The 72089-nt window shown below is 42.7% G+C and overlaps 1 protein-coding gene across 1 annotated transcript; it reads left to right on the top strand.

Moving 5' to 3' along the window:
* Nucleotides 1-25155: 25155 nt before the first annotated feature.
* On the top strand, nt 25156-30202 carry KLHL31 (kelch like family member 31; the record flags this gene model as incomplete). Its single annotated transcript, XM_080699844.1, has 2 exons — nt 25156-26327; nt 29470-30202. 2 exons carry the CDS (start codon nt 25156-25158, stop codon nt 30200-30202), a joined length of 1905 nt encoding a protein of 634 aa, XP_080555970.1.
* Between the last annotated feature and the right edge of the window lie 41887 nt (nt 30203-72089).

Genomic DNA, 72089 nt, shown 5'->3' with positions numbered 1-72089 from the left:
GATATGGACGATCACACTGCTTCCACCACCACCCTGCTCCTCCTTACAAAGAGTAGGGAAAGGACTTTGTAGTGAGGACTCTGAAAATCCAATTCTCACTTTGCTTCTTTGTTTTGTTTTTGTTTTTTATTTGGTTCTGTTTTTTTGGTTTTTTTGGTGTTTTGCTTGGTTTGGTTTGGTACTGGGGATTGAATCCAAGGGCATTCTACCTCCACGCTTTACCCTCAGCCCTACTTTATTTTTTTATCTTGCAACAGAGTCTCCCTACGTTCTCTTGCACTGGCCGTCTTCCTAGCTCAGATTTCCAAGTACTGTGATTACAGGTGCGTGCGACCACCCCTGGCTAACCACTTTTTTAATTCAATTGACCAATATTTTTCTGTTAAAACAAATAGTTAAGACAAATATGTATTATATGGGCTTTTCTGGAGCTATTTTTGAACATATACATTTCTCTTCCTTGTGATAAATCTGTCAAATTCTCGAGAAAACTGACCTATATAAATATATATATATTTAAAATAACATTACAATGTTAATGGATGCATACTGCCAGAATGTTGCATCAGGTATTAAAAATTCCACATTATATTTACAGCTGTTCATATTATTTTTTCTTTTTTATCAATTCTGGAAAGCTGCAGTGTATGATTAAGAAAGTTGGAGGGAGGCCGAGCCACTCAGCTACTCAGTGAGGCCCTCTGCAACTTAGTGAGACCTTGTTTCAAAATAAAGAATAAGAAATAGGACTGGGGGTATAGCTCGGAGGTAGAATGCCCCTGAATTCAATCCCCAATACTGGATTAGTAAGTTAAGGTTAATGTAAGTCATAACCTTGGCTATATCTTAGTCATCTAAGGAGCTTTAAAATAAATATACTGCTGTCTGTGTCTTGCACTTAGAAAGTCTGATATAATTGGTTTGGTTCAGGTCTCGGTATCAGACTTTATTAAAACGTCCCCTGGATAATTCGTGTGTGTGTGTGTGTGTGTGTGTGTGTGTGTGTGTGTGTGTGTGTGGTACTGGGGATGGAACCCAGGGACATTGTTACTCCAAGCTACACCCCAAGCCTTATTTTAAGACAGAGTCTTGTTAGGTTGATGAGAGTATCAACTACTTGCTGAGGCTGTCCTCAAACCTGTGATCCTCCTGTCTCAGCCTCCCCAGTACTGGAATTACAAACATGTGCCACGATGCCCAGCTTCCCTGAGTAATTCTTTTTTTTTTTTTTTTCAGGTCTGGGGATAGAACCCAGGTTCATTTGACCTCTGAGCTATACCCCCTGCCCTACATTTTATTCTTTATTTTGAAACAGGGTCTCTCACTAAGTTGTGGAGGGCCTCACTAAGTAGCTAAGGCTGTCTGCGAACCGCGATCCTGCGGTCTCAGCCTGCAGAATGCTGGGATTACACGCATGCGCCACCATGCCCGACTTCCCCTGAGCAGTTCTAAAAACAAAACAAAAAAAAAAAAATTTCCAATAACTTTGATTGAAAATGTCCCCAAAACAAGAAAAATTTATTTCTTCTTTAATTTGGTGATAAGAAAAGTTGACAGATTATAAAAAAAAAATATCTGGCCAAAGATAGATAATATTAATTAGTAAGCTCTTTTTTTTTTTTCAGCACTGAGGATTGAACCCGGGGCATTCTACCCTCGAGCTATACCCCCAGCCCTATTTTTATTCTTTATTTGGAAACAGAGTCTCACTAAGTTTCTGAGTCTCACTAAGTTTCTAAGTTGCTGAGGCTGTCCTCCAACCTACATCCTCCCGTCTCAGTTTCCCAAGGACTGAGATTACAGGCATGGGCCACCATGCCCAGTGAGGTTCCTCTTTTACATAAGTAGAGCAGGGAAATCCTTTTTGCAAAGTGAATGAGTTAAGAGGTACAAAATAGGTAACGATAAGAACAAGCCATCTGGATAGTAACAAAATGAACAAGAAAACCAAATTTAAAGTAATACAGAAGCAGCAAATCAGTGCATCCAGAGCCAAACCATATACACGCTGGTGTAAATAAGAGGCCCGTAGAAATGTTGTAGTTTAGCCAGGCGTGGTGGCGCACGCTTGTAATTCCCGCACTTGGCAGGCTGAGACAGAAGGATTGCACAAGTTCGAAGCCAGCCTCAGCTACTTAGTGAGGCTCTCAGCAACTTAGTGAGACCCTGTTTCCAAATACAATAGAAAATAGGTCTGGGAGTGTAGCTCAGAGGTAGAAGGCCCCTGGGTTCCATCCCTCATACCACCAAAAAAAAAAAAAAGAAAAGAAAGAAAGAAAGGAAGAAAGAAAGAAGAAATAGAGAAAGAGAAAGAAAGAAGAAATAGAGAAAGAGAAAGAATGAAAGAAAGAAAGAAGAAATAGAGAAAGAAAGAAGGAAGGAGGAAAGAAAGAAAGAAGAAATAGAGAAAGAAAGAAAAGGAAGGAAGGAAGGAAAGAAAGAAAGAAGAAATAGAGAAAGGAGGAAAGAAAGAAGGAAGGAAGGAAGGAAGGAAGGAAGGAAAGAAAGAAAGAAAGAAAGAAAGAAAGAAAGAAAGAAAGAAAGAAAGAAAGAAAGAAATGTTATAGTTTTATCTCCTTGGGAAACCTCAGTTATGGGGACTGTGATCTATGCAGGCTTCCGAATGGAATTATAAACCCACCTCCGCCGTCACCTTGGCCATAAGATCGGCTCCGGCAGAGGCCCGAAATGGAACCGCTGAGTGTGCACTGAGATCAGCAGCCGCGCTGGTCCTGGGAGCCAGGGCTTCCTTACGCGGGGCTAAAGCTGGCTGGTGACATGCCAGAGCCAGGCTTGCAGGTGGAGCTCAGTAACTCAGTAGAACCTCGCACACAGCTACTGGTGCAACAGGCAAACAGACCCCCAGCCAGCAGCGTTGTATACATCCAAGGCACTTGTTACTATAAAAAGCACACTCAGCTATTGTGTTCTGTGATCACAAGATGCAGAAGAAGCTATACAAATATAAAGAGAATGGAAACTGATCTAATTCAAATGAATATCTTAAAAGACTAGTGTTTTTTCATATTATTTAGCTATATTAGGCATTTAAATCTAGAAGAAATTCTGTTCTGTTCCATGAATGGTGCTGAGAATGGTATTTGGAAGTAAAAGAAATAAAGTTAGAGCTCTCCTTCAAGCCATAAGTAAAAAATATATTTTTGCATATAGACTAAATGAATGATAGAGCTTTTCAAGTAATAAATGGAAAAACTTACTAGGGAGATAGATTTTATCATCTTAGGATGAGGATGTCTTTCCTAAATTAGAAGTCAAACCCAGATGTCATAAAAATAAATTGATGGACTGGAATATATAAAAGTGGAACATTTCTTTTTTTTTTTTTTTTTTTTCAGGTCTGGGGATGGAACCCAGGGGCATTCTACCTCCGAGCTACAGCCCCAGCCCTATTTTTTATTCTTTATATTGAAACCGGGTCTCACTGATTTGCAGAGGCCCTCACTAAGTAGCTGAGGCTGTCCATAAACCACGATCCTCCGGTCTCAGCCTCCCGAATGCTGGGATTACAAGCGTGCGCCACCATGCCTGGCTAAAATGGAACATTTCTGTAAAACAAGTTGGGAAATAAACAGTGGGCTGAGAAAAAATAACTGTAGCTTGGACAAAAGACAATGGGTAAATATAAAACATATAAGCAGCCAGGTGTGGTGGCGCACACTTGTAATCCCCGCACTTGGGAGGCTGAGACAGGAGGATCGCACAGGTTCGAAGCCTGCCTCAGCTACTTAGCGAGACCCTGTTTCCAAATAAAATATAAAATAGGTCTGAGAGTGTAGCCCGGAGGTAGAAAGCCTCTGGGTTCCACCCCTAGTACCACCAAATAAATAAATAAATAAATAAATAGAACATATAAGCAATCAAATAGCTAATAGAACAAAAGAATATAGACGGGGAACTCAGAAGAGAAGAAATACTTAAGCCTAGTAGATATATTAAAAGATATTTATCCTCATCCATTCTTCATGGCACACAAATTAAAACATCCCCCAGAACAATTTTTCATAAACTTGGTTGGTTAATATTGAAAAGATTGTTAGTACCCAGTACTTTCGGATGGTGGGGAAAGGAGCCATTTTTGTACATAAGGGTGGGAGTGTAATTTAGTGGCCCTAGTGGAGGGTAATTTGAGAAGAGCTTTTTTAAATAACCCAGCCATGCCACCTCTAGAAGTCTGTTCTGTAGAAAGATTTACACACATACCTATGAATATGTACATAAGGCATTATCTGTAAAACTGAGAAAAATTGGAGTCAATTTAATTTTAGCCATGGGGAAATAGATGCTAATTAGGTGCTAAAAGATGCTTCACCATGCTACGAAGTGTAATACAAGTGTCAGTAAGAGTGAACTAAGATGGCGTAGATTATAGTAGCATTTTACTTACCACAAAAGATATTCACGATACATCAATGAAATAGAAAATCATCATGTGAATGTGTATAGGGTATAGCTTTATTTTATTTTATTCTTAGATATGATGGCAGGCATGATGACCTATGCGTATGATCCCAGTAGGCATAAGGAGGCTGAGACACCTGGGAGGCCGAGGAATCATTGCGGGTTCAAGGCCAGCATCAGCAAATTAGCGAGACCCTATTTCAAAATAAAAAATAAAAAGGACCAGGAGCATAACTGAGTAGGATGCTCTGGGTCCAATTTCCAATACTAAATAGATAGATTGATAAATAATAAATAAATAAATAAATAAATATTTATATGAAAAGCTGAATTTTCTACTTGTCTTCTCATATAGAAATTAGAATCTTTCTCCATCTAGGTCTGAATTTCTTCAAGACAACAGACAGTTAAAAGAGTGTTTCTGGGTACTCTGTGATAACAAACAGCAATCCTGAAATCACATAGCAGTGCCCAGTGTTCAAATGAATCATACACAGAAGCCTAGTACGCTTATACAACTTAAAACCTGTCCTAAACTTAAAATTCTCATGGAAGACTCCCAGACTCTCAGGAGTGCATTGTAGACTCTCCCCTCTCCATCATGTTGAATGGAGTCCTCAAGTTCACCTGGCAAACTCATCCAAAGCTTTCTGGATGGTGCCCAACATTACCTCCTGTGCGGACACCTCCCCAGCTTCCACAGGCCAATTCTCTGTGTTTGAATCATATAAAATACTATCTTTGTTCAGATTAGATAACCATCGTTCATTTATTTCCTTGATTCGACTATGAATAATTTGAAGGAAAAAAGATTATAATTGGTGTATTTGTAGTACCTAAGGCATAATAGCTGATTAATGCTAATTTAATAGCATATCATCCTTCAGGTCTCATATTAAATATTACTCTATGATGAAGCTTCCTGAGACATGTGACCTTATCAGAAGGCCTATTATGCCTGTCTACAATATGAGACACTTCTCATTCATAGAGTCTAAAGGTAGTTAATTGCTTCACAGGAGTTGTTTATCATTCATTACCTTCTGACCAAATCCTTCGGGCAGGGACTATACCTTCCTGTTCCCCTTATGCATTCACCTCTTGCTAGATGAGTTCCAGGAAGCTACCTTCAAGCTCACTTACAGTTTTCCTGGGTCATGAGCATCCAGAACGGGAGTTCTGCTGCCGTTGCTTGCTCCTCCTGTTTCCTACCACATACCTGCACCTCTGCATCCCATGAGGAAGGGCCGATGCCCCTGTGACTCCCACTGGCGCCTCCAGTCCTCTGCCTAATCCAGTGCCAAGAACTTTTCCCATCCTGCCCTTGTGCTTTTCCAGGCAGACGTGTAGGATCCTGTGAGAAGCCACTTAACACACAAGCATGTAGGCACCGCGTGGGTGATAACGCCTGGGAGGCACCTGGAGGAGGCCTGGGGTGCTGCCCAGGGACCCACAGTGCCAGCCAACTCTGCGATGCGCCCTCCCAGGGCCTTCCCCTCCTTTCAGTTCCTGGATTTCCACTCCTGTTGGCTGAGGTCGGTTTCCAAGTGAACTGCTTCTGTCAGGTTCTGCACTTAAAGAAACCCAGGCTACAACCTGATGGGACACGTCCCTGTGGGGTGAACAAGTAAATAAATTAAATGCGAACTACTCACCAAAACTGTAATAAAGGGTGATTTGCATCCAAGTAGCTCCTAAGTGCAAACCTACTTCTGATACAAAAAAGGGAGAAAGATTTTATCACAAAACAAAGCCAACCCTTTACAAGAACTCCCTTGGGCTGGGGTGGAGCCCACTGGTGGAGCCCTTGCCTGGTATGCATGAAGCCCTGGGTTCAGCCCCAGCACCATAAAAACAAAACAGAATGAAAGAACTCACTTATTTAAAAATAAAACAAGTCAGTGGTTGCCAGGGGTTGGGGGAAGGGAAGAATGAGGAGTTGGGTTTTTATTTTTTATCCTAAGATGAAAACATTCTGGAGATGGGTGGTGGTGGCGGCTGCACAACAGGATGAATGCGCCTAATGCCACTGAATTGTTAAAAATGGTTAAAATGATACGTTTTATGTTATATATATTTCACTACTATGAAAAAGCATATAAATACTATGATTGTAGGCAGAAAAAAACATAATAGGCCTGAAGAAATACTGGAAGGAAATAAATACAAATATGGATAATTCCTGTGATACATATGTAGCATTGTGTAATACATATTTTCTAGCTTCTAAACTTCCCCTACTATTATTGTACTGTATTCCTACTCTAATAGCATAGATGACAATTCTAACATTAATTTTTTTTTCAGTACTAGGGATGGAACCCAGGGATATTTTACCTCCGAGCTACAACCCTGGTCCTATTTTTTAGTCTATTTATTTATTTATTTATTTATTTATTTTTGAAACAGGGTCTCACTGAGTTGCGAAGGGCCTTGCTAAGTAGCTGAAGCTGTCTGTGAACCGTGATCCTCTAGTATCCGCCTCCCGAATGCTGAGGTTACAAGCATGTGCCACCTCCCCACAGCTTTGCACCATTTATCTTTAATAATACTAATTTAATGGTGACATTGAAATATTTTGTTTTGGCCGGGCGTGTTGGCGCACGCTTGTAATCCCCACGCTTGGGAGGCGGAGACAGGAGGATCACGCTGGTTCGGAGCCAGCCTCGCTGGCTTAAGAGACCCTGTTTCCACGTAGAAAAGTTAAAAAATAGGTCTGGGAGTGTAGCCCGTGGGAGTGTATACCGGAGGTAGAAGGGCTTCCAGGAACCCCAGTACACCAAAAAATATATATATATATATATTTGTTGTTGTTGTTGTTGTTGTTGTTGTTGCTGTTGTTGTTGTTTTGTTTTGTTCTATTTAATTTCCCATCAATTAAGACTTAATTTTAAGCTAGACGTGATGGTGAATACTTGTAATCCCAGTTTTTGGGAGGCTGAGACAGGAGGGTTTCAGGTTCACAGCCAGCCTCAGCAACTTAGCAAGACCTGCTGCAACTTAGTGATATTTCATCTAACTCCAGTTAGAATGACAACCATCAAGAATATATTTAATAATAAATGCTGGCAAGGATGTCGAGTAATGGGAACCCTTATATACCGTTGGGGGATTGCAAATTAGGTGCAGCCGTTATGGAGACCAGTGTGGAAGCTTCTCAAAAGACTGGGAATGGAACCACCATATGACCCAGCCAGACCACTCTTGGAGATCTTCCCAGAGGAACTAAATTCAGACTATTATAGAGATACATGCATATCCATGTTTGTAGCCGCATTATTCACAATAGCCGATCAGCCTAGGTGTCCATCAACAGATGAATGGATCACAAAACCATGGTGTATACACACAATGGGATTTTATTCAGGCATAAAGGAGAACAAAATTATGTAATTTGCAGAAAAATGGGTCTAGTTAGAGAATATTCTACTAAATGAGATGAACCAGTCCCAGAAAGTGAAAGGCCATAGTTTCACTCATCTGTGGAAGCTAGAGAGAAACTGGTTGACATAAAGGGACTTTATGAGGAAATGAGGAGAGATTCCAGGACAATCGTGGGAGGAAGGAGAGTGGGGAGGAAGACATGAGGGAGGAAACAGCTCAGACAAGCCTATGTTCATCTATGAAATATCAATACCAATGTTGACATTATGTACCGGATGGGGGAGGGAGCAGGGTAGGACCTGGGAGGTATGTTTCTATCATACTGAGCGTGGTGATGATGTACAATTACAATATACCAATAAAAAATATAAAATTGGGAAAAAAGGCTCTGAGAAGTCTTACACTTTAAAAGGGGGGATTTATCTTTATCTAAACTGATTGTTGAACTTTTCCTCTTTCCAGCTATTTGGATGCTTTACACGGCACCAATCTTAACATCCCTTGGCACAAAACTTCTACAGGATATATTCTGGGAGACTCTGGTTTTCCATAAATAAGAGTTGCTAATTCTAGGAAGAAAAGAGCGGGGGTGGAGAAGATCTTGGTAGAGCAGAGAAGTCCCAACTGCTGCAGAGAGGGAAAGCAAGGTGACTGCTTGCTGAGGACGTTCAAGTCTACCTCCTGTCTAAGGAAGTCACCTTCAAACAGTGGCTCCTAATTTCAAGTCAGCATAGCAATTAGAAAATGTACCTTCACGTGAAGCTCTCTGGTGGTAAACTCAACTGCCTTCATGACCCGGAAGAAATGAGCAGATCTTTGAAGGGGTCGGTGCAGCGCAGGACGGTGTGCAGAAGGAACTGTGAGCTGCAGGACGGGGCGCTGTCCGAAGCAGGCAGCCACCAGCGCACTCGGGCTGCCCTTCATTGTCTTGTAGATAAGCAAGCCCAGTATTGCAAGACTGTATGATGGCATGTGAGAAGCCCCAAATTTATACTTTCCTGGAAAACTTCCTCATTTTTAAATACTAGCTCAATAAAATAAAAATACCATAAAGGCCAAACAAAACGCTCACTGAATGAGGCCAGCAAGCAGTAGTTCTGAGCCCTCTTTGTGTCCAGAAATGTGTATCTCTACCCTCAGTGACTGAGCGCTGGGGTTTCTGAATTCCCGTGCCTCGTTTTCATTAGGGCGCCTCCATCCTAGTTAACTGGTCATCTCACTGCACCTGTCTTCTGGCCTGCTTAAGAGCCGGCACTTTGAGGACTCCAACCTGCTACCTAAAGAGATTTTCTGGTGACCAAAAGAGGGCTTCAGTGATGGGATTGCCTCAGTCAAGAATTCCTGGTTTAAGATTTTACACTGAACATCAGGTTGATTATGCAGCTCAAAAATTCCCCTTCAATACTTCTCGGACTAAAGAAAGTTATTACTACAGTCAGATCTTTGAGCGCCACGACGCGGGCCAGGCGACTGTCTTACCCATTATTGGATGCCCAAGTAGACCAAGGCTGTCGACCCTTCTGCCCACACTCTGACCCATTACAAGTTATCCTCCAAAGCGTAGGCACTCCCTAAACTGCAGAGCAAGTCAATGTTTCTTGTGGAGCATGTAAGGGATTGGCTACGAATACAGAGGAAGGATGACAGTCAACCACTCAGGCATACTTGGGGCATGAAAGAAATAAAAAGTCTTATAACAAAAAAAAATGTCATCTGAATAGATGATTCTTGCAATAAATTATTTTCACCTCTCTAAGTGTGTCTTTATGCCAAAATGGTGCTGCTGCCTTCAAAAGGTCACTGCAGAGCATGTGATTTGCAAGTGTCCACTTAACACCAAGAACCTCTTAACGTTATCAAGCACAACCCAAGCACAACTGGCACCTTGGGACATTATTGGAAGGCTGTATAAGTCACCGCATTTGCCGCAGGTTCTATGAAAGTTTTTATTTCATTGACTAGCTTCATCATGTATTTTCCAAAAATAAGTAGGACCTTTTGTTGGGTGAACTTATCTTAGTCAATGCTTCTGCTTAAAGTCTATGTGCCTGGAATAAAACACATCCTTTTATTTCACCTTGAAAGGCAGTGTTTCAAGTCTGGAATCCAAAAACACTTGGAAGACTGGAAGACAGCCTCTCCTCTGTAGACTCCTCCCATTCGATTTTTTTTTTTTTAAGGGAGTCACTAACAATTCCTCTTTCAGGCAAAGATTGTGTGTGTGTGTGTGTGTGTGTGTGTGTGTGTGTGTGTGTGTGAAACCCAGAGGTGTTTTATCTCCAAGCTACTTCTCAACCCTCTTTTTTTTTTAACTTGAAAAAACAGGGTATCACTAAATTGCTGATAGTTTCACTAAATTGCTAAGGCTGGTCTTGAACTTGCCATTCTTTCATCTCAGCCTCCCAAGGACTGAAATTCCAGGGATGCAGGACACACCCAGCCAAAGATTACTTTTACTACACTAAAAATGAGAAACAGCGCTTGTCCCCCCTTGTGACAGATCCCTGAGCCAGCCCTCAGCAAAGACAAATAGTTAATACTGGTAGAGCTCCCCTGTCAGCTGGTTTCTCCAACCCTTTTTGGTGATTAAAATAAACTGTAGCTAGGCATGGTGGCGCACACTTGTAATCCCAGCACTTGGGAGGCTGAGACAGGAGGATAGTGCAAGTTTGAAGCCAGCCTCAGCTACTTAGTGAGGCTCTCAGCAACTTAGTGAGACTCTGTTTTCATATAAAATGTAAAATATGTCTGGGAGTGTAGCCTGAAGGTAGAAAGCTCCTGGGTTCCATCCCCAGTACCAAAATTAATTAATTAATTAATCAATTAAAATAAATGACTGGGCATGAAGGCACACGTCTATAATTCAAGTACTTGCGATACTGAAACAGGAAGATTTCAGGTTTGTGGTCAGCCTCAGCAATTTACGGAGACCCTATTTCAAAGTAAGTAATAAAAAGAGCTAGGGATGCAGCTCAGAGGTAGAGTGCCCCGAGTTCAATCCCCAGTGCACACACACCCACAAAATTGACCTGACCTTTCCAAGTCAGGGCCACTGGGAAGTTCTATGCCCTTGCGGGTCCTCGGGGAACTGCCCACGGCCTTCGGCTCATGCCTGTCCCCCTGGCTCCAAGTTACTGCTCTGTTGACCCCTCATCCCAGCTCTGCCACGCTCAGCATTAGGTCTGCTCTGTTCTGGCCTGGGTGGTTTTTCATTAGTTTCTACTAGAACCATGCTCCGAAGGCATTTATGTACAACAGACTCTGCTGAAAGTTCTTGCTGTGAAGCGAATATACAGGGCAAGAAAAGCAAAGGCTAGCAGTGGTTATTAGGTACCTGTGTTGTTGCAGGCCCAGCCCGGTGGTCAGAAGCTCCTCGCTCGGTCCTTTTGTCCTCGCTGTGTGTGGTGTCTCCCTCAGGACTCCCCTCCCCGTGCCTCCCCGCCTTCCAGGCCTTCTCTTCTCAGCTTCTCTTCCTTGGTTCCCTGCAGCTTATATTCAGGCTCCTGGGTTGGCCAAATGAGGAAAGGAATCTTCTGGAAGGATCCTGGGCCGCTCACAGGGTGTCTGCAAGCTGACCAGAGAACCAGGCTACAGAAAAAGAAGGATCAAAGAAGATTAAGTGAGGGCCAAGCCCAATGCTCCGAACAGCATATCTGCCCATCATGACCCTGGAAGCCACATCTTGATGTCCCACAGCCTCCAGCCCTTGACCTGCAGACCCACACCACAGACAAGGAGATGGTGTGTGTGTGTGTGTGTGTGTGTGTGTGTGTGTGTGTGTGTTACTAGGGATGGAACCCACAGGCTTTCCACCTCCAGGCTACACTCCCAGACCTAGACCTATTTTATGTTTTATTTGGGAACTGGGTCGTACTAAGTAGCTGAGGCTGGCTTCAAACCTACACAATCCTCCTGTCTCAGCCTTCAAAGTAATGGGATTACAAGCATGCACCACCAAGCCCGGCTCAAGGAGAAGCTTTTGAGAGCAAACAGGTCTAGCTATACTGCCTGTGAGGATACATAAAATTCCCTTGCATGAATAACTCAAAAAATCCATTCATCATTCGTTTAGTAATTTTCTGAATTAAGTAATCAGTTCATCACTAAGCTGGGCGTGGTTGCACACACTTGGAATCACAGTACTTGGGAGGCTGAGACAGGAGGATTGCAGGTTCGTGGCCAGCTGCAGCTACTTAGTGAGGCTCTCCACAACTTAGTGAGAAACTGTTTCAAAAATAAACTGGGCATGGTGGCGCATGCTTGTAATCCCAGCATTGGAGAGGAGGAGTGTAGTTCACGGACAGCCTTAGCTACTATTTAGTGAGGCTTTCTGCAACTCAGTGAGACCTTGTTTCAAAATAAAGAATAAAAAATAGGGCTGGGGGTGTAGCTGGGAGATAGACTGCCCCTGAGTTTCATCCCCAGCACAGTAAAACATTAAAAAAAAAAAAAGAATAGCTGGATGTGGTGGTGCACACTTGTAATCCCAGGCTGAAACAGGAGGATCACAGTTTGTGAACAGCCTCAGATACTTAGGAGGCCTTCTGCATCTTGGTGAGACCCTGTTTCAAAATAAAGAATAAAAAAATAGGGCAGCTGAAACAAGAGGATTACAGATTTGTGGCCAGCCTAAGCTACTTACTGAGGCCCTCTGCAACTTAGTGAGACCCTGTTTCAAAATAAAGAATAAAAAATTGAGCTGGGGTATGGCTCAGAGGTAGAAAGCCCCCTGGTTCAATCCCTAGCAACACACACACACACACACACACACACACACACACACACAATCTCAGACTCCAACCCAACCCTACCTTATCAGCATCAGCATTTTACAAGGTCTTCAAGTAATTTCTGTGTACATAGGTTTGAGAAGCAGTACTTAAATGAATTAGCATTTGTGATATTTTCTTGGTTCTCAGGCTACAATAATCAAGATTATTTGCCCTCAAATTGAGAACCATGTAATTCCAATACTTGGGAGGCTGAAACAGGAGGATCATAGATTTGAGGCCAGTCTCAGCAACTTCATGAGACCCTAAGCAATTCAGACACTGTTCCAAAATAAAATAGAAAAATAGGGCTGGGATGTAGCTCAGAAGTAGAATTCCCCTAGGTGTAATGCCTCATCTATATTAAAAAAATTGAGAGCCAACCAAATAATCAGAATAATGATCTACAGCAGACAAGTATTCTTTGGGAACCATGAATTATTGATCAAACGTTCTTTCAGGTTTTAAAAACACTTATTTTTGCTAGAGAATACTTTCAAGTCTATACAGGATATGACTAGCTAGTTAAAAAAGCAAAATAGCATAATACTTACTATCTTTGGATTTTGCTGTACCATCAGTATAATTTTTTTTCATTCAAACAAATAATTTATTGAGCACCTACCATAAGCTAAGTACTTTCTTGGTTCTAGAGTTACAATAATAAAGATTACCTGCACTCAAGACTTCTATTTTCCTCCTTACTCAGATCAGTTTTATGGTCCGCCATTATAATCCTGTCTCATGTCTGCCTTCTGTTCTCTTTTTTTTTTTTATTCTACCTCCGAGCTACACCGCCCCTGCCCTATTTTTTATTCTTTATTTTGAAACAGGGTCTCACTGAGTTGTAAAGGGCCACCACGCCCGGCTTCCCTCTGTTCTCTTGTCCTATAACTTTATCTCACTCATCTCATTCAATATGCATCGGTTCATTCACTCATTGACTTATTCCTCATTACTCAGTTAGTTAGGAATTATTTACCATGTACTTTGTGCCAGGCACTATTTTAGAAATTTGGGATTGCCAGGCATGGTGGCACACGCTTGTAATCCCAGCATTCGGGAGACTGAGACAGGAGGATCGCAGTTCGAGGACAGCCACATCTACTTAGTGAGGCCCTTTGCAACTCAGTGAGACCCTGCTTCAAAATAAAGAATAAAAAATAGGGCAGGGGTTATAGCTCAGAGGTAGAATGCCCCTGGGTTCCATCCGCAGTACCACAAAAAATAAACAATAAATAAACCGATAAACAAATAAATAAACAATTAAAAAAATAGGGCTGGAGGTGTTGCTCAGAGGTAGAATACCCCTGGGTTCCATCTCCAGTACTGAAAAAGAAAGGAAGGAAGGAAGGAAGGAAGGAAGGAAGGAAGGAAGGAAGAAAGAAAGAAAGAAAGAAAGAAAGAAAGAAAGAAAGAAAGAAGGAGGGAGGGAGGGAGGGAGGGAGGGAGGAAGGAAGGAAGGAAGGAAGGAAGGAAGGAAGGAAGGAAGGGAGGGAGGGAGGGAAAAGAAAAGAAATTTGAGATTTATCATGGAGCTCTGTGGCAGAGAGTTGGGGGGGAGGCTGACGGAAGAGACAGGCACTCACAACAGAAACAAATAAATTACTCAATCTAAACCCTCAAAATTCTGCTAAGAGAATGCTTGAGAGCTGTTTCCAAAGTGCCAATTTCATCCTTTTTATTAAAACGAACTTTAAGAGGCAGGCTCCCATGGCTTCGGTGACAATATATCCCACAGCTGACTGCCCGGGTTCCCTCTCCAGCCATGCTCTACACCCATGCCCTACATCTCCAGTATATCAACCGTAGCGGTAATTGGATGCTTGCATATGGAAGCTACTCTGGAAATTCTGTTATTGAAGTGTCTATTTGATTTTCCAAGTTTGCCTCAAACAATATTCTGTTGAAAGGAGTATCTCGGTGCTATGCTAGTAGAGCTGGAATTCATGGTCTCGAACTCCTGGCGATCATAGCACTGGTACCAACAGCAGGGATTACGATCCCCAGCTCATATGTCCTTATTTTTTATCTTTTCCCCTCGAATTTCTACCCCTTTGGGGCCAAGTTATTGACAACTTAGGTTACACAATTTTTAATTGAACCCCCTGTCACTCAACTACCCACAACACAAGCTCTCAGGAGTTTCCTCGTATCTAAAGCCTCCTCTTAGTCATACGTGGCTTTAGTTGCTCCCAATATGCACAGCTTCTGCAGGCTTTTTTATTCTTGCCATCGTCTTCGGGGAGAGGATTTCTTAGTGTGCCAGGGTGGCAAAGCAATGCTTAATGCATCATCTGACTAATGAACGATAATTAGAACATTTACTTTCCACGACCTATTGCTCTATTATTATAGCTGATTATCACGTTAATGTTTATAGCAGCCATTTCATACTCTTGGTTCCCATTAAAAGCTTGTGGTCAATTACAACCCTTTGAGGGTTGTTGGTTTTTTTCTCACACAAAGTATTGCCAGAGCAGATACTCCCTAGCCCGCATGCACGCTACTGTGTGTTTGTATCTCAGATCTCCATGTGGATCCCTGGTCCTGGATAATCAGGTCATAAGCATCACTTACTAAACTATGAAATGCTAGTACTGTACCAAAGGGCTTTCGAAAGTGTCATGTCCTGATAAACATGTGCTCCTTTTCTAAAGAACAGTGTATTTATAGGCACAATCTTCCCAAAGGACCTGACATGACCAGGTTATTTACCTCTCCAGAAACTCATTTCTGTCTACAATCTTCCCTTCCTCTTCCTCCTTTCCTATTTTCAACAATTAAGCACCCACCTGATATTCTTTCCTTATACCCAGGTTGATTGAGCATTTGACTTTATATTAAAAAAAAAAAAAAAAAAAAGCTGGTCAACTCAAGAAACCCAACCCCTCTTCACCAACCAGTGCCCCGCCCCCTGCCCCGGGATGGCCTGCAAGCTGAAGGCCAAAGACTGAGCAAGGGCTCAGACCAGAGCGCAGGCTCAGCCCCTCAGCCAGTGGGACGTCAACGGGTTGTTCTAAAAATTGCTGCCTCTGGGGCTTGTCAGGTGGCTGCTGGTGGCTCCCCACCGGATCTTCCTTCTCCCTCCCTCTCTCTCCGCAGATCACTTCCCAAGAGGAGTCTGCTGCTAAAACTTCATCATACAAGTTGGGCGGCCTCTTCGCAAGGGAGGGAAAGGAGCTGGAACTAAAGCCACCACCTCCTGTCTTCTGGATCCTGGGGTGTGTATGGCTGTCTGGGCGGGAGCGGGTGGGGGCCAGGGCTTGCGGTTGTGGAGTTATTTTCCTGAAGGGAGTCTCCAGCTGGATCAGAAGGCTCGGGGCCCTGATCTGATGTTGGGAGGCAGAAAACGTTGTCTTGGAACTTGAGAAATGTGACGAATTAGGAGACTGGCACAGCACCAGACATGCAGGAGAACAATGCCCTATAAAAGTAAGATGCTTGCAATCCTAGCAACAATTTTAAGTCTCTGGAGCTTATGATATGTTTTTCTTCCATTGTTTTATACAGAGGAAGGGGAGAGAAAATTCTTAGGATGTATACACTAAGTTTAAAATTCCATCTGTATTATTATCAGGAGCCACTAACAGATTTGACACCTGTTCAGTTTAGATACAGTATCATCAGTTTTAACTAAACCGGTAGCACAAAAATCAGAACTCTGGGAACACACAGAAATATAACTTACAAAATAGAAATCTCCCCCTGCAAGTACCCCAAATTTGTGAGTTGTGACTAAAAAGCTAGTTTTGTTTTACAGGTGATATATATTTCATATGAACAATCATGTTAGAAATGAAATGGTAAAGTGGAAACCCCCCTCTCAGCTGGGCTTAGCTGAAAATGGCCAGCAGCGGCCAGGCCTGTTTCTATTCCGGGAGGCGGTGATGATGGGCCCCGACAGATGCAGGCCTGGAATGTGGCAGGGACAGGGGGCAGGCACAGCTGATTCGCACCCTTGGCGGTAAGACATTCTGGGATCCCGGCTCTTTCTGGCATGGGAATGACAGCGACACTTTAGTATACATGGCTTTTCAGCCGGCCCCGTGTAGACTCTCTCCCAGGAGGCGAGGGTGGCAGGCATTGGGAAGAAGACTGTCCTTAAATATAAGTAGCAACACTTCTCTATGACCAATTCTAGAAGCGTTCATCAGGGATCCGTTTGGGTCCAGAAAAATAAGATTTAAAGGCATTACTTTCACATGAGCTTGCCTACTTAGAGATGAGGGTTGTGGTTAGGGCAGCACGATTCTCAGACCAGTGGTTCTAGATCTACTTTGGATCATGGACCCTTTTATGGGCCTCATGAAAGAAGCTCTTAGCTACTCCACAGAGCACATAAAGACATAAACACAAACCGGGCTTGGTGGCGCACACTTGTAATCTCAGCGATTGCGAGGCGGAGACAGGAGGATCGCACAGGTTCAAAGCCAGCCTCAGCTACTTAGTGAGGCTCTCAGCAACTTAGTGAGACTGAGTTTCCAAATAAAATATAAAAATAGGAGCCAGGCATGGTGACGCACGCTTGTAATCCCAGCATTCGGGAGGTTGAGACCAGAGGATCGCGGTTCGCGGACAGCCTCAGCTACTTAGTGAGGCCCTCTGTAACTCAGTGAGACCAGGTTTCAAAATAAAGAATAAAAAAAATAGGGCAGGGGGTGTAGCTCGGAGGTCAAATGCCCCTGGGTTCCATCCCCAGACCTGCAGAGAGAGAGAGAGAGAGAGAGAGAGAGAGAGAGAGAGAGAGAAAAGAAAAATCTGTAGCGCTGTGGATCAACTCAAAACCCATTGCAGAGGAAGGTTATCAGGTAAAATACAGTCACCCGGTGACAGCTGAATTTGAAATAAATCACAAGTTGGCTTTTAATGTGTGTTCCAAATACTTCCTGTGACATACTTAAACTTTAATATGATTCACAGTTTACCTTACAATCAAATTTGTGGGTGTCTTGTGTTTTTATTTGCTATCTCGGGAAACTCAATCCTAGTGTATGGATCCCAAGTAAAGACCCCCGTCTCAGCTGGCCCATCCCTAGCTGGTCACAGGCCATACTAGGGCTATGGAAAACTTTATCGAGGGGAGAAGTACTGCCAGATGAGTTCTTGCTGGCAGCAAAAGCCAGCTGAGTGCTATTAACTCTGTAAACTTGAGAACCGAAAGGGACACATCTCCTCATTTGACATATTTAAACTGGAATCCTAAAAAGGTTGGAAGTTTTACCTAAAGTCCATCCAATGGTCAGAACAGAAAGAATGCCAAACCCCAGTTTTACTATGACCCAAGAGTCATCAGTCTTAAAAATGTGATTTACAACCCACCCTCCTTTAACAAACACAAAACATAAGAAAAGGAAATGAGCCATGGTACTAAAATTTTCAACAAAGCCAACACTAAACATTTTTGTATCGGACCCTTGTGTCCTATATCCAGGCTCAGAGACTAGAATTACAGTAAACTTTGTGTAGAAAGCCAATATACTTTATAAATAAAAGACAGGCACGGCTTCTAACTAGGTTTTACCATATGAAATCAACAATAGTTCATTCATTTTTAAGCAAAAACGGCAATTTTATATTCAATCTAATACTTAAAAAGGCAATGTGTCTCAAATCAACAAATTCATGCAAGCCCTTCTTTAAACTATTTATAGTTTTGGCTGACCCAACCTATTGGAGTTTCCCATTATTTCTACTCTGTTAAGAGTAAATAAATCCACAGAATTTGTGTTCTAAATAAATTTGTTATATATTTAAAAAGACATCTCTTTTAGTATTTGGAGCGAGAAAGAACCATTTCATATTCTCCATATCCAAAACTGTATTTTATAAACTCAGCTCCACCTTACTCATTCTTTATGTTTTTATGCTGGAAAAGCTAACTTTTAAGCTGCTGTATGTTTTAACCTACCCTGGGCTTAAGGGAGACAAGCTAGGGGGCCAGGGTTCCATCTGGGGTTGAATCTTTACTTCAAAATACAGCGCACACTTACTTGTGTAACCTTGGGCACTTTTTTTAACTCCTTCTGAATCTTAATTTCCTTGTTTGTAAAATAAAGGCAATTCCTAAAGCCTGCCCTTTAGGATTGATGTGGTATTTAAATTAGAAAAATGAAATACGTAAAGTATATAACCCAAAGCTCAGCAGACAGGGCTCAGAGCCCTCAGCTGCTAAATCCTGGCTATATAATTATTATTTTAGATAGAAATGGAGGTATCAGTGTGTGTGTGTGTGTGTGTGTGTGTGTGTGTGTGTGTGCGCGCATGTGCATGTGTATGTATTTTACTGGAGATTGTACCCAGGGGCATTCTACCTCTGATCCACATCTCCAGCCCTATTTTATTTTTTAATTGAAACAGAGTCTCACTAGGTTGCTGAGGCTGGGCCTAAACCTGTGCTCCTCCTGTCTCAGCCTTCTAAATACTAGGACCACAAGTGTGTACCACCATGACCTGACCGGCTTGAAATATGTATATATATAATTTATGGATTTATTTTATATGAATATAAAATATATATTCATACTTGGTGGTTTAAATTTTAAAGCGAATTATCGCCGGGCGTGGTGGTGCAAGTTTGTGATCCCCGCGCTTGGGAGGCGGAGACAGGAGGATCGCGCAGGTTCGAAGCCAGCCGCACTGGCTTAAGAGACCCTGTTTACAAATTAAAAGTATAAAATAGGTCTGGGAGTGTAGCCCGGAGGTAGAAGGGCTTCCAGGAACCCAGTACCAAAAAAAAATTTTTTTTAAGTGAATTATGACCGTGATTCAGTTTGACAGATACAGATGATAAATAAATATAAATAAATAAATAAATAAACGTGTGTGTAATTGTAGGAAAAACTGTGAGGGTCTCAGCACAAATTACTCTTAATGGCATGCTTATGTAGTGATAATTTTGAAAAGATTCAGTTCTTTTCCAATCTCCCTCCATTACCCATACAGACAGTGTCAAAGGCACCGTGACCAAGTAAATGAATGTGAACTAAGTTGTTCCTCCTCTCACATGTACTCTTCTGCTGCCCGTTGTGACTTCTTTCCTTCAAAGCTTCCCTCTTCTTAGCTTAAATAGATTGTGGGGAAATGCTGATTGGCTATATGATGGGTGTGTGTGTGTGTGTGTGTGTGTGTGTGTGTGTGTGTCCAAGGTCACATGCTTCACCTTTGTACCCCCCAAAAAAGGCCCCAGTGTGAAGGACCTGGAGGACCTGTCAAAGATTTCCCCACCTAGATCAGAAACAAGAACAGAGCCTCTGACTTCTGATCCCACAGTAGGAGGAAATTAATCGTTCTGAGCCCAAAGCATCATGCAACCGCCTCTATGCATTCTTACTAGACTGCAGTCTAGTCCGAGGATGGAACCCAGGGACATTTGACCTCCGAGCTACACCCCCTGCCCTATTTTTTATTCTTTATTTTGAAACCAGGTCTCACTGTGTTGCAAAGGGCCTCACTAAGTAGCTGAGGCTGTCCGCGAACCTCGATCCTCTGGTCTCAGCCTCCCAAATGCTGGGATTACAAGCGTGTGCCACCACGCCTGGCTTTGCAATCCTCCTTAAATTGAAAAAAATCAATAGCTTTGGGCAATAGAGGAACCAGGCCAGAGGAAGAACATTTACCAGGATACATGAACCACAAACATCTCTGTAGCCTTGGTAACCTCAGAGCATCACCAAGCTTCAAAGCAGTGGCCGTGGTCCTCAGGATCCCCTGACAGACCTGCAGTGTCCTTAGTGGAGGAACAACACAGACTGAGAACATCTGGACAGGTTGTCAGGGAGGCTCAGCTGAGATGCGCAGCTCCAGAAACAGAATTTGAGAGGGCAGGTGTGAAAGGAAAGACTGGATTCATATCTAGAAAAATATGGCTGCCAGGAAGCTGTTTAGTAGACTGATTTTAATAGTCTCTTCAATGGTCTCCTGCCCATTTCTCTCTTCTACCTTTTGTATAGAGAGCTAAAGAAGCCAGTTGCCTCTACAAAACAATGTTATAGGATCTAAAAACAACAACAGCAACTGCTTTATTAAAAATTTGTATGTAGAGGGGCATGGTGGCGCACACTTGTAATCCCAGCATTCGAGAGGCTGAGACTGGAGGATCGTGGTTAGCGGACAGCCTCAGCTACTTAGTGAGGCCCTCTGCAACTCAGTGAGACTCTGTTTCAAAATAAAGAATAAAAAATAGGGCAGGGGGTATAGCTCAGAGGTAGAATGCCCCTGGGTTCCATCCCCAGACCCGCCAAAAAAAAAAAAAATTATATATGACTAATAGAAAGATGATGTTTTATAAAAACAACAAGCCAGGCGTGGTGGCACATACTTGTAATCCTAGCATTTGGGAGGCTGAGATAGGAGGATCGTGGCTCATGGACAGCCTCAGCTACTTAGCGAGGCCTTTGCAACTCAGTGAGACTCTGTTTCGAAATAAAAAAAATAGGGCTGGGGGTGTATCTTGGAGGTAGAATGTCCCTGGTTCCATTCCCAGTGCCGCAAAAATAAGTAAAATAAAATAAAAACAACACACACATATTTGGAAGGTAGAGTAGGTTTAACTGATTAGCTTGAGTAGTCAGACTAGCTAATGTAATACCCAGTTAAGGGCAAGAGAATTTAAACAGAGAGGGTCAGAAGTTCCCATGAGCGGAGCAGTCCAGGGTCAGGCCAACCAGAGAACTCCGGGGACAGCACAAAGGCCAGCGGAGGAAAGCCGTCAATGGGAAGTAAGAGAAAGAGAGCTGAAGATAACTCCAGCCCGCTTCACTCTTGCCTGACCGCAGCTTGCCCCTCCTTTTCTGGAGAGTTCTTAATGCTTCTTAGTGCATGTTAACCTAGCAAATGCAAACCTTTCCCGGCTCCAATATCCTGTTTGCACTGGCCTAACATGGGCTGCCAGATGTCCCCCTGGCAGGCTCAGCCACCTCGCACGCTGAATCATGCCCGCCTGCCCCATCCTGAGGCATTTCCTTTACCTCTAATGATCGTCTCTCCACACCTGCTCATAAAAGTCTTTCCTTTACCAGGACCCAACAAGATTTGTGTTGTCTGCAAACCTTCCTGCCCTTTAATAGCCAAAACACCAAAATAGCCCCTTTCATTTTAATCAAGTCCGAGCACATAGATTCAGTATGTCCCATGTAACCCATGGTTTGGCTTATGTAACCTGTCACCAAATTTTCTAAACTTCCAGGGTTATCCTCGCCATTCTTAAAGCGATTGACTCTGTTCCTCGACATGCATTCCATTTCTGCCGCTGGGTTTTTCGAAATTCCTAGAACACATGTTCCAGAAATTTCCCCGGGTTGCCACGTGCCACTCCTCGCTCTGGGTCATTGTGTGGCTGCCCATATGGCCTCCTGCTCCTGATAACCATTCTCCACACAGTGGTGGCTTTCTCCGATTTAGCAGGTTCTTTTCTTTATTACCAAGGGCATAGCTAAGAAAGGCTGTTTATTACTTTTGATGAAGACGGTTCAAACTTTTTTTAACATTCGCCTTTGCCGGGTACTCTGCTCAACGCGGTGTGAAGACTTCTTCATTAAGCTTTCACTGGCAGCCTTAGGAGGCAGGGACTCCTATTTTCTTCACTTTAGAGATTATCAATAGAAACTTTGAGAGGTTAGGTAATTGACCACACTGTGGACAAATAGGAGAGTTGGTACTGATGTTGTATTTTCCTTTCTTTTTTGGGGGAGAGGGGGGATGGAACCCCGGGGCATTCTACCTCCGAGCGACACCCTCAGCCCTATTTTGTTGTGGGTTTTTTGTTGTTGTTTGTTTGTTTTTAGTCTTAATTTTGAAACAGGGTCTCACTGAGTTGAAAAGGGCCTCACTAAGCAGCTGAGGCTGGCTTCTGAGGCTGGCTTCAAACCTGTGCAATCCTCCTGTCTCAGCCTCCCAAATGCTGGGATTACCAAGCATGCGCCACCACACCTGGCTTTTTTTCTTTTTTCTTTATTCTTTGTGTGTGTGTGTGTGTGGTACTGGGGCTTGAACCCAGGGCATTCTACCTCTGAGCTACTCCCAAGCCCTATTTTTTATTCTTTGTTTTGAAATAGGATCTCACTAAGTTGCAGAGGGTCTAAGTTGATGAGGCTGGCTGAGAACCTATTATTCTACTGTCTCAGCCTCCTAAGTACTGGGATTGCAAGTGTGCACCACAATACCCGGCATTATGCTGTATTTTCATTATTATTCTGTTTAAAATATTATCTGATTTCCTTTGTTGTTTACTATTTGATTCATAAATTATTTAGAAGTATATTAACAATAGTTAATCGTTTTTAGCTAGACATGGCAGACCAACGTGATAGAAAGGTAAGAAGAAGGTAGAGTTCTTTTTCTTTTAAATCCCATGACAAGCCTAGCGTGGTGGCGCACACTTGTAATCTCTGTGCTTGGGAGGCTGAGACAGTAGGATTGCAAAGGTTTGAAGCCAGCCTCAGCTACTTAGTGGGGCTCTCAGTAACTTAGTGAGACCCTGTTTCCAAATAAAATATAAAATAGGTCTGGAAGTATAGCCCGGAGGTAAAAAGCCCCTGAGTTCCACCCCCAGTACCACCAAATAAATAAAAAAATAAATCCCATAGCAAAATCCTACAGTGCATATAGTATGAGTCTCACTAAATTTTGTCAAATATGTATCTTAAAATATAATAGATGTCGGCTGGGCATGATGGCACACGCTTGTAATCCCAGTGCTTAGGAGGCTGAGACAGGAGGATCACGCAGGTTCGAAGCCAGCCGCAGCTACTTAGTGAGACCCTGATTCCAAACAAAGTATAAAATAAGTCTGGGAGTATAGCCCAAAGGTAGAAAAGTCCCTGGGTTCCTCCCCCAGTACAACACACACACACACACACACACACACACACACACACACACACACTATATATATATATATATATATATATATAGTCACATATATATGTAATAGATTTCATTGCCACTGTGAATAAAATCATTTCCATAATATTTTCTAATTTTACATGGATTCCTAAATATTTATATTTTATTTTAAAAAATCTTTTTTTTTTCAGGTCTGGGGATGGAACCCAGGGACATTCAGCCTCCAAGCTACACCCCCTGCCCTATTTTTTATTCTTTATTTTGAAACTGGGTGTCACTGAGTTGCAGAGGGCCTCACTAAGTAGCTGAGGCTGTCCGCGAACCGCAATCTTCCGAGTCTCAGCCTCCCAAACGCTGGGATTACAAGCGTGCGCCACCACGCCCAGCTAAGGAAAATCTTCAAAATTGTTATCATTCACTTTTTTGTGTGTAGTACTGGGGATGGAACCCAGGGGAATTCTACCTCTGAGCTATACCCTCAGCCCTATTTTTTATTCTTTATTTTGAAACAAGGTCTCACTAAGTTGCAGAGGGCCTCATTAAATAGTGAAGCTGTCCATGAACCCACGATTCTCCTATCTTAGCCTCCCAAGTACTGGGATTACAAAAGTGGGCCACCACACCCAGCTTTACCATTCACTTTTTGATGAGAATAAGCTAAGCCCTCCAAATGCTGTACAATTATTTTATAATTAGTGTACAATTGGAGCAAAGAAGAGTTGTTCGTTTCTGCTATATAATAATTACTTGGTAACATACTTGCTAGGAGATCTCATTTGATAATATAAATCTCTCTTGAATTTCTTTAAAATTGCTCAATACTGCAGCAAATTGTCAATAAAATATGCATCTAGTTTAATGTGACTTGAAATCTATTTTGGAAGAATAATATCCTTTATGCCATTAAAAAAAAAACTATTATCATATGTTCAGGCCAGTGTACAGTAACTTAGCAAGACCTTGTTTCAAAATAAGAAGTATAAAGGCCTGAGGATATAGCTCAAAAGTAGAATGTCCCTGGGCTCAATCTCCAGTACAAAAAAAAAAGGCAAAACAAAAACTATTACCTTATGAAAAAGGTATGTTACTACAATAACATATGCATACCTATGTTCATAGCAGCACAATTCTCAAAAGCCAAAATATGGAACCAATATAGGTCTCCATCAACAGATGAATGGATTGCAAAATGATGAGAAATACACACAATGGAATTCTACTCAGTAATAAAGAAGAACAAAACCATGTCGTTCGCAAGAAGATGGAAAGACCTGGAGAACATTATGCTTAGATCAGCCAAGCACAGAAAGAGAAGGGACTTATGTTTTCTCTAATATGCCCAAACTAGGGAGTATTAGGAATACCAGAGGGACTCCAGATGATGGAGGGGAAACCTCAGCAAAGCCAGAAAGGAGAGGTAGGGGAGGAAGAAGGCTGAAATTTATTAATGGAAAAGCTACATTCGTATCTGTGTATACATGTGAATATAACATAGTTAACTCAATATTGGGAGGGAGGGAGGGAAAAGGGGAGGCGGGGGAGAGGGAGGCACGGAGTACTGTGTGAATAAATGCCATTGTCAACATGATTATAATGTGAGATTATAGTGCACCAATAAAAAACAATTAATACCTTCTGGAAAAGTTTCTCAGAAAGTATTTCAAAGTCCAAAGCACAATTAAAATGAAACTGTGTCCTTTTTTCTTTTCTCATTTTTTTTTAGCAAGTTCTTGCCAGCATGGCACCCAAGAAGAAGACCGTCAAAAAGAACAAAGCAGATATCAATGAGATGACCATCATTGTAGAAGACAGCCCCTTAAGCAAACTCAGTGCCTTGAACGGGCTCCTGGAGGGAGGCAGTGGCCTCAGCTGCATTTCTTCTGAGTTAACAGATGCTTCTTATGGCCCCAACCTCTTGGAAGGCTTAAGTAAAATGCGCCAGGAGAGCTTCCTCTGTGACTTAGTCATTGGTACCAAAACAAAATCTTTTGATGTTCATAAGTCAGTGATGGCTTCCTGCAGTGAGTACTTTTACAACATCCTAAAAAAAGACCCATCAACTCAAAGGGTGGATCTCAATGATATCTCACCTCTAGGCCTGGCCACCGTCATTGCGTACGCCTACACTGGAAAGCTGACCCTCTCCTTGTATACAATAGGAAGCATTATTTCGGCTGCCGTTTATCTTCAGATCCATACTCTTGTAAAGATGTGCAGTGATTTTCTGATTCGGGAGATTAATGTTGAGAACTGTATGTACGTCGTCAACATTGCTGAAACATACTCCCTGAAAAATGCAAAAGCAGCAGCCCAGAAATTTATCCGGGATAACTTTCTTGAATTTGCAGAATCAGATCAATTTATGAAGCTTACATTTGAGCAAATTAATGAACTTCTTATAGATGATGACTTACAGTTGCCTTCTGAGATAGTAGCATTCCAGATTGCGATGAAATGGTTAGAATTTGACCAAAAGAGACTAAAGCATGCCGCAGATCTCTTGAGCAATATTCGTTTTGGTACCATCTCTGCACAAGACTTGGTCAATTATGTTCAGTCTGTGCCACGAATGATGCAAGACGCCGATTGTCACAAACTTCTCGTAGATGCTATGAACTACCACTTACTCCCCTACCATCAGAACACCTTGCAGTCTAGACGAACGAGAATCCGCGGGGCCTGCCGGGTCCTTGTCACTGTTGGAGGACGCCCAGGTCTCACTGAGAAGTCCCTTAGTAGAGACATCTTGTATAGAGACCCTGAAAATGGGTGGTGCAAGCTTACAGAAATGCCAGCCAAGAGTTTTAACCAGTGTGTGGCTGTGATGGATGGATTTCTTTATGTGGCCGGTGGTGAAGACCAGAACGATGCCAGGAATCAAGCCAAGCATGCGGTCAGCAATTTCTGCAGGTACTTGGCCTTTTCATTGAAATCAAAATGGTTCACCATTATGGTGAAGTTGTCTTGACCTAGAAGTCCGTCCGTCAATCAGGCCAATTAGCGTAGTTTGTTGGTTTAAACAGTAATAATAATGTCATGTCATATATGCACAGCACCTATGATATATATATATATATATATATATATATATATATATATATACATATTGCATTCGAGTATGTTATGCTCTCAAGATTTCTGAAGCAAGCCTTCAGCTGAAGCAAGCAGGGAAGATATGACCATTCTGATTTCACATAGGTAAAGCCTGATACCCAGAGTAGTCATACCAATGCATAGAAATTCACATTTTCTCATTTCTAGCTGAGTACTCTTCACAGTACGCTGACTTTTTAAAGAAAATGGCTACAAATTTAGTCTTTACCTTGAAGTGGTATAAAATTTTAAAAATACAAAATTTCTTTTGAGTTACCGCTACTGTTAGATTCATAATTGGCAAATAGAATGAGATTATTAAAAATGTGGCAGCTAATTAATTTTAAATACTTATTTGAAGGCTGAGTAACAGAAAAATTTTAATATTTTTGATACATGTAGAAAGAATAAAAACATGTCTTTCAAAAGAAGAATCAAAGCCATATTATTTTGTATATTTATGACAAAAAAGCTTTCATGTATATATATGAAATGTTCACAAAGTCATTCTTATATCATGATAGTAGCACAGTCAAACAAAACTAATGAGCATTTTATTGAAAAAAAAAAAAAAAAACTAATGAGCCAGGTGTGGTGGCGGTGGCGCACACTTGTAATCCCAGTACTTGGGAGGCTGAGACAGGAGGATGGCGCAGGTTAGAAGCCTCCTCAGTTACTTAGTGAGGCACTCGGCAACTTAGTAAGATCCTGTTTTCAAATAAAAATATAAAATAGCTCTGGTAGTGTAACCTTGAGGTAGAAGGCCCAACTGATAAGCAAGAACTGAAAATTTTTATAGTATTTGATGAAAGATATTCTTTATTATTTCATTATACAAAATATAATGTGCATGGCCGGGCGTGGTGGCGCACGCTTGTAATCCCTGCCTTTGGGAGGCTGAGACAGGAGGATTACGCGGGTTCGAAGTCAGCTGCGCTGGCTTAAGAGACCCTGTTTCCAAATAAAAAGTATAAAATAAGTCTGGGAGTGTAGCCTGGAGGTAGAAGGGCTTCCAGGAATCCCAGTACCACAAAAAAAAAATATATATATATATATGTATATGTATATATATAATATTGTTATATATAATATATAATTATATATACAATATATATTATATATAATTATATATGTAATATATAATTATATATATATAGTATATCGTTCAAAAGAATCTGAACAATCAATTGATGGGTCTGGGAATGGAGCCCAGGGGCATTCAACCTCCGATGTACACTCCCTGCCCTATTTCTTATTGTTTATTTTGAAACAGGGTCTCACTAAGTTGCGGAGGGCCTCACTAATTAGCTGAGGCTGTCCATGAACCGCCTCAGCGGTCTCAGCCTCCCGAATGCTGGGATTACAAGCGTGCACCACCACGCCCGGCTTTAATCTTTATAACTAGAGTTAAATTTTTATTTGGGAATTAAATTAACATCAGGCTGAAGGAGTGGACTCTGTTTACAATACTTCTGAACTGTGTCAACAAGAAAGAATCAGCTCATTGTGACTGCATTTTTCCCTCCTACTGATTTACTACTAGGATTTGAGTCACTAATTTTTAGTACTGATTTTTTTTTTGGGGGGGGTAGGGTGGTGCTGGGTGTGGAACCCAGTGGCTTTCCACCTCCAGGCTATCCTCCCAGACCTATTTTTATATTTTATTTGGAAACAGGGTCTCACTAAGTTCCTAAGAGCCTCACTAAGTAGCTGAGGCTGGCTTCGAACCTGTGCGATCCTCCTGTCTCGGCCTCCCGAGTGCAAGGATTAAAAGCGTGCACCACAACTCCCAGCTTTTAGTATTGATTTTGATGTTTATAAACCTATAGTCCCAGTACTAAAAAATAAATCTCTATAAACTAAAAATTTACCTTCAAATAAGCAGTGGAACATAAAATAACAAAAATTAAGTTTATAAATATAAATTACATTCATCTTGCTTTGATTTTTGCGGTACTGGAGATTGAACCCAGGGGCATTCTACTTCCAAGCTACACCTCCGGCCCTATTTTATTCTTTTATTTTGAAACAGGGTCTCACTAAGTTGCAGAGCACTTTACCAAGTATCTGAGGCTGGCCGGGAATCTAAAATCCTCCTGTCTCAGCCTCCCAAGTACTGAGATTACAAGCATATGCGCCACCAGGCCTGGCTCCTTAATCTTGTTCTAACAGACCAGAGAGACTTGGTTGAGTGGTTTACTTTACTGCTGCAATGGCCAATATCTTGGCGTACCAATAAGAGGTATCTGAGAAATGGAGAAATCCAGTCAGTCAGCTCCTTAGTTAAAGAGTGAGCGTGAGCTAGGGATGGCTGGCACCGAAGACAGGCAGATTTGATTTGATGTGGGGTTCTCTCTTGTGGTACTCAGCTCCCACCTGTGCTCCACACACACACACATCTATAAAGCCCAGTGGATGCTGGATTCAGTGTCTGGAGGAGAGAGGACTGACAGGTGGGCCTCTGTGGCCTCCTCTCCAAGGAGCTAAAGGAAGTGGTTTTATTTATTTCATATTTTATTTTATTGGTGGTACTGGGGGGTGGAACCCAAGGGCTTTTCTACCTTCAGGCTATACTCCCAGCCCTATATTATACTTTATTTGGAAACAGGGTCTCACTAAGTTGCTGAAAGCCTCACTAAGTAGCTGAGGCTGGCTAAGAACCTGTGCGATCCTCCTGTCTCAGCCTCCCAAGGGCTGGGATTACAAGCGTGCGCCACCACGCCCGAAAGGAAGTGGTTTTATGAACAGATTGGGGAGGAGGATGCCAGCGCCTGCCGCGCCTTTCCCCAAAACCCCGCACTCTGATTGGCTGAACGGGATGCAGGAGCCTCTTCCAGGTGAGGGGCCGCGATGGGCCCCTGGCTTACTTGCAGGGAGGAAGTCAGGATTCCCCCAGGACTCTGAGGGGTAACCACACAGCCTCTCCAACCGAGCTGTCTCACCCCCCTGCCCTTTCCAGATACGACCCCCGCTTCAACAGCTGGATCCACCTGGCCAACATGAGCCAGAAGCGCACGCACTTCAGCCTGAGCGTGTTCAACGGGCTGCTGTACGCCGTGGGCGGCCGCAACGCCGAGGGCAGCCTGGCCTCCACCGAGTGCTACGTGCCGTCCACCAACCAGTGGCAGCCCAAGGCGGCCCTGGAGGTGGCGCGCTGCTGCCACGCCAGCGCCGTGGCGGACGGCCGCGTGCTGGTGACCGGCGGCTACATCGGCAGCGCCTACTCGCGCTCCGTGTGCGCCTACGACCCGGCCGGAGACGCGTGGCAGGAGCTGGCGGCCTTGGGCACGCCCCGAGGCTGGCACTGCGCCGTCACGCTGGGCGACAGGGTGTACGTGATGGGGGGCAGCCAGCTGGGGCCGCGCGGGGAGCGCGTGGACGTGCTGACCGTGGAGAGCTACAGCCCCGCGGCGCGCCAGTGGAGCTACGCCGCGCCGCTGCAGGTGGGCGTGAGCACCGCGGGCGCCTCGGTGCTGCGCGGCCGCGCCTACCTGGTGGGCGGCTGGAACGAGGGCGAGAAGAAGTACAAGAAGTGCGTCCAGAGCTTCAGCCCCGACCTCAACGAGTGGACGGAGGACGACGAGCTGCCCGAGGCCACGGTGGGCGTGTCCTGCTGCACCCTCGCCATGCCCCATAGCGCGACCCGGGAGTCCCGGGCCAGCTCCGTGTCGTCCGTGCCTGTCAGTATCTGAGCGCGCAGCCAGACAGCGCGCGGGTTTGCAGAGCCACGAGGCTCAACTTGGGAGTTAGCGGAAAGGAAAATACGTAGCATTTGCTATAAAGTGCGAGTCCTAAAACATCCAGGCATATGTGGTCTTAAATTCTTTTTTCTTTCTTTCTAGTTTACTTTTTCTTTGCAGTACTGGGGATGGAACCCAGGGGCATTCTACCTCCCAGCTACACCCCCAGCCCTATGAACCCAGGGGCATTCTACCTCCCAGCTACACCCCCAGCCCTATGTTTTATTCTTTTTTTTTTTTTTTTTTTTTTTTTTTTTTTCAGTACTGAGGATAGAACCCAGGGGCATTCTACCTTCCAGCGACAACCCCAGCCCTATGTTTTATTCTTTTTTTTTTTTTCCAGTACTGATTGAGGATAGAACCCAGCATTCTACCTTCCAGCGACACCCCCAGCCCTATGTTTTATTCTTTTTTTTTTTTTTTTCCCAGTACTGACTGAGGATAGAACCCAGGGGCATTCTACCTCTCAGCTACACACCCAGTCTTTTTTTTTATTCTTTCTTTCTTTCTTTTTTCTTTTCTTTCTTTCTTTCTTTTTTTCTTTCGGGTCTGGGGATAGAACCCAGGGACATTCGACCTCCAAGCTATATATACCCCCTGCCCTATTTTTTATTCCTTACTCTGAAACAGTCTCTAAGTAGCTGAGGCTGGCCTTGAACCACGGTCCTCTTGTCTCAGCTTCCTGAGTGCTGGGATTACAAGTGTGAGCCACCACGCCTGGCTTCTTTATTTCAAAACAGGGTCTCACTGAGTTGCAAAGGGCCTAAGTAGCTGAGGCTGTCCTCGAACCTCAATCCTCCTGTCTCATCCTCCCAAATGCTGGGATTACAAGCATGCACCACCACGCCCGGCTTGTTTTGAATTCTTGGTATGGAACAATCTACCTCTGTGGTCCCCCCTCCCACACACACACACACCCTCCCCAGCAAAAGACAAGGCTACAGCCCACCGAAGAAGCTATTTATTTCAATGGCCACTGGGTGGCAGGCGGCGCTCTTCTAAGGCAGCGGGTGGCCCCAAGGTACAACGGTTAAACTCAGATTTGGGTTTTTTCTTCTACCCTTCACTACACGCGAAGCTCATGCGAGCAAGCAATTTTATGATGGAAAGCGTATTTTCCTCTCTGATGTTTTTCCTTAGGAATTTGAAAATAATCATTTGTGGAGGTGTGTGTGTGTGTGTGTGTGTGTGTGTGTGTGTGTGTTGTGTGTGGTACTGGGGGTAGAACCCAGAGGCTTTCTACCTCCGGGCTACACTCCCAGACCTATTTTATACTTTATTTGGAAACAGGGTCTCACTAAGTTGCTGAGAGGCTCACTAAGTAGCTGAAGCTGGCTTTGAACCTGTGCGCTTACAAGCGTGCACCACCACGCCCGGCTATGTGGGGTTTATTTTAAAATAGTAATCTATAGCCACAGGCTTAGGAATTACTTGAGGATAATTTCCTATACTTGGCTGAGTAAAGCATTTTGGAAGGCATCACATGACAGTCATAAGGCTTGAAACAAAATCTGACAGGAAAACAGCAGATTCCACCCAGAGACCGGCTAGTTGCTTAGCTGGGGTTTTCCTCTTCCTCCTCGCTTCAGACCCCAGTATATTTTCTGCCATGAAATCCTACTCTCAGAGAAGGAAGTGGTATTACTTATGAATTTCTTGTGTGAACTTAAGTCATTTTATTGTTTTCCCAAGAAGTATTTGTATTTATCCCTTGTGCTCTATTAAAAGAATTTTAAGTATCCTGGGAGATTTACCATCACCTTAATATCGACATGTTAAAGGCAGCCTTAACTTATGTAAGTCCTGAGAAGCTCACCAAATGAAACTCTGTCCCTAAGAACCATTAAAATTTAACCTGAATGTTATACAGCCAGCAGCGATACCCTTATGTGCCCCACTCTTACACAATGAGAATGAATTCTTGGTTTGGTGATTTCTGGATGAATGGGTCTCCTGTCGGTAAATGCCAGTGTTTCCCATTTCACACCTAGCCTCTTGATTTCTTAACTAAAAATCCAACACATTCATTCCACATAGAAGTGTTACAATAAGATGTGCCTGCACTGTTCTTTTTTTGCTGACTTCACAGATGCCATGGTACCTTTGCAAGTCAAAGCACGTCCTCCTGCCACCGTTTTTCTTGCATGTTTGCCAAATTGGAGAAAAGGCAATGATTGTAGTAAATGAGACCTATTTTCCTTTCTTATGACTTATCACTTTATTCTTTGATAGTTTGTTTTGGAGAGAAAGTGGTCTATCAATTACAAGTTATGTACAACTGGATTCTTTTTTTTTTTTTTTTTTTTTTTTTGGTGGTACTGGGGATGGTCCCAGAGGCTTTCTACCTCCAGGCTATACTCCCAGACCTTTTTTATATTTTATTTGGAAACAGGGTCTCACTAAGTTGCCGAGAGCCTCACTAAGTAGCTGAGGCTGGCTTCGAACCCGTGCGATCCTCCTGTCTCAGCCTCCCAAGCGTGGGGATTACAAGCGTGCGCCACCACACCCGGCTGTACAACTGGATTCTGAAAAAATAAACTCTGAAGAGTTTAAGGACTAAACATCAGATTATGGAAATAAAACTTTGTTTTCGCTAATTCCATCCTCTCCCACATTGTGTAAATAAGTTATTGCTAGAGTTGTGCTATTTATATCTAAAATTCAGTCAGCCCTCCCTATTCCCTCATTACACATCTGTGGATTGGAAATATTTGGGGGGAAAACTGCCTCTGTGCTGAAAATGTACAAACTACTTTTTTGGTCATTTTCCCCTAAACAACAGGGTATAACAACCATGTTGTTTTTTACATCGCATTTACATTGAATTAGTTATTATAAATACTATAGAGATGACTTAAAGTAAACCAGAGTATGTGAATGGGTAATATGCAAATACGATGCCATCTTACATAAAGAACTTGAGCATCCATAGATACTGGTATTTTGGAGGGGGAATGGTCCTGATGCAATTTCCTAAGGATATTGAAGGGTGACTGTATTTTATTTCAACTGTGAAAAGTGGTTTGTAATAGTATACTTTGTGGAACAATTTTATATCATTGCCCCTTCTGAGAAATTCAATCTCTGGGTAGTTAATCGTGATACTCAGGTGCAGCCTACCGTACTGCAAAATAAGATAATAATAGATATGATGCTGCAGAATAACAAATGAGATATAATACTACAAAATGAAACCTATAAGTACTGCAAATTAAGAAAAGACATTATCAGACACCAAGTTGTTTCCTCACCTTAATGTGGGGAACGAGGTGTTTCACCAAGTACGGAGCCGATTAACTACACCTGCTCCCTTGACTTCCATATGCCCAGGCCAGAAAATAAAGCTCTGTGAGCAGACAGTTTCTGAAGCCAGTTAAGTCACTGAACTCTTAATTTACCTATAACACAGCCTATACCTAGCCTTTTGTCCTGGGGGCAGCATTAGCGATTTTTTTTTGTTTTGTTTTGTTTTGTACTGGGGATTGAACCCAAGGGCATTCTACCTCTGAGCTACACCACCAGCCCTATTCTATTTTTGTTTTGAAACAGGGTCTCACTTAGTAGCTGAGGGCCTCACTAAATTGTTGAGACTGTCCTTGAACCTGCAACTCTCCCGTCTCAGCCTCCCAAGTACTGGGAACACAAGCACGTGCCACCTCAATTGGCTTAAATTTTTCATTTTTAATCAGTGATCTTGGCCACAACTTGCAAAGCGTATGTGAAGGTGACTCTGACATCATTCACCTCGGGACACACACATGCATACAACTGAAAACCCATAGAATACTGTTAGTTTTGAGACAAAACCGTGTTTTGTTATGGATTATAGAGCGTAAGTGGGCTCTGTGGCCCACTTACCTATAGACGTAATCCCGTGGTGCACACTCATCTATGTGTCTCCCACTGAGATCTCAGAGATGTTGTATGAAGAAAAACCGGATGTAGGTCTGAAAATGGAGTCAGAACCAATCAACTGTCACATTTCATGATGGAAAAATGAAGAGAAATACTGAAACTAGAGAAATGTTCTTCTATCAGAGCTTGCTATCCAGGTTGAGCAAAATCTTGGCAGTAGCTTTCAAAAGATAAAACTGGAGATACTTTAAAGCTGGATAAATCACTTGAAAAGACCATTTTATTAATTTTCTGTAATGTTGGTCGGATGACCCAGAAATAGACATCTATCTAGACTTAACCAAGTTCCTGGATACGCTGTGGTTTTCCCTTGTGCTTCCACAGTTAAGTGACTGACCAGTATGAATTGGGAATGCTGGAGTTTCGTTAGGGCTGGTCAAGTTTTGAATTCTGGGACACCCTGCACTGCCACCTGAAAGACACAGACAGACGTGTACAGGATCTAAATAATGCGTGTCCCCTTTCATGTGCAACTAGACAGAGCTTTCGCCCTGCTCCTAGAAAACATGGCAGGGTCTCCAGCTGAAATTTTTATTTTATGTTATTGTGGTATAAACTTACATTCAATTACACTCCCTAATCGGAACCTCCAACTGTGAGCTTCCTTTTATTTTTCTGAAAGAAAAGACCTTGTTCTCTTTGTAATGCCAGAGTCCTGTGATTAGATAAACACATCAGGTCAATGTATTAGAGAAATAGCATGTTACCCAGCAGCCAAGACATAAAACCCAATCTCTTTTCTGATTGGGCCAGAGACCTGATAAGAACGTCTCCAGGAAGCCAGAATTTAACGTAGTGTGTCCATTTTTAGTTAGGCTTTGGGGGCAGAGTTGTGAGCCCTGATGCACTAGTTGTTTTCAGTGCACTGAGTAAGTTTTATTTTTATTTCCTATGTTGTAAGAATGATTACAAATAGAAGGTCAGTGATGGTAGAGGGTAATATAGCTCTCGGCAAAGATTAGATGGTCGTGGAGTGTTATGAGTGAGGAGGTATATTGCGGTAATAAGGAAGTTAGTACTGAATGGTCTAGGATTTAAGGCCCAGCAGCAATTATAGCAAGTGTATTTTACAAAGGTGCTTGTCAATAGAGGTTTACCTGGAAATATGTAAGTGTTAAGAGGTCTTTTTCTTTTTTCTTTTTTTCTTGCTAGCTACCTGGTCCAAGTGTATTTAGAATTCATCCAAGTTACTAAACAAAAGAGACTAAAATTACTTCATTTATTTTTCCTTAGTTACAACCAAATAAATTGGTGTCATCTCTGAATGAGCTGGATTCCCCACCCCAGCCACCGATTAATATATCCTCGCACCAGGCAGCATTAAGAGGAATTCTTTTCAGCATTTATTTTTGTATCAATAAAAAACTATAGCATAATTTCCCACTCACTCCTCCCTGGGTAATTATGAAAACTAATAACCCTGAAATATTAAAAAGATTTACCCTATAGCACACTCAAAGGGTAAAGCCTGTTTAATTTTCCCTCTCAGGGAATTTGAAATAAAATGCTTATCTTGGATACTCCTAAAAATATATATATATTCTTATTTATTCAGCAAATTTCGATTGAAATTATTTTTGTTTGCTTAAAAGATTCTGGTACTATGTAAGGAACAACAAACTGAAATGTTTGGTAGTGTTACTTGGTAACCACATCATTATCAATAAAGCTTCATTCATCAACAGCTCAGTCATAAATCAAGTGTGGGCAGTTCTTTACTCTTTATGTGATGGTTGGGTGCTTATTTTCTCTATTTAGTTTTAATTATCATTCACCTAAACAAAACAACAACAAACAGAAGTGACAAAGTCATTGAAAACATGTTTCCATAACTTGAAACTAGTAAAAGACCTAAACCATCAATACTGACTTGCTTGATAACTCAGCCCAACTCTAGCCTTGCTCAGCCCTGAGTGTTGGGAGTCATAGACTAAGTATATTTTCTTGTCTCATTTCTACCCTGACTGTAGCCTACCTGACAGACTCAAGTGCAACACTGCTTGCAATAAAATAACTTTTGGGGAAATAAAGTCATATTACTGTACAGACAAATCCCCACAGCCTTTCTCTCTCGCCGGACCTTCCCAACTGAGCAAATGAAATGTATCTAGCATAAGGCTCTCAAGTTTTTTATTGAATTTAGTACTTATATAATAACATTAGTAGAGGCCATCTTACTAATATCTAGGAAATCCAAATTGGCAGCAATACTTTTCTTGAACTTCTTCCAGCCTTGAAATTACGTGAAAAGACTAGACTAGATCCAAACAGAAACCAGCTGGTGCCACATTTCCAGGTGCCCAGAGTCTCTGTCATGTAATTCCAAGTTCCCCTTGGTGTCTGGACTCCCTTCTCATTCACACATCAGTCTTCCGGTCCACTCACGACACACGGGAAATTATTTAATGACACTAATTGCATCTTAAGCACTCTAGGGTGCACCAAAGGAGTAGCTATTTCTTTTCTTTTTTTTTTTTTTTTTTGGTGGTACTGGGAGTGGAACCCAGAGGCTTTCTACTTCCGGATTATACTCCCAGACCTATTTTATTTGGAAACAGGGTCTCACTAAGTTGCTGAGAGCCTCACTAAGTAGCTGAGGCTATTTTTGAACCTGCGTGATCCTCCTGTCTCAGCCTCCCAAGCGCAGAGATTACAAGCGTGCGCCACCACGCCCGGCCGTAGCCATTTCATTTCACACATTGGCAAACTTAGTATAAGGAGTAGAGACTGAAGGACTTTAAAACCCACCTCTAGGCTTTCTTCTCATCGGAGTGGTGTGGAAGTGCATGAACAGGTACAAACTGCTCCCCTCAAACACACCCCTCTGGATCTCCTCACACCCTCACACCGTGACAGCAGTCTCCTCTCTCCTTCCTGGATCACAAGACACATACTCGGCTCCACTACAGTACCTGGCCCCTTCCCTTCTGAAGAGCAAGGCCAAACAAGTCTTGCAACCTTTCCTCAACCCAGTGCCCTTACAGGTCTAGAGCATGTGTTAAATGCATTCTGTGAGCCTTCCCTGTTTGCACAAATCTAGTTCTCACCAATCATCAAGGAAACCCGGCTAATATCAACAACCTACCTAATATCACCTCTTCCAGCCTGGATCTCCTTGTCCCTCTATTTCCAGAATTCCTCCTAAATTCTTCTTGATTTCAACTCTTCTACAACAAGATGATAGTCAAATATACAAGAGAACTTATCATTCCAGGTGAACGAGGACATTCCTAATACATAACGGTTGGAGGAGAAGGGGACTCATACTCATACGTTGAGTCTAAAATAGGGCATATGTGCATCTATTCTGAGTCATTGCTAAGAGAACAAGAAAATTCCTGAGTGGGAACTAACATGGTTGAGATCTGTCCCCCAAGTCTTACTCTCTAACCTTAAGGAAACTTTCCCATATATTGCAGAATTCCATATTGAGAAATGTCTCATTCTATCACAGTTCTGCACGGGGGTAGCAAAGGAACTTCTGTATGTAAAAACAATCTTGTCATTGTCTAGCACGTGTTCACTCCGCATAGCTAGGCACCAAGCAGGAACAAGAGACTGTGTTTCCCTAGGGACCAGAAAGAACCAGAATCCCCAGGGGGTGACTCAGATGCCCAAAGCACACTCATTTAGATAAGCCCAGTCAACCCTACAAAGTGCAATTAAATTAACAAGCAATCATGTTTTGCAAAGTCCTGTGATCCCTATGCCCTGTGGACGAGAGGAAGGTAAATCCAGCTCAGTGCTCCCTCAAGTTGCTTAACAGTGGTAAAGTTTTCCACCCGACTCCTTTCATTTCCCGGCTCTGCTCTATGCTCTGGAATGTATCATGGAGACTCAGATTCCTTGGACTATACGTTGTATTTATCCAGTTGGAGGCATGAGAAGATCAAAAGGAAAACGTATGCATTGGGGACATTTCCTTCCAGCCCTTTCAAGATCTCAGCACTGTGCTTCTGGCCATACTGCAACTTTGCATGTTTAGCCCTGGCAGGGGGCCCTCCGTGGCTGGGCTCTAACTGGACTCATATCACCACACTGGAGCCTACACCTCTGCATATTTTCCTGTTGGTTTATGCTCTGCCACCTCTTCTAGAATAGACCTTGTCTTGTCTCATTCACTGCTAAACTTTCAGTGTTTAGAACAGTGTCTAAACTGGTGGATAGTAGGAGGTCAATTTATTTTGGGAAATGAATGAATGAATGAATGAATGAATGAATGGTTGAATGAAATAATAAATCATCCTGATTTGCTGCTTGCTGATTCCTAATCAATATTAATCATTTATTTAATCAACAAATACATAGTGAACATCTACTACATGCAAAGCTCACTTCTCCTTATCCCAGGAAATCTCCAGAGGTGAGCACAGTGAAGCACACCACCATGATAATTAGGACTTCTCCAAAGGAGCTGGAAGCCAAAATTAAATTAAGAGACATTACAGGCTGACACAGCTATGCACTCAAACCTTTACTATACATTTCTTTAAAAGAAAAAAACTCAAAAGATTGATATCTCTATAGCTATTTCCCTATTAAAATTTTTTGAATTATATGCTTTCTTTTATAATTGCCAAATATTCAAAATCATGTTAGGACTAGTTTCAGCATTTACTTGGTAAATGTTTATTCAGTGCTTACTTACATGAATATATATATATATATATATATATATATACATACACACATCATTTTATTAGTGTGTGTGTATATGTATAAATAGGTATATAATATACATGGCATGTTACTACATGCTTGCACTCTAAGATAAATAGCCATTCTGATTCTATCACCTTACCTTACAGGAGAGAGAAACCAGTTAATAGGTAATGTTCATTCCTTAAATACTCCTTGTAGGCAACCATGTTCCTGGGGACATGGAGAAGCCTCAGAAAGTGAAGCCTACCCAATGGCCTGTTTCTGCCTCAAGAACAGGAAACCGGTGGGGTGTGGTGGTGCATGCCTGTAGTCCTAGTAATTGGAAAGCCAACATAGGACGATTGCAGGTTCAAGGCCAGCCTCAGCAACTTAGGGAGACCCTGTTTCAAAATTAAAAATATAAAATAGGGCTGGAGGTGTAGCTTGGAGGTAGATTGCCTCTACAAGAAGGAGAAGGAAGAGCAGGAGGGAGAAGAGGAGGGAGACAAGGAGGAAGAGTCCAAAACCCTGGCATCATTTACAATCCCCAGACCTGTCTCCATCCATTGATCTGTCATTTCTGTCCTAGATAAAGATACTGAGGACAAGTCGCACACAGAATGGTTCTGGGTGATACGCCATAAAGCTCTGGGCCTAACCCTGACAGAGATGCTAGGAGAATTAACTGCATAAAGAAATAAAAGGCGGTAAATTCACCAGCAAGAAGATGGCATAGTCAGCCTCAGAGGCTTTCCACAGAGGCAAACTTCTGAAGATGGCCTGGAAGAGACTGACCCCAGGGCACCTTTGGGAGCCACATTTTAAAGACCATAGGGCCACAGATGAGAAAAGTCACTAATGGAGGAGAGGCTCCCCCATCCAGAAATGCTTGTCTCAAACACAGACAAACTGGCTCCACGAAAAATGTATAAAATGTTAGGATACACACACACACACACACACACACACACACACACACACACACATAATTTTTGTTATGTCTAGCAACCTGCCAGGTGCAGGAGACCAAAGATGGATAGGCCTTGTCTCACTGTCCCTGGGGGCAGGGGAAAGTGAGTCTGGGGAGACAGACATGTAAACAAATTATTGCTGTGTGATGCAATATCTGTAATTACAGGGGCATGTGCAGAGCCTCATGGGATGGGATTGCTGCAGAAGGGGTGCCGAATTTTATCTGAGAGGTCAAAGCAAAGGAAGGACTTTGAGCTGGATTTTTAAAAAGACTTGAAGATTCAGATTCACTGTGGATTGTGTGCTGTGTTAAAAGAGCATTAGGAGGGTCCATTTCCAACATGGAATGTAATTTTTTATCTGTTCTGTTCACTTTCAGTCTGAGGATATCTTTTCCAGTGAGTTATTTCTTCTGTAAGCACCTATAGTTGAGACCTGTGTTTTGTTTGTTTTTATGACACTTTCTTTTCTTTTAATTAGAGTACTGAGGCCATTTCTTTTTTTTTTTTTTTTTTTTTTTTTTTTTGCAGGTACTGAGAATTGAACCCAGGGGCATTCTTCTTCAGAGCTACATTCCCAGCCCTACTTTTTATTCCTTATTTCTTTATTTTGGAGCGGTGTCTCACTAAGTTCAGAGCACCTCACTAAGTAGCTGAGACTGACCGCAAGCCTGAGATCCTTCTGTCTCAGCCTCCCAAGTGTTAGGATTACAAGCATGTGTCACCATGCTCAGCTGAGGCCATTTATTTTCTAGCTCTCTACTTCCAGGATCTGACACATCCTCCACATGTGTGTTCTTTACAGACTTGAGTAGACTTAACAAATGGTCACCATCACTAATTTTAGTTTATAATAACTTGACAAAAATGATCATTTAATATTGAGAATATTGTGATATTTCTGATGAGTAGTCCTAGTTGGAGAAAATGTAACAATTTATAAATAGTGCCCATGTGGCCTGATTAGTCACAGGTCAAATAATACCTGTAACATCAGCAGATCATATGCCCCCTAGACCTGAACTCCAGAGGCCATCTAACTTGGTCCCTTTCCTGAAAAGATGATCCTACAACTTTGAGAACACATATAGATAAAAAAAATTTTCTTATCTAAAAAAGACAGCCGGATGTGGTGGCGTACGCTTGTAATCCCCGCACTTGGGAGGCTGAGACAGGAGGATCACACAGGTTCGAAGCCAGCCTCAGCTACTTAGTGAAGCTCTCAGCAACTTAGTGAGACCCTGTTTCCAAAATAAAATATAAAAAAGGTCTGGGAGTATAGCCCAGAGGTAGAAAGCCTCTGGGTTCCACCCCCAGTACCACCAAAAAAATAAAAAATAAAAATAAATAAATAAATAAGACATAAAAATATTGATTTTTGTGGAAAAATAATAGGATATTCAGATCCAGTATGGTGGTATTTCCCAGTAATTGGGAGGCTGTGATAGGAGGATCACAGGTTTGAGGCAAGTCTCAGAAATTTAGCAAGGTCCTCAACAAATTAATGAGACTCTGTTTCAAAATAAAAAATAAAGAAGGGTCTGGGGATATAGCTTGGAGGTATAAAAGCTCACGCACGCGCGCACGCACACACACACACACACACACACACACAGTCTATGCAACCACACCATCTGAGTTCATAATCTCATTTTTGTGACGTTAGCAAATTTTACTTATTATCACTGTATCAACTTCTTGGCTCTAAAGGGAGGATATCAATGGCCCCTGCCTTGTAGTATTGTAAGAAAGGAACGGAGTCATCCTCTGCCAAGCACCTAGAGGAGCGTTTTGAACATGGGAATCCCTCCATAGATTCTGGCTATTATAGTGCCTATTCCTGTGACATGCCCTCCCTTTGATTTTCCAGTGGACCCATGGGACACTGCAGTGTCGAAGCATGGCTGTTACCAGTGCTTCTCCTATTCCAGGTACATGGAGCTTTTTATAGCTGTGTTATCAAATACAGACTCAATTAAGGGGAAAAGCTCTAAAAGAAAACAAAGATATCAGAGAATTCCCCTCCAACAGACACGGACTAAGAAAATAGGAGTTACGTGGACACCAGGCATACACGCAGGAGAGTTTAGACAGTACAGCACTTTGTTCTGTGTAATGAGCTCATAGTACCCAAAGACGCCAATACCGTAGAACAATAGCTGACGTATCGGGTTTTTCAGTCATAGTATCAGTTGCTGACAGCTTGCCAGACTGCCCTTGGCGGTGGCCCTAAATTCAGACCAGAGAAAGAGGAAAGTATCAGAACAATGGATCTCTTGCAATTTGACTTTAAAAGTCCCAGGTTATCAGAATGAAAGCTAAATTAAAGGGAAAGCAGAAATAGTCTGTGCATGCCATCCAGGATTATTAAATGTGTCCCACGGCTGAGTTGTCTAAATAGTAAGGAAGAGGGTGTTTAATTAAAATGAGCAGAGGGGAACACGCTATAGAAAATATTTCAGTTATTATTTCGCTTCATTCCACGAGTGGTATATTAAATTTCCTGGAGCTACCATAAGAAATCACCACTAACTGGATAGCTTAAAAGAAGAGAAATGTGTTTGTGTACAGTTCTGGAAGCTAAAACTTCAACATGAAGGTGCCGTTAGTTTGGTTCCTTCTGGAGGGCTCTGAGGGAGAATCCATCTCATACTTCTCTCCTATGTGGCTGGAAGTGACTGGCCATTCTGGGTGTCCTTAGGCTTTAACATGCATCACTCCAGTCTCTGCTTTCTTTCTGTGTGTCTTTGTGTCTTTGGGTTATGTCTTCCTCTCTCTGTGGTGGGGCTGTATCCAAATTTTCCTCTTTTTATGGGCATACCAGTCATATTGGATTTGGGCTCAACCTAGTCACCTCCACTTAAATTTATTATATCTATAAAGAACCTATTTCCAAATACATTAAGATTCACAGGTACTAAGGGTTAAAATTTCAACATATCAGCCCAACCAGTAACAGGTGGTATATTTGCTAATCGCTAAAGAGAACTTAGGGTTGATCAAATTCTGCCCATTGGTAGAGCGTCTTCATTACTTAGATAAGGCTGGCAAACATGTTTTACCTTTGGACCTGATTTTGTACGGGATAATTCTAGTAGTTTCCCATTCTACTTAAAAGCATATTTCTAAAGCTTTTCTTCATTTGGAAAAAGGAATTGAGGGCTAGTCAAAAGATATAAGAATAATGTTTCAGCAACCTGTGTCTGAATTTTGTTCTTAGAAGCAGATGATCCATTCCAGAAGCTGTCTGAACACAGTGTATCAATGAAAAGGCCCTAATCACTGCCTCAGACCTTGATGAAATGACTAGCTAACATATATTGGAGACTTATACTACTAAGTGCTGTGTATGTACTAATTTATTTATTCTCTAGGACAGAAAGGACCAGCAGATCCTTCAGCTTCTGGCATGCTCCAAGACAAGTTAACCCAGAAAGTAGTGGAAAGACAGATTCAGCAAAAAGGGTGTAGCCAACATATTACGCAGATGTCCCTAGGGCTTAGTGGTAGAGCCTGGGCATTTGTGCCCTAAGGGGAGAAGCGATGAGGTCAGAACAGACTGGGAGAACTCCAGCGTGGCACTTTCTGCAGAGCCAGCCAGACAGTTCAACTGAGGCATTCATCCACAAGGATTGGTCTGATAGACACTATCTAGGTTGAGACTCTGAGCCTCTCAGGCCAAATCAAATAGACTGAGAAAGAAAATGGAAGCAGCATCCTGCAGAGAAACCTCAGTCCCAGCCGGGCATGGTGGCGCACGCTTGTAATCCCTGCGCTTGGGAGGTGGAGATCGCGCAGGTTCGAAGCCAGCTGCGCTGGCTTAACTCTGTTTCCAAAAAACAAAATAGGTCTGGGAGTGTAGCCCAGAGGTAGAAGGGCTTCCAGGAACCCCAGTACCACCAAAAAAAAAAAAAAGAAAGAAAGAAAGAAGGAAAGAAAGGAAGGAAGGAAGGAAGGAAGGAAGAAAGAAAGAAAGAAAGAAAGAAAGAAAGAAAGAAAGAAAGAAAGAAAGAAAAGAAACCTCAGTCCCTGGGACAAGGTCTCAGGTGCTTTCTCCAGAGCACTGGTGTCTGAGACTCTGGGAGGACCCTGTGACAGTCACAAGGTCTCCAGCACTATTTGGGGTGCACCCTGCCAAGGTCTGGTGACGCAGGCAAAGGAGGAGGGAAACGGCAAGGATGACAATGTAAAGATATGTGTGAAACTTCATCCCAACAGCAAAACATGATGATAACCAGGGATAAAATTATCCCCTGCTTTAAGCCTCTGAAAACTCTACTAAACAGTAATTCAATACCTTCTTTTCTATCAGTTCTGGGATTCTGATTCTCAATAGTAAGATTTTTGGCATCCCCATTCTTATAATTACTAGAGATTTTCAGTAGTTTAAACCCTACTTGGCTTTTACCAATAGGTACTAATGCCAAGCTTTCATCACTGAGCTCACAGGTTTGTTAAAGAAATCATGATGCCAAGAGATTCATTGCAAGTTACTACTTGTGGTCCATGCGTAGGGTGTTGGTGTCTTAAGGTGCTCTGTAGTTTTAATTCCCTATGCAGAAATGTAAATAAAGAGTCCGCAAACGTTTTCATTGAGGACTGGGGAGTAAATATTTTGGGCCCTGTGGTCAATACTCAACTCTTCCATCCCAGTGAGAAGCAGTCCTAGGTGTGGTGGTGTTTCAATAAAACTTTATTCACTAAATAAAAAGCCATTGAGTTTGGCATGTAGACCACAGTTGCTGGCCCATGAACTCCTGGGTTGTCCCTGTTCCTTTCTTCCACTTCACTGCAATAGTGGCCCAGTAAGGAGCCTTTATAATTTTACCTTCTTTGCGGTAGCTTACTCACATAAAGAGCGAATAAAAAACAAGAGGTAAATGCCATTTCTTCCAAACTCTAGAAAAATCATCAAAATAAAAGTTGATTGAAAAACTACAAGAAGACCTGTGGTATTTATCAGTCTTATATTTAAGCCACTGAAACTCAGTTTTGCCAGTAGATAGGTGACCTTTGAATGCTCAGAAGCTTTATCTAAAGCTTTTTTCTGTTTTTTTTTTTTCTTTTTTCTTTTTTTAATTTCTTTTTGCAGTGCTGGGGATGGGACCCAGGGGCATTCTACCTCCGAGTTATATCCCCAGCCCTATTTTTCCTCCTCCTCCTCCTCCTCCTCCCTCTCCTCCTCCTCCTCCTCCTCCTCCTCCTCCTCCTCCTTTTCTTATTCTTATTCTTATTCTTATTCTTATTCTTATTCTTTTCTTTTTTGGTGGAACTGTGGATGGAACCCAGAGGTATTTGACCTCCAAGATACACCCCCTGACCAATTTTTTATTCTTTATTTTGAAACAGGGTCTCACTGAGTTGTAGAGGGCCTCACTAAGTAGCTGAGGCTGTCCGCGAACCGGGATCCTCCGGTCTCAGCCTCCCAAATGCTGGGATTACAAGTAGGCGCCACTATGCCCGGCTCTCTTCCCAATTTTTTATTCTTTTTTTTTTTTTTTTTTTTTTTTGTGGGTCAGGGGGTGGAACCCAGGGGCATTTGACCTCCGAGCTACACTCCCTGCCCTATTTTTTATTCTTTATTTTGAAACGGCCTCACTGAGTTAATGAGGGCCTCACTAAGTAGCTGAGGTTGCTCCCGAACCGCGATCCTCTGGTCTCAGCCTCCCGAATGCTGGGAATACAAGCGTGCACCACCACGTCTGGCTTTTATTCTTTATTTTGAAACAGGGTCTCACTAAGTTGGAGAGGGCCTCACTAAGTAACTGAGGCTGGCTGCGAACCACTATCCTCCTGTCTCAGCCTCCCAAAGGCTAGGATTACAAGCGTGTGCCACCACACCCGGCATTTTTAATTTTTTTAACAAAACATATTTTTACTTTTTTCATGCAGTAAGAATTCTTTCTGCTGAGCATGGTGGCACACGCTTCTAATCCCAGTATTTGGGAGGTTGAGACCGGAGGATCGTGGTTCGTCGACAGCTTCAGCTACTTTGTGAGGCCCTCTGCAACTCAGTGAGAACCTGTTTCAAAATAAAGAATAAAAAATAGGGCAGGGAGTATAGCTTGGAGGTTGAATGCCCCCTGGGTTCCATCCCCAGATCCGAAAAAAAAAAAAATCATTTTCCCTGGCCAGGGGCAGTGGTGCATACCTATAATCCTAGCACTTGGGAGGCTGAGACCAGAGGATCCAAGTTTGAGGTCAATGCACTGTAACTTAGCCAGACTCTCTTTCAAAAGGAAAAATAAAAAAAGTTAGAGGTACGATGTCCCTGGTTCAATACCCAGTAACACACACACACACACACACACACACACACACACACACACACACATTATTTTTCCCCAAATACTAGCAGAAAAGGAACTGCCAGGAAAGAGAGGGTCTATTTATCCAACGTAACTGCAGTCCACGTGACGGATGCCAATTGTTTGCGCGTGAATTGCCCATGATTATGACGTGCTGGGTGTTTACTGCACATTTCTTGATCCTCAAGTCTTTTCATTTCTGGTTTCCTGCCTTTTGAGCTTTCCAACCTGCTGACCCCAGGGGAGAGTTTTCTGGCAACAGCCAAACTGGAAGTAAACCTGTCTCAAAGAAAACTTTGAGGGACAAATATAAACTATATTAACATTTCCTGTCAGGTGTCTGTTCCAAGACAGAGCAGTATGGCATGGATAATAATTAATGGGCCTGTAGGGACCAGAACAAGAACTTGGGAGCCACTGTGAAATTTCAGACCGTTGGCATGGCTCCACGAATGAGGTAATGTGTGATCTTTAGACCCAGATCTGTTTTATTTTTTAATTTTTAATGTTTTATTTTTTATTTTTTTGTGGTACTGGGGATGGAACCCAGGGGCATTCTACCTCTGAGCTATCCCCCCAGCCCTATTTTTTTTTATTCTTTATTTTGAAACAGGGTCTCACTGAGTTGCAAAGGGCCTCTCTAAGTAGCTGAGGCTGGCTTTGAACCATGATCCTCCTGTCTCAGTCTCCCGAATGCTGGGAACACAAGTACATGTCACCGCGCTGGGCTCCCAGATCTGTTTTGGGATGATGGCAGAGGGTTGAACTGGGCCCATATTGCCTTCAGGTACTGAGCTTCTACAGACATTCTATAGAACACAAAGCCCAGGAAAACAATTATTTTTGGTGGTGATACTGGGAAGTAAAGCCAGGGGCACCCACCCTTTTATTTTTTATTTTCAAATAGGGTCTCACTAAGTTACCTAACACTGGGTTCAAACCTACAATCTCCTATCACAAACCTACAATCTCCTATCACAAATACCGGGAGATCACAGGCATGTGCCACGGAGACCGGCTTCTTCATGTGTTGTACTTGAATTCTGTTGCTCTTATCACACAGTATCATAAATAGCCATCTATCTTTTCTTTTTTCTTTTTTTTTTTTTTTTTGCGGTACTAGGGATGGAACCCAGGGGCATTCTACCCCCAAGCAACACCCCCAAGCCCTATTTTCCATTCTTTATTTTGAAACAGGCTCTCACTGAGTTGCAGAGGGCCTCACTAAGGAGCTGAGGCTGTCCACGAACCATGATCCTCTTATCTTATAAGACTTGAATAACTTAATTTCGTTTTTCTCAGCCATTTTGTAACTACGGAGTTGATGGTGCGAGGATTGGGACGTGTGGTTCTTGTTGTCTAGCTGACCGCAACATTCTGGTCGGCCTCAGTAATCACTATATATGGCCCACGGCTCTGTGTTCCTGCCCCAGCTCCCTGCTCAGGGCTTATTGGCTTCTGTAGTTGGCTTGTTTGCAGTAGCTTGCATGGTAACTGGGTTAATCTGATTGGTCCCTTGTTATTATAAAAGGCTACTGTTGCCTGGCCTCTGTGGGCCTCTCCAGTCAGATTTCTAGACCGAGGGTACCACTGCTGGCCAGCTAATAAAGGCTTCAACTGACGCATTCCCTTGGACTCTCGAGTCTCTCTTTTTCTCTAAACCAGCATACAACAGTCTCAAGCTCCCAAATGCTGGGATTACAAACCTGCGTCACCACGCCCAGCTTTTCCCATTAAATTCTGTGCTCTTAAGGATTAAGATCATATAGTCTTCATTCTCAGCAATCAATCAACTAACCAATCATATATTTAGAAAAACAACAAGTCAGCGTGTTGGTGCATGCCTGTAATCCCAGTACCTGAGAGGCTGACACAGACGATCACAGGTTTGAGCCTCAGCAACTTCATGAGGCGCTCAGCGATTAAGCGAGACCTTGTTTCCAAGTAAATAAAAATGGGCTGAGAGTGAAGCTTGCAGGTAGCATGCCCTTGGGTTCAATCCCCAGCACCACAAAAACAAACAAACCAACACAACAACAAAAAAATGTACTTTACACATCTCAATTAGACCAAGAGTTGAAAAGCTAAGAGGACCTTAGGGACTCCTCCAGAGGACATTAAAAGTAGCATCTTCCTCTTCCCCACCCCATTCTCTGGGGCCATGTACAAATGCATGAGAAATGATGGTTCTACTCTCACCTTAAAATTTAAAAGCTCTAGATGTATGGTCTAGAATTAATAATAAAACCACCAGACTACCCACCAGGGCACAACCTCCCTTCAAGCATGGTCCAAGGGATTCATTCACCCAAGTGTTTACTGCAATCTTTTGCCTTCTTCTTCTAGAAAAAAGAACGTCCAAATATCTTTGTCCCTGGATGTTCTTTATCTAATCCCATCAAAGGCAACACCTCCAAATGTCACCTTGACCAAACACTCTGAAAATGGACCAGACTCATCAAGACCCGCCTTCTGGAAATTTCTTTTCTATTTTTTTTTAAGATTTAAAGAAGTTTATTAAAAAGATAGAAATACAGAAAATAGAAATACAGAAAATAGTTACAGCCCCATGCCAAAATGGCATGAGGGGGGAGGGTGGCCAGGGCCAGCTCACCACACCCCTGGAAATTTCTATAGTAGTGTGAATAGCGCAGTAGGGCCGGTGTTACAGCAACAGAAGTGACCTTTTCAGGTCCTTGATTTTTTTTTTTTTTTTTTTTTTTTTTTTTGGTGGTACTGGGGTTCCTGGAAGCCCTTCTACCTCCGGGCTACACTCCCAAACCTATTTTTACATTTTTTTAAATTTGGAAACAGGGTCTCCTAAGCCAGCGCACGCGGCTGGCTTCGAACCTGCGCGATCCTCCTGTCTCCGCCTCCCAATCGCGGGGATTACAAGCGTGCGCCACCACGCCCGGCAGGTCCTTGATCTTGACCTGTCACTTCAGCTCTGTTTATATTCCATGCCCTTTAGTTACCATCTGAGTCTGGCCTTCTTAATTCTAGCCTCTGGTCAAATATTTGATATAACAATGGAGGAGATCCTGAAACTTTCAAAGCACACCCAACACTTTGGTTGTCGTGTGTCTCAGAAATAACCACCTGGATGTCAAGAGGGTAAGTAGCAGAGCTGGGTAGCTCTGCAGGAGAGTGCTTGCCCACCAGGTATGAAGCCCTAGGTTTAATCCTCAGCACTGCAAAAGGGAAGGGAAGGAAAAGGTAGGTAAAAACACCTTAGCCTCCACCTTACCCTGGCTAAACTTGGGCTCATAAAGATGCAAGAAGTGGCAGAGAGGATAGAGGAGAATGCACTGTGAGGCCCGCTGGCTTGAAGCCCCGGGCCTCGTGGGAGGATGAGTCCCTGCCCCCAATATAGTAACTCCCAATTCCTTGGAATTCTAGCACCTTATCATTACCTACTTGATTATCCAACCTTGATGTAACAGCCTCTAGTCCTGCACTTGCATGAAAAAATTATACAGCGTAGATTCATTGCGTGTTTTGAAAATGAATTTGAAGGAACAGGACTTTTATTGCAAGCATTTTATGGCATTCCTGGAAACAACTTGTAACCTCAGCCAAAAGAAATACCATTTTTAATAACCCTGAGCCTTGTGTAAGGGAGCAGGACTGAAACTGTCCTCGGAAATAGCAGAGGGCAGCTCCCCGAGACAGTGAGAGAAGGCAAGTCCCAGGAGACCTGGATACATTTCCTGAAAATGGGCTTCAGAACATCTCCCAGGACCCCCCATTATCGGTATCCCCTTCTTGGAGCTAGTTTTGGTTTGTTTTCCAATCTTGTAAACAGATGATCCTGGTTTAGATCCTGTTGAATTGGTATCTAGGAAAAGGATAGTTGGAGACCAGCAAAAAGTCATGAAAGGCCCAATGCCCACCTCCTCACTTCTAAGTATCAAAGAACATGTTTTGGGAAGTGGAAAAGGAGCAAGTTGGCTTCCGTGTCTGGAATCGCTCATGTGCTGCCTGGTTTTATTATAACCAGGGCCCACACTCTCCAGCCTAACAGAGCCATTGACTCATACCTGAAATATTTAACTCGAGAAAAGTGGGCATCTTACTTGGCTTCTTTAGTAGGTGGATAGAGCAAAGAAAAAAAGAGCCATTAAACAACGTGGAAAGGAAAGAGAGAACAGACACGGAGAGCCGTGGTGAACACATCCTTAGCCAGGCAAGCACACTTCACTCTACACAGAGAACACACAGAAGAGAAGACCCTAGATTCTGAAAAACACTGTTTCCACAGAGGAAATGCCAGTCTTTTCAACAAAAATGATTTTGCCCTAAAGGCTGGTCCAGATGCCCGATTTCTGCTATTAAACAAGTTCCAACGTGAGCCGGCCTTGAGAGGGAATGTGAAGTTTGTGAAAACCTCTTATTTCCCCAGCTCCGTTCAGTGTCAGCCTTACTGTATTTGGAAACAGCCTTGACTTCCACCCCCGGGGCCCGCATGCCCATGGCCTGGTCAACACAGCGTGGACAGTGGGCCATTTCCTCAGGGATCCGCTTCCTGCCTCGCGACCTTCCATGATGTAGTTTATTCACGCAGCAGGAGTGTAGACAAGGGTTGGGGTCAGGCAGACCGACAGCACGCAGCTCGGTGTCTTGTCTCGGCCTCAATGTCCTCAAGCACAAATGGGTATTTCTTCACTAGCAGGGATGCTGAGAGGGTCCAGTAAGAGAAACACAAGCTCCTGGCTCAGCGCCAGGCCACTGACTGGCCTTCATGCTACTAGGCTCTGGCCTTCCTCACCAACCATAGCGAACTACGTGGCCCCTGAGAGCTCATGCAAGGGCCCAAAAGAGCACGGAGTGTGGGGACAAATTTACCAGACAGTGGAGTGGGCAGAGGGTTGACTTTTCCCTTGCGAAGACTTCTGTACCCTCACACTGGGCCCTGCCAGTGTCTGGAGAGAATGTGCTTTTGTACACCTGGATCAGGCTCAGGTGAAACTGCAGAGGGAGGTGAAGAAGCCACTCAGCATAGAGGCTGAAAATTTTATTATAAAAATTGGTAGCCGGGTGTGGTGGGGCACATTTGTAATCCCCACGCTTGGGAGGCTGAGACAGGAGGATCGCACAGGTTCGGAGCCAGCCTCAGCTACTTAGTGAGGCTCTCAGCAACTTAGTGAGACCCTATTTCCAAATAAAATATAAAATAGGTAGAAAGCCTCTGGGTTCCACACCCGGTACCACACACACACACACAAAAATGGTGAAATGGCACACACTTGTAATCCCAGTATCTGGGAAGCTGAGACAGGACGATTGGGGTTCGAAGCCAGCCTCAGCTACTTAGTGAGGCCCTCCAAAGCTTAGTGAGACCCTGTTTCAAAATAGAATAAAAAAAAAAAGAGCAGGGATGCCAAGCATGGTGGCAAATGCTTGTAATCCCAGCATTGGGAGGCTGAGACATGAGGCTCACAGTTCGAGGACAGCCTTAGCTACTTAGTGAGACCCTTTGCAATTCAGTGAGACCCAGTTTCAAAATAAAAAATACAGCTGGGCATGGTGGCGCATGCTTGTAATCCCAGCACTTGGGAGGCTGAGACGGGAGGATCAGGGTTTGCAGACAGCCTCAGCTACTTAGTGAGGCCCTTTGCAACTCAGTGACACCCAGTTTCAAAATAAAAAATAAAGCTGGGCGTGGTGGCACACGCTTGTAATCCCCGCTCTTGGGAGGCAGAGACATGAGGATCATGCAGGTTCGAAGCCAGCCGCGCTGGCTTAAGAGACCCTGTTTCCAAATAATAATATAAAAATAGGTCTGGGAGTGTAACCTGGAGGTAGAAGGACTTACAGGAACCCCCGTACCAACAAAATAAATAAATAAATAAATAAATAAATAAATAAAATAGGGCAGGGGGTGTAGCTCGGAGGTAGAATGCCCCTGGGTTCCATCCCCAGACCCGCAAAAAAAAAAAAAAAAAAAAAGGGGTGAAAGATGGGTGAGTTAAAGGGAAGTACACTTTGATGAAATTAGGATCAGCTTAGTTGAAAGAAAACTTTTCTTAATTGATTTTTAATATACTAAATTGAAAGTGGGGCGTGGTGGCTCACGCTTGTAATCCCAGCATTTGGGAGGCTGAAACCAGAGGATGGCGGTTCGCGGACAGCCTCAGCTACTTAGCGAGGCCCTTGCAACTCAGTGAGACCCGGTTTCAAAATAAAGAATTAAAAAAAAAAAAAAATAGGCCGGGCGTGGTGGCACACGCTTGTAATCCCCGCGCTTGGGAGGCAGAGACAGGAGGATCGCGCAGGTTCGAAACCAGCCGCGCGTGCTGGCTTAGGAGACCCTGTTTTCAAATAAGAATGTAAAAATAGGTCTGGGAGTGTAGCCCGGAGGTAGAAGGAAATTAAAAAATAAAAAGGGCATGGTGGCACACGCTTGTAATCCCAGCATTTGGGAGGCTGAGACAGGAGGATCTCAGTTTGAGGACAACCTCAGCGAATGAAATCCTGTTTCAAAATAAAGAATAAAAAATAGAAGCCAGGCGTGGTGGCACACGCTTGTAATCCCAGCATTCGGGAGGCTGAGACCGGAGGATCGTGGTTCGCAGACAGCCTCAGCTACTTAGTGAGGTCCTCTGCAACTCAGTGAGACCCTGTTTCAAAATAAAGAATAAAATACAGGGCAGGGGGTATAGCTCGGACGTCGAATGCCCCTGGGCTCCATCCCCCGACCCACAATAAAATAAAATAAAATAAAATAAACAATGAAGAAAAATATTTACTGTATTACATTATTTAGTGACCTTGGTACTACCTTTTGAACCAGGGAAGGGAAAAATAGTTGACTTTTTAAAAATACATAATGTTTAACTTTTTACTCTTTCCAGTTTAAACTTTGCTGATCTGAAGGACATTCCAAAAATATTCCAGTGTATTCCTTAATGAGAATTCTTGGAATCAAAGTCACATCGTAATATAAATTAACTGTTTCTCTCCCTTACATTTTGAAACCAAGGACTATCGTGTATTAGGAAATACTGTAAGAAAGGAAATCTCAGCAATAGAGTGAACTCCTAGGAAGTGACAGAACTTTTTTTTTTTTTTTTGGCGGGTCTGGGGATGGAACCCAGGGGCAGTCTACCTCCGAGCTCCACCCCCAGCCCTATTTTTTATTCTTTATTTTATTTATTTATTTATTTTGTATGTGTGGTACTGGGGGTGGAACCCAGAGGCTTTCTACCTCCGGGCTATACTCCCAGACCTATTTTATACTTTATTTGGAAACAGGATCTCACTAAGTTGCTGAGAGCCTCACTAAGTAGCTGAGGCCGGCTTCGAACCTGCGCGATCCTCCTGTTTCAGCCTCCCAAGCGTGGGGATTACAAGCGTGCGCCATTATGCCCGGCTTTGATAGAACTTTTAAAGAACTCATCTAGAGATACCTCTCTTTGTCTATATATACATATATGTTCATATTTTTAATATTTTTATGCTTATATTTATATTTGTATACATATATTTTGGAGAGGTGATATTACTGGGAATTAAGCCCAGGGGCACTCTACCTCTAAGCTACATTCCAGCCCAATTCTTTAGTTTTATTTTGAAATAGGGTTGATGAAAGTCTCACTATTTGTTGCTAAGGCTGTTTTTGTTTTGTTTTGTTTTGTTTTGTTTTTGTTTTTGGTGGTACTGGGGTTCCTGGAAACCCTTCTACCTCTGGGCTACACTCCCAGACCTATTTTATATATTTTTATTTGGAAACAGGGCCTCTTAAGCCAGCGAGGCTGGCTTTGGAACCTGCACGATCCTCCTGTCTCTGCCTCCCAAGCGCAGGGATTATAAGCGTGCCCACCACGCCCGGCACTAAGGCTATTCTTAAACCTATGATCCTCCTGTGTCAGCCTCCCAAGTACTGAGATTACAAGCATGCGCCACCACACCCAACTTTTCTTGTTTCTTTTGAAATAGGGTCTCCCTATGTAACTGAGAGTCTTGCTACATTGCTGAGGCTGTCCTCAAACCTGAGATCCTGTTTCAGCCTCCCTAGTACTGGGATGACAGGCATGCACCACCATGCCCAGCTCTGTATTTTTTTAAAATGGAAAATTTTTAAATGAATTATTTGCAAGTTTTTGTTTATAGGCTTTTAAGACTTCATATATACCCTACTGTCTCCCATCTAATAAACTTTTATTTAAAATATTTTTCCAATAAAGCTTTTATTTTATCAACCATGTGGATTAGGTTTCAACAAAAGTAGTCACCTTGTACATTTCAGAAACACAGGATTGAGTAATTCAGCACTCACAATCTTAGAATTTTCTAAGGAAGTCTCATTTTCAAGTTTTCAGTCCCATATCTTGTGCCTTGCCCCAGATCATCAAAATATCCCAGAAATTTCCTCATTTGGGAAAAAAAATACAATCATTGCAATAAAAATATATGTAACTTAATATATGTAAAAATCATTTCCAGCCTCAGATGGTGAGGAATCACAAGATGAAGAAATATTCAATCCATGGCAGTGCTAGCACAAAGTATTTATTCCTTCATTTAATTAATTTATTCATTTACTTATTTTTGTGGTACTAGGGATGGAACTCAGAGGCATTCCACCTCCGAGCTACACCCTCAGCCCTATCTTTCATACTTTATTTTGAGACAGGGTTTTACTGAGTTGCAAAGGACCTCACTAAGTCATAGCAGAGACTGTCGTTGAGCAGAATCCTCCTATCTCATCCTCCCAAATGCTGGGATTACAAGTGTGCACCACCATACCTGGGTAGCACAAAATATTTTAAAAATCGAATGTGGCTGGGTTTGGAGGTTTACACTTGTAATCCCAGCATTCGGGAGGCTGACACTGGAGGACCGGGTTTCGCACACAGCCTCAGCTACTTAGTGAGGCTCTGCAACTCAGTGAGAGTGTGTTTTAAAATAAAGAATAAAAAATAGGACTGGGGATATAGATGTAGCTTGATGGTAGAATGCCCCTGGGTTCCATCCCCAGTACCACACACAATATAAATAAATAAATAAATAAATAAATAAATAAATAAACAAACAAATAAATAAATAATAAAAATAGGGCTAGGAGTGTAGCTTAGAGGTAGAACGCCTCTGGATTCCATTCCCAGTACAAAAAAAAAAAAGGTCAATAAAATTTTCTAACATACTTAGAATTGTATTGTGAATTCTTAAATACCCACTGCCTGGATTTAATAACTATCAACTCATCACCAACTGTGATTCCACTCCATATTAATTTGAAAGAAAATTCCAGGCATCCTGACATTTTATCCATAATATTCAATGTTTACTCTTGACTTTATTTATTTATTTTTAATTAATTTATTTATTTATTTTGGTGGTATTGGGGGTGGAACTCAGGGGCTTTTCTACCTCCGGGCTATACTCCCAGACCTATTTTACACTTTATTTGGAAACAGGGTCTCACTAAGTTGCTGAGAGCCTCACTAAGTAGCTGAGGCTGGCTTCGAACCTGTGTGATCCTCCTGTCTCAGCCTCCCAAGCGCTGGGATTACAAGCATGAGCCACCACGCCCAGCTACCCTTGATTTTAAACAGAAGCATCATAATATTACGTCAACTAAAAATGACAATAATTCCTGTGATCAAATATTCAGTCGGCACTCAAATTTCTCAGATGATCTTATACGAAATTAAACTGAAGCTGGGCATGGTGATGTACATTTCTAATCCCAGCATTCCAGAGGTTGAAACAGAAGGATCGTGGTTCGCGGCCAGCCTCAGCCACTTAGTGAGGCCCTTTGCAACTTAGTGAGACCCTGTTTCAAAATAAAGAATGAAAAATAGGGCCAAGGCCTAGCTCAGAGGTAGAATGCCCCTGATGTCCATCCCCTGTACCACCAAAAAAAAAAAAAAAAAAATTTTTTTTTAAGTTGTAGCTGGGTGTGGTGGCACATGCCTATAATCCCAGTACTTGGGAGGCTGAGACAGGTGGATCACAGGTTCAAGGCCAACCTTAGCAATTTAGTAAGACCCTTCACTACTTAGTGAGACACTGTTTCAAAATAAAAAATAAATAGGGCTGAGGGTGCAGCTCAGAAGTAGAATGCCCCTAATTTCAATCCTCCATACTAAACACACACACACACACACAATCATGTATTCGACCCAGCTCCATGCTCTGCCTTGGTTGGCAAGCCTCTTTAGTCTCTTTTAGTCTATAATTTCCTATCTTAGTTTGGGTTCTCCTAGAGATGCTCCCTAGGACAAGAACTCAAATAGATGCTGTTTATTTGGGAGACACAGGGGACACCTTAAAGGAGAGAGAAAATGACAGTGGGAAGAAAACGCAGCCAACCGGGCGAGCTACGGAACCATCTTCCAGGAGGGACTTAAATTAAGCTCAGGGAAATGCTTAACAAGTCTGAGTGGGCGTGCGTGCACACACACACACACACACACACACACACACACACACACACACATACCCACCTCTGGATTATCCCCAATTATTAACTGCTTGGCACTTCTGCCCCCCCCCCAATACTGGGAAGAGTGATCTTCTGTGGTTCTGGAGGAAAAAGCTCTTGGGCACACAGAGTCGGCAGCTGACCGCTCACAGCCGGCTGGGCAGGCCAAGAGGCATGGAGGGTGGAGGATGGGCACCGCGGCTCCTGCAGCACCTTCTCTCACACCCCTCCTCAACACGTCTAGAGTGAAGAGATGGGTCGGTTTGCCCCACAGACTTTCCAGCATCCTGTGTTACTAATGTGCAGTGGATTATTAAATATTTTGACCAAAAGACATCATCAGTAACAGTGACGGGACTTTATCAGCAGATACGTAATGCCCAGTTGTCTCTTTGTGATGTCAGAAATTTATGCCTAAACCTACTGATAGGAGTGAGAAAACTAATCCTCATTCTTCATGCATTTATTAGCAGTAATATTCCTATAATAAATTTCCTTTGATCAATGATTTGGTTACCTGTGGCATAGTTTGTATATGAAAGGTAGAAAAAAATGCTTGTTTTTTTCCTTTAAGTAATAATTCTCAAAATCATGGGTTGAGAGCCAAGCCTGGTGGCACACACTTGTAATCCCAGCATTTGGGAGGCTGAGACAGAAGGATTGAGGTTCACAGACAGCCTCAGCTACTTAGGCCCCCTGCAACTCAGTGAGACACTGTTTCAAAATAATAAAAATTTGGGCTGGGGGTGTATCTCAGAGATAGAATGACTCCTAGGTTCCATCTCCAGTACCACAAAAATAAATAAATAAATAAATAAATATATCTTGAACAAATAATATTGGTCTTTCACAATAAAAACATAATTGTTTACTTGCAGTTTCCTATGATAATACTATGGGTTCAGAACAACAGTGATACTGCCAGGCATGGTGGCGCAAGCTTGTAATACCAGCATTTGGGAAGCTAAGAAAGGAGGATCACAGTTTTGGGACAGCCTCAGCTACTTAGGGAGGCCTTCTGCAACTTAGTGAGACTTCGTTTCAAAATAAAAAATAGCAGGTGTATTCATTTCGAGTCACCTCTCCATGCCAGTCTGGTATGGAGCTGTATTTCTATTTTCTGTATTTCTATTTTTCTAATAAACTTCTTTAAATCTTCAAAAAAAATAAAAATTAAAAATTAAAAATAGCCAGGCGTGGTGGCTCACGCTTATAATCCCAGCACTTGGGAGGCTGAGACAGGAGAATGGCACAGGTTTGAAGCCAGCCTCAGATATTTAGTGAAGCTCTCAGCAGCTTAGTGAGACCCTGTTTCCAAATAAAATAGAAAATAGGTCTGGGAGTATAGCCCGGAGGTAGAAGGCCCCTTGGATTTCATCCCCAGCACCATAATAAGTAAATAAATAAATAATAAATTTTTAAAAATAGGACTAGGGGCGTAGCTCAGAGGTAGAATGCCCCTGTGTTCCATCCCCAGCACCCCCCCCCCAAATTGTTAGAATGTATGGATTGGAGAATTTTTGTTTTTTTAAACTTTTCTTAGCATATGTTAGTTTTGAACACGTAAGTGTGGCTTCTGTATGTTCTAATTTTTATTATACAATAAAATTCCCTTTGTATCACCAGAATGCGATAAGCTGCTACAAACAGCCCTTGGCAGCAAGTTACACTCTACTTTTCAGGTACAAAGTTCAATATCTGTTTACTAGTTCAATCTTGTTTTAGTTTTCAGTCTCTATCAAAGCTTGAGACAAATGGCTTTACAATTATAGTTGTAAGAGACCACATATTTTGTCTATTTACTTTATTTTATAAATGTTCATGAACTTTACATCTCATTGTAGATTCTGTTATCAATATACAATGATCCTCTTTATACTTTTATTGATAGAATAATCTTTTTTTCTTCCAATTATTTTTGCTTTGGAAGACACAAATATTTCTTCCTTTGTCTTCTTATCTCTATTACATTAACATTGTGTGTGTGTGTGTGTGTGTGTGTGTGTGTGTGTGTGTGTGTGTCTGGGGATGGAACCCAGAGGCATTTGACCTCCGAGCTACAACCCCTGCCCACTTTTTTTTTTTTTTTTTGAAACAGGGTCTCACTGAGTTGCAGAGGGCTTCACTAAGTAGCTGAGGCTGTCCCCGAACCGCGATCTTCCTGTCTCAGCCTCCCGAATGCTGGGATTACAAGCGTGTGCCACCATGCCCGGCTTTACATTAACATTTATCCTTTGATTTTTAGCCTTCACAGCAGGAGAATGTCTCCCCAGCATTCTGATGAGCAGCCTCCTGTGTCTCCTCTTCGACTTCCAGCAAGACTTTTCAGGTCAGGAAGAGCTTCTTTATTTTTTTTTACTTTGGTGGTACTGGGGTTTTTGGAAGCCCTTCTACCTCCGGGCTACACTCCCAGACCTATTATTTGGAAACAGGGTCTCCTAAGCCAGCACCCGTGGCTGGCTTCGAACCTGCGTGATCCTCCTGTCTCAGCCTCCCAAGCGCGGGGATTACAAGCGTGCGCCACCACGCCCGGCTCAGGAAGAGCTTCTGACTGTGCCTTACAGGAATTTTCAGTCCAGCTTTGTAATTTTTTATTTTATTTATTTATTTATTTATTTTGTTTTGTTTTGCGAGTCTGGGGATGGAACCCACGGGCATTCTACCTCCGAGCTACACCCCTGCCCTATTTTATATACTTTATTTATTTATTTATTTATTTATTTATTTATTTATTTGCGGGTCTGGGGATGGAAGTAAGGGGCATTCTACCTCCGATTTACACCTCCTGCCCTAATTTTTATTCTTTATTTTGAAACAGGGTCTCACTGAGTTGCAAAGAGCCTCACTAAATAGCTGAGGTTGACTGCGAACTGCGATCCTCCAGTCTCAGCCTCCCGAATGCTGGGATTACAAGCGTGCGCCACCACACCCCGCTTTTATTCTGTATTTTGAAACAGGGTCGCACTAAGTTACACCACCATGCCCGGCTTCAAGCTTTGTAAATTTTTTATGTAAAGTTTCTCTCCAAAATCTGGTGGCCACCAAAGTTTTATTTGCAGAGTCACAGGGTGCAGATTCATTGTGGTTTTTGTGTGTGTGTGTGTGTGTGTGTATTAATGAGCCTGGATGCATAAAATAGAAGCAGTTGCATTGAAGCACATTCCTTTTTTTTTTTTTTTTTTTTGGTGGTACTGGGGGTGGAACCCAGAGGCTTTCAACCTCCGGGCTATACTCCAGACCTATTTTATATTTTATTTGGAAACAGGGTCTCACTCAGTTGCTGAGAGCCTCACTAAGTAGCTGAGGCTGGCTTCGAACCTGCGCGATCCTCCTGTCTCAGCCTCCCAAGCGCGGGGATTACAAGCGTGTGCCACCACTCCCGGCAGCACATTCCATTTTAAACTGGAAACCAATTTATCATGTTGTTGACATTCTCTACTATTTGGTAATGTGTGTGTGTGTGTGTGTGTGTGTGTGTGTGTGTGTGTGTTGCTGGGGATTGAACCCAGGGGCATTCTCCCTCCGAGCTACACACCTAGCCCTATTTTTTATTTTATTTTTTATTTTATTTTAGTTTTTTCAATATTGGGGATGGAACCCAGAGGCATTCTACCTCCGAGCTTCAACCTCAGTCATATTTTTTTTATTCTTTATTTTGAAACAGGGTCTCACTGAGTTTCAAAGTGTCTCACTAAGTAACTGAGGCTGTCCACAAACCAAGATACTCCTGTTTCAGCCTCCCAAGTACTGGAATTACAATCATGTGCCACCAAACCGGCTATTCTTTATTTTGAAACAGGGTCTCACTAAGTTTCAGATAGCCTCACTAAGTAGCTGAGGCTGGCCACAAACCTTCAATCCTCCTGTCTCAGCTTCCCAAGTACTGGGATTATAAACGTGTACCTCAACACCCAGCTAAATATATATATATATATATATATATATATATATATATATATATAATCATTGGGAATGTAATCCAGGGGCATTCTAACCCTGAGCAACATCCACAGCCCTATTTTTTATTCTTTATTTTGAAACAGGGTCTCACTGAGTTGCAAAGGGCCTCACTAGTAGCTGAGGCTGTCTGAGAACCACAATCCTCCTGTCTCAGCCTCCCAAAAGCTGGGATTACAAGCGTGCACCCCTACACCCAGCTTTAAATATTATATTTTAATTTTTACCCTCTTAAACAAATATTATCTAATGTTCTCTGCATATGAAGAAGATATATTCTACTTTTGGGGGGAAAATTCAAGTAGAAAATAGGATCTTAGGGAGCAATATACATTCATAAAAAGAAATAGAAGTTTAGAACACTTACATAGAAATCTACATGTCTTGGTTAATTATTATTTTACAAAAAAAAAGCCCCAAAACACTGTTCATATAAACCCCCAGAGAGCCATTAAATAGGGAAAGATAACCGGGTGTGGTGGCACATGCCTCTAATCCTAGTCCTTGGGAGGCTGAGACAGGAGGATCGCGCAGGTTCGAAGCCAGCCTCAGCTACTTAGGGAGGCTCTCAGCAACTTAGTGAGACCCTGTTTCCAAATAAAGTATAAAATAGGCCTGGGAGTGTAGCTGGAGATGGAAAGCCCAGGGTTCTACCTCCAGTACCCCCCCACACTAAATAAATAAATAAATAAATAAATAAATAAATAAAATAGGTCTACAGGTATAGCACAGAAGTAGACTGCCCATGGGCTCAATCCAGAGAGAGAGAGAGAGAGAGAGAGAGAGAGAGAGGGGGGGGGGGGAGAAAGCGAATGGTGGGTGAGGAAGTAGAGATGGAAATGTAGGCTTCCCCATGTGCTTTGTGTGGAAAATAAAGTGATAATTGGACACTGACATAAACTCGAAAGAGGAATATTTTTAAGCAAGGAGGGAACATTACAAACTAATACAAATTCCTTAGCACTGCATCTGACAAGAGCTATTGATATGAAATCAGATCTCAAGGAAGGCTTTCATGACCTCTGCCATTAGGAAGATATTCAGAAAAACATGAGGAACATTAACATTTGTGCAGAAAATAGAGGGGGTCATGGAAATAAAACTTTAACCCGTCATGGAAGACTAAGTTAAGAGTTAAAAGGAAAGAACTGGGGGAATGTGATCTGATTGAAGAAAAAAAACCCAAACAGGCAGGGTGTGCATGCCTGTAATCCCAGTACTTGGGAGGCTGAGGTAGGAGGATCACAGGTTCAAAAATAGCCTCAGCGTTCGCACCCCTCTGTCACCAGAAAACATTACGTTAAGTGAGATCAGCCAGGCAAAGAAAGAGAAGGGACATATCTTTTCTCTAATATGCTCAAGCTAGGGAGTATTAGGGATACTAGAGGGACTCCACATAATGGAGGGGAAACCTCAGCGAAGGAGGAAGGAGGGGTAGGGAAGAAGGCTGATATTTATTAATGGAAAAGCTACATTCGAGTATGTGTACACATGTGAATATAATATTGTTAACCTGGACACTCAGTATTGTCAATATGACCCACATTATGATGTGGGACTGTGGTGCACCAATAAAAAAAAAAGCCTCAGCAAGTAGTAAGACTCTCCTCTACCAAATGAGACCTTGTTTCAAAGCATTTGAGAGGCTGAGACCAGAGGATCATGGTTTGCGGACAGCCTCAGCTACTTAATGAGGTCCTCTATAACTTAGTGAGACCCTATTTCAAAAAATAAAGAAGAAAAATAGGGCAGGGGCTGTAGCTCGGAGGTCAAATGCCCCTGGGTTTCATCCCCAGACCTGCAAATAAATAAATAAATAAATAAATAAATAAATAAATAAATAAATAAATAAAATAGGGCTGGGGTGTAGCTCAGAGATAGAATGTCCCTGGGTTCAATCCCCAGTACAAAAACAAACGAACAAAAAAAGCAAGCTAAAACTTACATATGATACGTAGTGGTTACTCTGTGTATGAGCTCCTTAGTGTAGAAGCAAAAACCTTACCAAGGGGTCCAAAAACAGAAGTAGGAATACTAAATTTTTCATCATATTTCAGCTACTTGAAAAACAATGAAGATTCTTACTAAACACTGGGGGTACAGTGATGAATTCAATATGGTTCCTTCCTTCAAGGAACTCCCAGTCTGATGGAACAGGCAGACACCTGCAGTTCAACGAGACAACAGCTACCAGGACGAAGGTAACAAGCAGAGTGCAATGAAAATGTGTTTTCCTGGGCGTGGGTTCCACCAGTGGACTCCCAGGAGCCCGGCCTGCCAGCGCCTCCTCCTGCAAGGCCCCGGGCCACAGCGATGGTCTTCGGCATTCTCTGCTGCAGGTTTTATCTCCACAGTCACCGCCACGTCCACCTCAAACAACCAGGAGAGCCGGGTGTGGTGGCGCACACTTGTAATCCAAGCATTCGGGAGGCTGAGACAGGAGGATCGTGGTTCACAGACAGCCTCAGCTACTTTGTGAGACCCTCTGCAACTCAGTGAGACCCTGTTTCAAAATAAAGAATTAAATATAGGGCTGGAGGTGAAGCTCAGAGGTAGGATGTCCCTAGGTTCTATCCCCAGGCCCACAAAAAAAAAAAAAAAAAAACCAGGATTGCTGGGTGAGCCTTACTGTTGTTGGGGCTCAGAAAAGAATACCCCAAGTCCCAGACAATGGTGATTTTGAACAAAACGTGCAATATCTAGGTTTTACTTTTACCTTCTCCCCCATGTCCCACGTCCCATGTCCCATGCCCAGGCTCTTAATCCCTTTACCAAAGTACACAGAGGTATTTCTATGAAGCTCACTTCCCAGAAGAAATGTAATTATTATAAAATCCCATTAACCAGAAAGATTAACCACTGGAAAAGAAGAGGCTGAAAGCTTCTTGGTCCAGAACACCCCACCTGGTCAGATTTTACATTTAATCTTCGCATGCGTGCAGCTCAGAGATATTACCTGAGAGACTTTATCCACATAATAGGACAACTTTCCGCGGTGTACCTTCCTCCCCTCGTCCCTCCCACGGCACAGTTTCTCCACCCTCGGAGACACCCTGAGCTCCTCCTATCTCAGCCTCCATTCTTCTCTGTAGCTCAGATAGTTCAGCCTCAACCATCTGGCATTTGGGGAGGCTCTTAAATTTGTGTGTGTGTGTGTGTGTGTGTGTGTGTGTGTGTGTGCCTAGTACCACAAAAAATTCTGCCTCCAAGCTACACCCCAGGCCTATTTTTTATTCTTTATTTGGAAACAGAGTCTCACAGAGTTGCAAAGGGCCTCACTAAGTAGTAGCTGAGGCTGTCCTCGAACCATGATCCTCCTGTCTCAACCTCCCAAATGCTGGGATTACAAGCGTGTGCCACCACTAATATAGGAATATGATTCCTATGCTGTGATTTTTTTCCCTGTGCATATTAGTAAATTTGCGTATCTTTCTCCCATTAAAACCTACCTACCTGTTAGTTCATCCCATCCCAGTGAATCTTCAGAGCACAAAGGGGATGGTTTCGCTTTGCCTATCCATGGTCACTACCAACTGTTCCTGAGCATCTACACCTCCCCAATGCTAAGCTCTTACTGAGATCCAGAAAGAGAGTCTGGCTCCTAGATGTTAATTATTTATTTTTTTTTAATTCTCTCTCTATAAAGCAACTTGAAATACTTCTACTATATTCAACTTTGAGTGTCCTATCTAGTAGATGGGATTAAGAAATACACCTTACCCCCCGCCACACACACACACACACACACACACACACACACACACACACATGCTCCTTTGTTAATTAATCTCAATTCAGTGTCAAGATGTCTAAGCATCTATTCCCAACTCTCCCACATCAAATCCAGTCCAGAGTCCCACAGGCAGCCGAGCAGACTTCCCCCAAAGACACAGGGCACATGAGCTTTGCTACTTTATTATAGACGGAGAAGCTCCTGAACTGTGAGCTTTAGTGACTGAAAAGTGAACCTGGAGGGATGCCTTGATGCCTCTAGGCTAACTTCAGTAAAAGAAAGGAAGTGAAAGGTACATTCTAAACATATCCCTTACATGACATGACCACCAGATCACAGTGACTCAGCACCAGAAAACTTTTTAAAATTTTTTGTGCCCCTTGCATCTGCTGCCTTATTATAGCTCAGCACTACTGTTAGGAAAACATATTCAATGCCGGAGAATGTATTCATTCCAGATGTTTATATTTGTATTAGATAATACATATCTATCTGAAAGCAAGGGAGATTGGGGAGAGGAAGTAGGCAGTGATCACTTTCCTTTCAAAGGAATAGGTCATTCATTCACACAGCCTTTAAGCATGAGCTGATTCATTGTGACTACTCAAAGCCACACCTAGCCAATGTTTAGAAATTTACTTGAGCCAGGGATGGTGATGCATGCCTGTAGCCCCAGCTCTTAGGGGGCTGAGACTGGAGAATCATAGGTTTGAGGCCAACCTTGATGACTTATCACAACCCTTAGCAAATTCCTAAGACTCTATTTAAAATAAAAAATAAAAAGGGCTGAGAGTGTAGCTTAGAGGTAGAATACCCCAGGGTTCAATCCCAAGAAGAAAGAGAGAAAAAGATAAGGAGAGAAGAAAGGAAGGAAGGAAAAGAAAGAAAGAGAGACAGAAAAGAAACTAACTTTGATGAAATAGGATAAAAGAAGTAAAATTTTAGGTAGAAAGGAAGGAAAGCAAAATATGGTTTTAAAATTTAAAATCTTCATTCAGATTCAGATTAATAACAGAGCTTGGTTATTCTTAAAAAAAATCCAGGCCCAAACTTATGAATCATCATGGGCTGGCTCAGGAAACTCCCGGGGTGATTAAACCTGAGAGTGCTGCACTTTTTGTCAAAGTTCCATTTGCCTCCAGGAAGATTCCCCAGGAAAGTCACGCCTTTTATTAAAAAGCCCTGCACCCCAGCTTCATGTCTCTGCTCCCTGGGATTCTTATTTTAAAGGAACTTCCACCTTTTGTTACCCTATTAAAAAGTCTGGATCTGAGGAGCTCTGGGCCGTTTAGGGGCAGCTCTGGGGCATCTCTTACCCCCCACCCCTGCGCCGCTCTCGCTCTTTGAGATGGTCTGCATTTCCCCTGAACTGTATCCTTACTTTATTCCGCCTTTATCTCTCACTGGTACATGTTGAAATTCTTTTTGCCACGGAAGCCAAGAACCCACAGAAGTTATCTTGTTGACCCAGGACAACTTGATATGGGAGCAAAGTCCACGATCTCAAAAGTGTGTCACCTGGTTTATTCATACCTGGATATTTACTTAGTCATGAATCCAGGTGTACAGGCCCACACGCCCACACGGCAGTGCTGACAGTGCATGACTAGAGAAAAATGAAATAACTGGATGCTGAAGCAAGGTCCGCAAACTGTTGTATTTTTTTAAATAAGAAATGAGTGAACATTACAAATTGGTTTTAAATTTGCACTGATCAGCCAGGCGTGGTGGCGCACGCTTGTAATCCCCGCGCTTGGGAGGCTGAGACAGGAGGATTGCACGGGTTCGAAGCCAGCCTCAGCTACTTAGCGAGGCTCTCAGCAACTTAGTGAGACCCTGTTTCCAAATAAAATATAAAATGGGTCTGGGAGTATAGCCCAGAGGTAGAAAGCCTCTGGGTTCTACTCCCAGTACCACCAAAAAATAATAATAATAAATAAATAATAAATAAATAAATGTGTACTGATCTTCATATTGAATACATATACTTTCTCACATGAAAACTTTAAAAAAAAAACTTAAATGAGGGGAAATCGTTGAAATCTGAACTAACACTATAGTGGTCAAGGAGCCCGCTATTATTTTAATTTCCTTCCTCATGATTCAAGTTGAGAAAATACAAGCTTCTCCATCACCCTCTGAAGGTTCACTGGCAGAAACTGGTAATAGGTGGATTAACAGGAGAAAAGACACCCTAATTTATTGATGTGCCCAGCAGAAAATCATAGCACAGTGATTACCATGAACCCAGTGAGGGTTAGATGCGTACACAACCGTCTTCATCGGGCAGAGGCAGGTCAAAGGTACAGGCAATTTCAATGGACAGGCCGTGATTATTAGGGAACAGAAGGGACATGGAGACAGAAATTAGATTGTAAGATGATTGTCTGGAAAGAGACATACTACTTTGTGACAGAATTTGTCCAGGTGATAGAGATGAGGTTTCCAGGTGAGGATGGAAGGTGACTGTACTCTTTTGAGAAGATACAAAAATAGAGAAGGAACTATCCAAGTCCTTTCCTGCACCTGCAGGAGAGAACCAGGACCCAAGGACCAGAGGAGGCAGGTTTGGAGGCCTTGAACTAAGACTATTTCTCCACTCAGCATGGCAGAATCCCATACTTTGGGGTACTATTTTGTGAGTCCCAGACAGTATATAATTTAAAATATATATTAAGTGATGTCGGGTCCCTCCCCTTCCCCTCATCATCTCTCAGCGGGGACAGGAGGAGGAACCCTGGAAGCGGAGCTATTGCAAGAATACAGGTGCCTCAAGACTTCAAACATCAAGGGACATACTCCAGAGGTCGTGAGACCACAGATGTGAGAGAATCGGCAGTCCCACGCTTAGTCCCACCCCCCAAAATACCAGCTTAAAAGCAGACGTACTTCCACTTCTCCACGTGGGCAACTCAGCGGGCTGATCTGGACTGCTCACAACTCTCCAGGCAGATGGCTCGTTGGTCCCTTCCCCCGACTCACTGACCTCGCCCGGAACTCCCAAGGTACCGAGTTTTTTCAGAGTAAAGCAGATTTTTACCTTGGTAGGTGCTTTGCCTCCTTCGCAGTCTCCCCAAGCCCCGACACCCCAGTTCAACCTTTCATTAAGGTGTGTATATATGTATGTATGTGCATATATATATATATATATATATATATATATATTATTTTATATTTTTAAGGTGCACATGTATTAATGTGTAGTTGAAGATTTTTTGTGTGTGGTGCTGGGTGCTGGAAATGAAACCCAGGGGCATTCTACCTCTGAGCTACACCCCCAGCCTGATTTTTTTTTTTTTTTTTTTTTTGCGGGTCTGGGGATGGAACCCAGGGGCATTTGACCTCCGAGCTACACCCCTTGTCCTATTTTTTATTCTTTATTTTGAAACCAGGTCTCACTGAGTTGCAGAGGGCCTCACTAAGTAGCTGAGGCTGTCCACGATCTGCGATCCTCCAGGTCTCAGCCTCCCGAATGCTGGGATTACAAGTGTGCGCCACCACGCCCGGCTCCCAGCCTGATTTTTAATTCTTTATTTTTGAAACAGTCTCACTAAGTGCAGATGCCGCACTTCGGTACTTCAGTACTGAAGCTGACCACAATCTTGAATCCTCCTGTCTCAGCCTCCCAAGTACTGGGATTACAAATATGTGCCACCACACCAGGCTAGTTGAGGAAATTTTCTTTTCTCTCTTCTTTCTTCCTTTCTTTTATTTTTTTATTTTTTATGGTACTGGGGATGGAACCCAAGGGCATTCTATTCTTTATTTTTTGAAACAGAGTCTCACTGAGTTGCAAAGGACCTCACTAAGCAGCTGAGGCTGTCCACAAACCAAAATCCTCCTGTCTCAGCCTCCCAAATGCTGGGATTAAAAGCATGTGCCACCACACCAGGCTAGTTGAGGAATTTTTCTGTATACCACCATCCAATTTAAGATAGAGGATATTTCTAATTTTCGCTCCAGGAAAGTTATCTCATGCCCCTTTCCAGTAAGTATCTTCCCACAAAGGTGTGGAAAACTCAGAAAACAACACCCCAGTTTGTAACACTTTTTTTTTTTTTGGTGGTGGTACTGGAATGGAACCCATGGGCCTTCTACCTCCGGGCTATACTCCCAGACCTATTTTTATATTTTATCTGGAAACAGGGTCTTTTAAGCCAGCTGAGGCTGGCTTCGAACCTGCGTGATCCTCCTGTTTCAGCCTCCCAAGCGCGGAGATTACAAGCGTGTGCCACCACGCCCGGGTTATGTAACACTTTAACATGATGAGTTCGAGAGTCTCAGAACCAATGTCTCTCTAACCTTTGTTTCTTCCCCAAAATCAGAAAGGGGCTCAATGTAAATACAGTTTAGTAGAAAGCTTAGGGTGATAGTATAAATAGCTTTTAATTAAGACAACCAAAAATGAGGGGGAAAATCCTGAAGTTTTGAGAAACTGGAATAAGGTCAGATAAATGTCTGATTGCTTAAATTGGCCAGTTGCCTAAAATTGAGTGATTTAAATCATTTATAAAAACCTTATTACTTGGAATAGAGACATCAAGAATTCTTTCTAAATTTTCAACTTTAACCTACATGTGAATGCCGAACTTGTCCTGGGGCTAGTTCCAGGAATATCTCCAAATGTTATATCTTGATATTAATGTTTTCCTCCCCTCATGGCTGAGGATGTTACCGGGTAAAGAGGAGAGCAGCTGCTCCAGAAGTCTTTGCTTGTGTTTGGTTCTCTGAAGTGACCTTTTACCAGAAATCATTTAAGCAGGGAAGTCTCAGCACTGCAATGCAAATGTTACCTAATAGTTCCTGTGAATCTTTGGTGGCTTATCAGACTTTTGCTAAGACACATTTATTTACATGATAAACATGAACCAAAACTGTCCTGTGTCCATATTATCTTTTACAAGCATGATCTTATTCGGGTATTACATAACGAAGTGTTGTAAGGTTCAAAAATGCGATAAATTAACCTTACTTCAGTCTTTTCAGGACTGCTGTGGCAAAGCTGAGCACCAGGCCAGGGATCAAGCCAGAGGACAACTGCAGGGTTGCTGCTCAAGGGTTCATGTAAACAAGAATCCTGGGGTAGGATGAGGGGCTATCATTAAAATAAGCACTTTAATTGGGGCGTGGAGTTGAGCCCAAAGTTCTGCATTTCTCCCAAGCTTCCAGGTAACGAACAAGCTGACTGGTGGACCATACTTGAGTATCAAGACCTTCAAACTTCTCCCAACCCCATGTGTTTGTAGCCCTCCATAACAAGACTCATAAAAGGGAATTGTGAAATAGACTATGGAAACATAGTATAATAATTATTTACTACTGCTAGTCAATGAGGGGAGAATATATCTCAGAGTATAGGAAGTCCTAGTGAACTCCATAATATGCTTTAGAAGTCCAGCCAGCTTGCCAAGAGGATAATGAAGAACATAATTGAGATGTGGACAAAAACCTCCAAAGACCAGAAGCCGTTGCGCTGACATGTGTTCTGAACACGGTTGTCCTGGAGCCAAGCATTTACTAAGAGGTAATTACGCCCAACCTTGAGAAAACATGTGTTTTCAAAAACCTCTTCAACAGCTCAGGCTCAAGTGGACTCAGGAAATGGAAGAGAAGCCAGCTAACATCTTGGGTCACATATGCAAGCAACATTTAGATCCCATGAACAGATACGGTGTTTGCTACATCACGGGCCATAAAAGAAACAGAGCCAAGTGGGAAACTCCTCAATTCGCAAACAGGACAATAAGGAATTCAGACGGTGAGCAATTTCTACAGGGCCTATTTTACTGCATAGAATCTCCTAGAATCTTTCTATTCTAATGTGTGTGTGTGTGTGTGTGTGTGTGTGTGTGTGTGTGTGTGTTCTTTTACAAAGAAAAGTAAATACCAAACAAAAATTTTCACATGCTACCCAACTATATCATTTAAGGCTCACTGTACCTAGAGAGAAATACAGTGTTATGGATTGGGGAGAGTATGGTTGTGGGGAAACCATTCCCCGGGAACCCCTGCGAGGGTCCCGGACACACTTTCCCCCAACCCATAACAAAACCTGAAACGACCAAAAACAGAAAATTACCGCGGGTTCTTGTCCTAAGCTAAGAATAAATATGCATAGCTTGGACAGTTGCTGAAGATTTAAAGAAGTTAATTAGAAAGATAGAAATACAGAAAATAGGGATACAGCCCCATGCCAAAATGGCATGGGAGGATGACTCGAAATGAATACACCAAAGGGATCGCACGTGGACCGGACTTTTATACCCATGACCTCCATCTTGTTTACGTAATTTTGACGTAGTGAACGTCCCTGTAAGGTACCTCCCCTTAACCCTGTAAGGCACCTCCCCCAGCAAGGTGTGGCAAGATGTCTTCTTTCTTTTCCTACCATTTTAGCTGGCTTATCATGTAGAGCTGTCTTTAGATAGAGAAATGCCTAGTTCTCCTCTCCTATGGACTTGTTAATCACCTTTAGCTAGGTTAATTTACATTGGAATAGTTGCCAGCTTTTAGGCAGAAACCAAGTCCTTGCACAGATTTGCCCCTCATCCAACTTTTGAAATATATTAATAATCATAGCTTTCTCAAAATTTTCCTAGGCCATTCCCAATACTGGTACACAAAGTGACTCCTTTTTTTTTGTGTGTGTGTGTGTGTGGTACTCGGGATAGAACCCAGAGGCATTCAACCTTTGAGCAACACCTCTAGCCCTATTTTTTCATCTTTATTTTGAAACAGGGTCTCACTGAGTTGCAAAGGGCCTCACTAAGTAGCTGAGGCTGGCTTCGAACTTGCTCAATCTTGTCTCAGCCTCCCAAAAGCTGGGATTACAGTCATGCTCCACCATGCCCAGCTGTGACTCCTTTTAGTGTAAAATCTTATGTGATTTCAGAAAGGTATTGAATTGTGTAATCACACCCACAATCAAGATATCAAACAGCCCAGGCGTGGGGGCACACACCTCTAATCTGAGCTACTGATGATGCTGAGGCAAGATGATCATAAATTCCAGGCCACTCTGGGCAACTTAGTGAGATTCCTTCACAAGTGTCAAAAACAAAAAGGGCTGGGAATGTAGTAGCTTAGTGGTAGAGTGACCCTGGGGTCAATCCACAGTCACACACACACACACACACACACACACACACACACCCCACTTTAATCACCCTATAAAAATTCTTCCTACACCCGTCAAAGAACCATTTTTTGGTTCCTTAGCTTTTTCTGTTTTTGAATGTTGTAAATGGAATCATACAATTTTTGAGTCAGCTTATTTTATTTGATTTTTTATTAATTCTTTTTTTTTGTGTGTGTGTGGTACTGGAGATAGAACCCAATGGCATTCCACCTTCAAGCTACACCCTCAGCCCTATTTTTTTTATTTCTTTTTTTTTGGGGGGGGGGTGGTACTAGGGGTGGAACCCAGAGGCTTTCTACCTCCGGGCTATACTCCCAGACCTTTTTTATATTTTATTTGGAAACAGGGTCTCACTAAGTTGCTGAGAGCCTCACTAAGTAGCTGAGGCTGGCTTCGAACCCGTGCGATCCTCCTGTCTCAGCCTCCCAAGCGCAGGGAATTACAAGCGTGCGCCACCACGCCAGACTTTTATTCCTTATTTTAAAATAGGGTCTCTGCTGGGCGTGGTGGCGCACGCTTGTAATCCCAGCATTCGGGAGGCTGAGACCGGAGGATCACGGTTCGCGGACAGCCTCAGCTACTTAGTAAGGCCCTTGCAACTCAGTGAGACCCTATTTCAAAATAAAGAATAAAAAAAAAAAATGGTCAGGGGGTGTAGCTCGGAAGTTAAATGCCTCTGGGTTTCATCCCCAGACCCACAATAAATAAATAAATAAATAAATTAATTAATTAATTAAATAAAACAGG

Source organism: Muscardinus avellanarius, assembly GCF_963383645.1.
Source record: "Muscardinus avellanarius genome assembly, chromosome: 8".
Classification (NCBI taxonomy): Eukaryota; Metazoa; Chordata; class Mammalia; order Rodentia; family Gliridae; genus Muscardinus; species Muscardinus avellanarius.
Note: the sequence above shows the minus strand (reverse complement) of the source record. Positions and strands in the feature narration are given on the sequence as shown.